This window comes from Salmo salar, chromosome 12 (genome assembly GCF_965601325.2).
Source record: "Salmo salar chromosome 12, fSalSal1, whole genome shotgun sequence".
Classification (NCBI taxonomy): domain Eukaryota; kingdom Metazoa; phylum Chordata; class Actinopteri; order Salmoniformes; family Salmonidae; genus Salmo; species Salmo salar.
In genome coordinates, this window is record NC_138302.1 from 55,954,989 (window position 1) to 56,013,747 (window position 58,759).

Sequence of the window (58,759 nt, forward strand, 5' to 3'; positions counted from 1 at the left end):
CTGCTTGAATTTTGTATTTATATTTTCTGTAATTCTGGGCTCATCTGTAAAAGAGACCTAAGGGCTCACTCCCTGATAAAATAGTGATAAAAATAGGATGACAGTGAGCATATGACTGAGCAGTGAGTAAAATAACCATAGATGGGAAGTTGACAATGGCTTATTAATTGGTATAAATAAATTATATTTCTATGGTTGCAGTCCTCAAATATTGAATTGCATGGTATCAAATCAATCAGATCCAATGATTTACCGCCTGTAGGGTGATGCTAGTGAGATTTAATCCAATAATTGAAAACAAGAACATCACATGTAGTCAAGCAAGTAAGAGACACATCAAAAGTATTACCCAATGTTTAATTCAACGATTTGTAGGAAGTTCTATACATAAAGGTAGAAATCGTATTATTTCCATCACAGTTAACACCAGGTGTTTACACAGAGGTTAAATGGGAGGAAATGCACACTATGCCATTGTAGATGGTAGAATATTTCAGACCTGTGCTAGTTGTGTTCATACATTTGTATGGGGAAATAAATTAATCAGTCAACCATTGAGATTCATATATTTTGTTCTTTAGCTTTTTGCTCATGGAAAATATATTGTGCAGCAGTAATACTTTGCTGACATTTCATTGTAACGTGTTCTATTCAGTAACTGAAACGCAACAAGGAAAAGGGTTTTTATTGACAACTTCTTTAGTTAAGTAATAGTGCTGCTAGTTAAGGGAATTCAGTCATTTGTCTGCAAGCAGTCAGAGAAAAGAGCATGGAGAGCAACTTAGAACAGTTCAGCACCAAACCATATCTCTAGAAGTTTACTGACACAAAATGTGTCAATAAAAGTTGAATAACCACAGGTGGTCTGTGACAATGACATATCCAGGGGCATCAGACAAAAAGCAGAAAATAAAAATATTCCTATTGAGAGAAAGGAAGACGGTTAGAGGAAGAAAAAAGGTGCGCTCAGGGGGAGAAACTACCCCCCAGGGTACACTGACTCCAAGTGGATACAGCATACTGTAACCAGAACAGGTGGTTGAACACTTTTCACTTTATTATCATCATCATCATCATAATTTCAACTTGGCAACAGAATATTGCCAATGCAACCTTGTGAGAACATTTCTGCTGTAGGTAGTCAGCATCAGATCAGTGAGTTGTGCTTGAGCAACTTCCTGTGAGCTAAAATAGACAGTTGAAGCACTTATTCAAGAGATATCTGTAACAATTTGGCAACCCATCTCCTGTATGGGCAAGGAGTCACATATAGTACCAGTCAAAAGTTTGGACACATCCACTCATTCAAGGGTTTTTCTTTATTGTTGACTATTTTCGACATTGTAGAATAACAGTGAAGACATCAAAACTATGAAATAACATGCGGAATCATGTAGTAACCCAAAAAATGTTAAACAAATGAAAATATATTTCTGATTCTAAGTAGCCACCCTTTGCCTTGATGACAGCGTTGCACATGCTTGGCATTCTCTCAACCTGCTTCCTGAGTTCCCACATATGCTGAGCATTTGTTGGCTGCTTTTCTTTCACTCTGTGGTCCAAGTCATGCCAAACCATCTAAATTGGGTTGAGGTCGGGGAATTGTGGAGGCCAGGACATCTGATGCAGCACTCCATCACTCTCCTTGGTCAAATATCCCTTACACAGACTGGAGGTGTGTTTTGGGTCACTGTCCTGTTGAAAAACAAATGATAGTCCCACTAAGGGCAAACCAGGTGGGATGTGTATCACTGCAGAATGCTGTGGTAGCCATGCTGGTTAAATGTGCCTTGAATTCTAAATAAATCACAGACAGTGTCACCAGCAAAGCCCCCCCCCCCCATGCTTCACGGTGGGAAACACACATGCGGAGATCATCCGTTCACCTACTCTGCGTCTCAAAGACACGGCGGTTAGAACCAACAATAAAAGATTTTGGACTCATCCGACCAAAGGACAGATTTACGGCAGTCTAATGTCTATTTCTTGTGTTTCTTGGCCCAAGCAAGTCTCTTATGGGTGTCCTTTAGTAGTGGTTTCTTTGCAGCAATTCGACCATGAAGGCCTGATTCTCATAGTCTCCTCTGAACAGTTGATGTTGAGATGTGTCTGTTACTTGGGCTGCAATCTGAGGTGCAGTTAACTCTAATGAACTTATCCTCTGCAGCAGAGTTAACTCTGGGTCTTCCTTTCCTGTGGCGGTCCCCATGAGAGCCAGTTTCATCATCGCTCTTGATTGTTTTTGCGACTGCTCTTGAAGAAACTTTAAAAGTTCTTGAAATAAAACATTTGAAATGTAATGTCTTAAAGTAATGGTCTGTCATTTCTCTTTGCTTATTTGAGCTGTTCTTGCCAGAATATGGACTTGGTCTTTTACCCAATAGGGGTATCTTCTGTATAGCACCCCTACCTTGTCACAACACAACTGATTGGCTCAAATGCATTAAGTAACGAAATTCCACAAATTAAATTGAAATGCATTCCAGGTGACTACCTCATGAAGCTGGTTGAGAGAATGCCAAGAGAGTGCAAAATCTGTCATCAAGGCAAAGGGTGGCTACTTTGAAGCATCTCAAATTTTAAATATATTTTGATTTGTGTAACACTTTGTTGATTACTACATGATTCCATGTGTTATTTCATAGTATTGATGTCTTCACTATTATTCTACAATGTAGAAAAAAGTAAAAAGAAAAACTCTGGAATGAGTAGGTGTGTCCAAACTGTCGACGGGTACTGTAATAATACATACCTTGTTTTTGCAGCAATTCTGTCACAATATAGAAAATAATAAAAATAGATTTGCATATCATTTAAATAATTTCTATGTAGGACATGCAGTATTTCATCAGTTACCATGATTGGTTGACCTAAAGAATGGAGGATAAACTCATTTCCTCTCATGGCAAAATAGATTGGTCCCCCTGCATCTAAGAATTCCAACAGCTTCAGTATTATGATGGTTTATCCAGAGCAATAGAACAAGTCAATGTATTTCTAGCAGTGATGTCTTAACCGTTGGCATGCATTTCAACTCCCTTCAGTTGATCACTGATCTAAAAGAAAGGTATAGGTCAAGTCTATGGTGGAAGTCCTACAGAAGTCTTCACTGTATTGCTTTCATTTGATCAGGCCTTTCAGACCAGTGATTGAAGTGAAAGTTGGAAAGGAGGAGGGGAGCAACTAAAGGAGGAGGATCCATTTCTCTCGAAGTATTACAAAATGGTCTTTAGTTAGACTGTGCGAGTGACCGATAGCTGGCCAAATGTTTCACACCCTACTCAGCGGAAGAATGAGAAGAGGGGGAAAGAATGAGTGGGAAGCTCATCATATGAGAATTTTACTGTTAAGGCATCCGCTGCATACATAGGTTTGGGTTTGCTCCCAGCAGAACTCGGCTAGGCGAAGCGAATGTTTGTGCTAGCATACTCCCTTAAGACCTTCTCTTGAAAAACAAGAAAATAATTGGCAATATTACTGTTATTTATCCCTCTTGAGCCACACTTCCTCCAAAAATTGACGTGTTTGCCGAGGAGGTCTTAGATGTTTGGGGCAGTACATCAAGTGAAATAATGTGCATGAAAACTAGTGGTGCAGTGCAGACAGTAGGGCCTGGCCGCTGCTGCGCTTTCTCATTGAATGACAGCATACACTTCTTTGAACAATCCCGTTCGTAGTTCCCACCCCAACTGTTGACCTATCACCGACTAAGGGACGTAGGCGTCGGCTACTGAACTTACACTTGAAGAAGAAAAAAAATGTGTGCGTGAACAGCCGGAAAGAACCCTGCCGAACAACAAAACAAAAACGTCACATGATGTTGTCGTAATATATGCGTGAACTGTTTTGACTAGGAAGCATGCGACCAGCTTCAGAGTTTGGCATATCGACAGCGCTCAGGTTACAGAACACCGCCTGGCTGAAAAAATACATACAAATAATACTTCAATTATACATAAGTAAAATCATACATGGAAACATCTTACACAGACCCTGGGGTCAGGTTAACCTTCACAGTATGACAACACAGAATCGTCCCATGGTTTTAGACCCAACAGTTGTACACAAAATAAAACAAAAAAGGTATTGAGGTTAGGAGGTTGTAAGAATCTATAAATGTGTATATGTGTCCATTGAGAAGTGAGACTGAGTATGTCCATGTGCTTCCTGGTCTAAGAGGGGGGGGGGGGGGGGGTGAGATATCAATCAAAATCATTCTATGATTGACAGATAAATTGGGAGGTTGACGGGTGTGAATTTGTACTGAAGGTATCCATATGAGGAAAGGAGAGTTAAGGGGGTTTGGTGATAGCTGATCCCAGGTTAAGGGCCTTAAGAATGGGAAAGGGGACGCCCATGGTTTCCGACGACCCTCTTATTTCTACAGGCAAGCAGAACCATCCCTTTTCTGAAAATCAGCATCACAACCTCTCAGAGTTTGTAGAACAAACAACAAAATGGCAGAACAGTCTGGTGATAACCCTGAACTGCAGGGTTAAGAATGGGTTGACCGTTGTAAAAAAAACACTCCTCATCGGGAGAGACTACAAAAATCTGTTGTATAAAAATAGCAACGCTGATCATCGGTCGAAAAATAGAGGGGGGGAAATAAAAGGAGTCTTGGTTTTGTTGTGGCGTTGGTTGGGGAGCTGTTTGCTATTCTCCTGGAATACCTCTGCACCTTCACCACCTTGAGAGCAGGACACTACAAGCCGTCAACTGTATCAGTCCTGTCCAACCACAGTTAAATACCTGCTATACAGCAGCATCAATTATGTCTTTAAACAGCTCAAATCAGCTTTTATATAATATACACACACATACATACATACATCACACACACACACACACACACACACACACACACACACACATATATATTTGGCACACCCAACCACTTCCACACATGTTTAATATGTGGTAGGGTGTGTATTACTTTGTATGTCTCCCATTAGTCCATTGCTCCATTCCCAATCAGTATGTCATTCCATCCAGTCCAGACAGTCAAGAGACCCTGATGAAGGCAGTTTGCTGCCCAAACTATGGTGATTCTTTAGAAATTAATTGCATCGGAAACAAGAGTGTGCAGCTATGTTCATAGTCATAACTCCCACCAGTCAGCACATTGCCATTTCAGGCATCTGTTTTCCTCAGGCTTTTATAAAAAAAACGTTAGAATAAAAACGCCGACACACCTGACTCAACTGATCCAGGTCGTGATTGATTGGCTGAGGAGTTGAATCGGGTGTGTTAGTGCTGGAACAAAAAACATGCACCCCATGTGACTCCCACTCACAGGAGTGAGTGAACAGCATCGCTGTGGTAGAAAGCTAAAACCAGTCTGGTCCAGTTCAGTCCAGTCAGTACATGTCCTTGTAGATCTCCTGCAGCAGCGGGTGCAGTGAGGTCTCTGACTCAGTCTTCTTAATCTTCTGGACCAGCATGGCGTTCTCTGTGACCAGCTGGCGCAGGTCGGCCATCTTGTTGAGCAGCTTGGGGAAGAGGTAATGTGAGTCAGCATGGTTGCCCAGCAGGTGCTGGTCTAGGGCCTGCAGGATGCTGTCCTGAATCTCCTCCACCTGCTTGATGTTCATCAGCCCCGGACGGTCTGGGAGGAGGAGAGAGCGGAGGGAGAGAGGAGGAGTGGGGAGAGGAGTGGGAGAAGGGGTTTAGTATGCTGTATGTCAACTGGTAGAAAACAAACTTGTACACGATTTCAGCACTAACCTCAGCTTGGCTTAGTTTAGTTAGGCTTATTATGATAGTAGAATGGTTAGGGTTATTATGACAATGCATTGTGGCAGCATAGTACTGAATTATAAAATGGTAGTACCAGTACAGAACCAGCACATACCTCCACAGAGGATGATGGCGGCCACAAACAGGGCCAGGTCACTGTCGTCCAGCTCCAGGGCGTTGAACTTAACGGCAAACTCAAACTTGGGCTCCATGATCTCGCTAAAGGGCCGCCGCAGGCTGCGCAGGAACTCCCGGGTCACAAAGCCCTTCCCGTTGGCCACCAGCAGCCCATCCTTGTTCATGAGTGAGGGAAGCATGGCGAAGATAGCCTCATGCACGCCGTATTTCAACAGCGTCACCTGGTGGCGGGGAGGGAGAACAGCAGCCTGAATATCACTAGTCCAATATCGCAAATAGTATTTAAAAAAAAAAAATGGGGTTTTGTCCAGCATGTGTACATGTTGTATGTTATATAGCCAACTATAGATGACATTCCTGGCTGTACAATGACTCACCCAACACAACTATGGATTGATGATTTGACTTAATGTTGCTTTACTGTACCTGGTCTTGATTGATGAATTGGTGTGTTCTTGTATATACCTGGTCGTTGAGGAAGAGGTCTACAAAGCCGGGGATGCTCTTGGCGAACTCCGTGAGCTCCCTGACCGTCTCCACCGTGGTGCACTGGCAGCGGTAGAACACGTGAACCCCTATCTCCTTGTTGGGCGGCGTCCCGTTGATCAGCTGGTTCCACACCAGCCCGTTCTCAGCCTGGTGCAACGAGTCCATGTCGTGGATCACAAAGGGCTATGGGGGAGGGTATTTAGTTAAGTAATGGCAGTATGACAACAATAAAACAGACCTTTCACTTGAAATTGCATTCTGCCTGGGACTAGTTTAGGAAGAAATAGTGTATGCAGACAAGTCCCGTGTGGCTCACTTGGTAGAGCATGACGCTTGCAACGCCAGGGTTGTTGGTTTGATTCCCATGGGTGACCAGTATGGAGAAGGGGGGGGGGGAAAAATGAATGGACTTACTCATGTAAGTGGCTCCGGATAAGAGCGACTGCTCAAAAAAATAAAGGGAACACTTAAACAACACATCCTAGATCTGAATGAAAGAAATAATCTTATTAAATACTTTTTCCTTTACATAGTTGAATGTGCTGACAACAAAATCACAAAAATAATCAATGGAAATCCAATTTATCAACCCATGGAGGTCTGGATTTGGAGTCACACTCAAAATTAAAGTGGAAAACCACACTACAGGCTGATCCAACTTTGATGTAATGTCCTTAAAACAAGTCAAAATGAGGCTCAGTAGTGTGTGGCCTCCACGTGCCTGTATGACCTCCCTACAACGCCTGGGCATGCTCCTGATGAGGTGGCAGATGGTCTCCTGAGGGATCTCCTCCCAGACCTGGACTAAAGCATCCGCCAACTCCTGGACAGTCTGTGGTGCAACGTGGCGTTGGTGGATGAAGCGAGACATGATGTCCCAGATGTGCTCAATTGGATTCAGGTCTGGGGAACAGTCCATAGCATCAATGCCTTCCTCTTGCAGGAACTGCTGACAAACTCCAGCCACATGAGGTCTAGCATTGTCTTGCATTAGGAGGAACCCAGGGCCAACCGCACCAGCATATGGTCTCACAAGGGGTCTGAGGATCTCATCTCGGTACCTAATGGCAGTCAGGCTACCTCTGGCGAGCACATGGAGGGCTGTGCGGCCCCCCAAAGAAATGCCACCCCACACCATGACTGACCCACCGCCAAACCGGTCATGCTGGAGGATGTTGCAGGCAGCAGAACGTTCTCCACGGCGTCTCCAGACTCGGTCACGTCTGTCACGTGCTCAGTGTGAACCTGCTTTCATCTGTGAAGAGCACAGGGCGCCAGTGGCGAATTTGCCAATCTTGGTGTTCTCTGGCAAATGCCAAACGTCCTGCACGGTGTTGGGCTGTCAGCTCAACCCCCACCTGTGGATGTCGGGCCCTCATACCACCCTCATGGAGTCTGTTTCTGACCGTTTGAGCAGACACATGCACATTTGTGGCCTGCTGGAGGTCATTTTGCAGGGCTCTGGCAGTGCTTCTCCTACTCCTCCTTGCACAAAGGCGGAGGTAGCGGTCCTGCTGCTGGGTTGTTGCCCTCCTACGGCTTCCTCCACGTCTCCTGATGTACTGGCCTGTCTCCTGGTAGCGCCTCCATGCTCTGGACACTACGCTGACAGACACAGCAAACATTCTTGCCACAGCTCGCATTGATGTGCCATCCTGGATGAGCTGCACTACCTGAGCCACTTGTGTGGGTTGTAGACTCCGTCTCATGCTACCACTAGAGTGAAAGCACCGCCAGCATTCAAAAGTGACCAAAACATCAACCAGGAAGCATAGGAACTGAGAAGTGGTCTGTGGTCCCCACCTGCAGAACCACTCCTTTATTGGGGGTGTCTTGCTAATTGCCTATAATTTCCACCTGTTGTCTATTCCATTTGCACAACAGCATTTGAAATGTATTGTCAATCAGTGTTGCTTCCTAAGTGGACAGTTTGATTTCACAGAAGTGTGATTGACTTGGAGTTACATTGTGTTGTTTAAGTGTTCCCTTTATTTTTTTGAGCAGTGCACACAGCCTCATGAAATTTACATTTAGTCATTTAGCAGATGCTCTTATCCAGAGTGACTTACAGTAGTGAATGCATACATTTCATAGATTTTATTTCATGCATTATTTATTTTTTGTACTGGCCCCCACGTGGGAATCGAACCCACAACCCTGGCGTTGCACACACCATGCTGGCATTGCAAACACCATGCTCTACCAACTGAGCCACAGGGAAGACCAACTCATGAAAAAGCGTACGCTGTTCCGAGTGACACCGACATTTGGCCCATTGCCCTGTTCTCCACGATCTCAGACACAACAGTGATAAGGCATCAAGGCAACCAGGGTTTTTACAACACATTTATACACAGCGGCTATGTTGCTAGGCAACCAAAGCTACTGGAGAGCCAGGCAGTGTGAGCAGAGGTGAAGTTTCAGTGCAGCCTATGCTCCTTGGTGCTAAAGTGCCCTTCTGGAGTATAGGCTACATTCTTGTCACTTCGATTAGTGTGGATTGAAATGACAGAATCAAAAATGGCCATGGACACAATTGAAGTGCATGGAAATTGTAGCAGCTACATTATCAAATCATTTCTGGGTAACAATTACAATGCCTTCAGAAAGTATTCACATCCCTTGGACTTTTTCCATATTTTGTTGTGTTACAGCCTGAATTTTAAAATTGATTAAATGTAGATGTGTAACTGTGTAACTACCCATAATGTCAAAGTAGAATGATGTTATGACATTATTACAAATTCATTAAAAAATGAAAAGCTGAAATGTCTTGAGTCAATAAGTTTTCAACCCCCTTGTTATCACTGGTATCTCTGTACTCCACACATACAGATAATTGTAAGGTCCCTCAGCCAAGAAGTGAATTTCAAAACAGAGTCAACCACAAAGACCAGGGAGGTTTTCCAATAGTTCTCAAAGATGAGCACCTATTGGTAAAATAAATAAATAAATAAAAAAGCAGACATTGAAAATCCCTTTGAGCTCAGGGATGCCACCATGAAGCCAATTGTGATTTTAAAACAGAGTTTAATTGCCAATAACAGACGTCGATTAAAGAAGCACCCCTCTGATGGGTTAAATGCCCAAGACACATTTCAGTTGAATGCATTCAGTTGTGAAACTGACGAGGTATCCCCTTTCCCTAATTGACAGAGTGAAAAGGAAGCCTGTACAGAATTATTTTTAAAAGACAATATTCCAAAACATGCATCATGTTTGCAACAAGGCACTAAAGTAATACTGAAAAAAATGTGACAAAGCAATTGACTTTTTGTCCTGAATATAAAGTGTTATGTTTGTGGCAAATCCAATACACACTACAGAGTACCGGTATGCTTATAACTGTTAAGGTCTGGATAAAAAGGACATGAAATGGAGCTAAGCACAGGCAAAATCCTAGAGGAAAACCCAGTTCAGTTTGCTTTCCACCAGACACTGGGAGACAAATTCACCTTTCAGCTGGACAATAACCTAAAACACAAGGCCAAATCTACACTGGAGTTGCTTACCAAGAAGACAGTGAATGTTCCTGAGTGGCCGTTTGGACTTATGAAATCTATGGCAAGACCTGAAAATGGTTGTCTAGCAATGATCAACAACTTGAAGAATTTTGAAAATAATAAAATGGGCAAATATTGTACAATCCAGGCATGCAAAGCTCTTAGAAACTTATCCCAGAAAGACTCACAGCTGTAATCACTGCCAAATGTGTCATGTAGTGACTCACGGGTGTGAATACTTCATTAAATTAGATATTATTGTATTTACATTTTCAAAACATTTGCAAACATTCCTAAAAACAGGTTTTCACTTTGCCATTATGGGGTATGGTGTGTCGATCGGTGAGGAAAAAAAAAAAGATTTAATCAATTTTCAATTCAGGCTGTAACAACAAAATGTTGAATAAGTCAAGGGGTGTGAATTTATGAAGGCACTGTATGCATAATACTGACATACAGTGGGGGGAAAAAAAGTATTTGATCCCCTGCTGATTTTGTACGTTTGCCCACTGATAAAGAAAGGATCAGTCTATAATTTTAATGGTAGGTTTATTTGAACAGTGAGAGAGAATAACAACAAAAATATCCAGAAAAACGCATGTCAAAAATGTTATGAATTAATTTGCATTTTAATGAGGGAAATAAGTATTTGACCCCCTCTCAAATCAGAAAGATTTCTGGCTCCCAGGTGTCTTTTATACAGGTAACGAGCTGAGATTAGGAGCACACTCTTAAAGGGAGTGCTCCTAACCGCAGCTCGTTACCTGTAAAAAAGACACCTGTCCACAGAAGCAATCAGATTCCAAACTCTCCACCATGGCCAAGACCAAAGAGCTCTCCAAGGATGTCAGGGACAAGATTGTAGACCTACACAAGGCTGGAATGGGCTACAAGACCATCGCCAAGCAGCTTGGTGAGAAGGTGACAACATTTGGTGCGATTATTCGCAACTGGAAGAAACACAAAAGAACTGTCAATATCCCTAGGCCTGGGGCTCCATGCAAGATCTCACCTCGTGGGGTTGCAATGATCATGAGAACGGTGAGGAATCAGCCCAGAACTACACGGAAGGATCTTGTCAATGATCTCAAGGCAGCTGGGACCATAGTCACCAAGAAAACAATTGGTAACACACTACGCCGTGAAGGACTGAAATGCTGCAGCGCCCGCAAGGTCCCCCTGCTCAAGAATACATATACATGTCCGTCTGAAGTTTGCCAATGAACATCTGAATGATTCAGAGGACAACTGGTGAAAGTGTTGTGGTCAGATGAGACCAAAATGGAGCCCTTTGGCATCAACTCAACGTGTTTGGAGGAGGAGGAATGCTGCCTATGACCGCAAGAACACCATCCCCACCGTCAAACATGGAGGTGGAAACATTATGCTTTGGGGGTGTTTTTCTGCTAAGGCGACAGGACAACTTCACCGCATCAAAGGGACGATGGACATGTACCGTCAAATCTTGGAACAGAACATCCTTCCCTCAGCCAGGGCATTAAAAATGGGTCGTGGATGGGTATTCCAGCATGACAATGACCCAAAACACACGGCCAAGGCAACAAAGGAGTGGCTCAAGAAGAAGCACATTAAGGTCCTGGAGTGGCCTAGCCAGTCTCCAGACCTTAATCCCATAGAAAATCTGTGGAGGGAGCTGAAGGTTTGAGTTGCCAAACGTCAGCCTCGAAACCTTAATGACTTGGAGAAGATCTGCAAAGAGGAGTGGGACAAAATCCCTCCTGAGATGTGTGCAAACCTGGTGGCCAACTACAAGAAACGTCTGACATCTGTGATTGCCAACAAGGGTTTTGCCACCAAGTACTAAGTCATGTTTTGCAGAGGGGTCAAATACTTATTTCCCTCATTAAAATGCAAATCATTTTATAACATTTTTGACATGCGTTTTTCTGGATTTATTTGTTGTTATTCTGTCTCTCACTGTTCAAATAAACCTACCATTAAAATTATAGACTGATCATTTCTTTGTAAGTGGGTAAACGTACAAAATCAGCAGGGGATCAAATACTTTTTTCCCCCACTGTATGTGTATAGTATTGAGCTGACCTGGTGTTAATGCATTATATGTATCATTTTTACATGTGGATACAGTACTGAGTTGGTGTTAAAGTATTATATTTCATTTACATATGGATACGCTACCGGGCTGGAGCTATTCTTGCCGGTGAGGATGCTGCGAGCTTTCTTCTTGGTCATGTTGAGGTTCTTCAGGTAGGCGTTGTTGACCCGCTTGGCCAGGGATTTGAGGTCCGAGCCGTTGGGGTTGGTGGTCGGAGCCGTATCTCCTGCCAGGAGGCCTGCCACCAGCTTCCTCTTCTCCGCCTCCGGCATGCGGCCGTACCGGATCGCTGGGAACAACCAGGAAAAACCCTATCAGTGTACATCCATAAATTGGGGCTACTCACAGGGTACACATCCTTGACTTTGTCTAAAGTGAAAATGAGGGAATGGAAAGGTGATCAGTGTGTGTGTGTGTCTCACCGTCGTGGGACATGCCTAGCAGCAGGCACTTCTGGAAGCGGCAGTACTGGCACTTGTTCCTGCTCTTCTTCTGGATCTTACAGCTGCGCTCACAGCGCTCATACTCCAGCTTCATACGGATGGTCCGGCGGAAAAAGCCCTGAGAGAAAGTAAGCGCAGGGTGGAAGAAAAAAAAAAGAAGCTAAGTGTATATTAGATAGAAATGATTAGATGACTAGATATAAAGGGCAGCAGATTTGATTGGAAAAGTGAAAAGGTCAGATTTATGAATTATGCAGTGGGCTACTCCAAAACACTGACATCCCGGGAGTCTCCTGGGATGTCCTCATGCCTTCCCTCTCGGCTTCCTCACCTTGCAGCCTTCACAAGCGTGTACTCCGTAGTGGAACCCCGAGGCTTTGTCTCCACAGATCCGACATTCCACATTGATCCCGGCCCCCGTCCCTTCCTCTCGACCCAGGAAGAGCTGGTCCGACAGCGATGGAGACGACGTCTGGGACAGATCTGGAGACGGAGAGAGGTTCTGTTATTACATGGTCCTTTCAGAGTTCAACTAGGGACTGGAGTTTGTCCTGATCACATGACCAGACAAGGAACATCTCCTCCTCATATAACATGTCCTAGTATTATATTTTGGACTAGTGAAAAGGTCCAATTACTCATATTTCACAATCCACATAAAAAGTGTATAACATGAAAAGCATTGAATGAATTTCTCTAATACTGGAATGACCGTACAGAGCTGAACGTAAGACAAGGATGAGACTCGAGTCAAGACTACAAACTAAACTAAGTTATTGTTGGTGACACCAGTCTGGACAGTCTGTATAGTATTTCTTTGGCTCTGGGTATGACTGGGCTATATGTCAATTTACCAACGCTACCTCAAGACGTTATGTATATGTGCAATGTGAGCTGTGCGTGCTCATGTCCATGTTTCTATATGTGCGAGTGTGTCAGGAATCTTCTGTTGTGCTCCAGCCAGTTCCTCCCTGGGGTTTGATCTCTGCTGCTGCCTGCCAAAGAGTTCTCCCAGTGGAGCCCAGGAGCTATGCCAAGAATGCGAATGGTTCGGAGACCCTATGGAATTACACTGGCTAGGAGGGACAATCACATCAAGTTATGTTCCATTTCAGAATATAGAACCATGCGAGTTTTATTATGTTCTAACCATGAGTTCTGTTCTATCTCTAGGGGGATGTCGCAACACCCTATTTAGAAGTAGAATGGCAAGAGGGACATCCCGTTTTAAGGCCACGTTCCATTTCAGAATTTGGAACCGAGTGCGTTCTGTTCTATCCACTCTGTTACACTCCACAGAACTAGAGTAGATAGGACGGACAATACACCTCAATGTAACCATGTTAGAACCATGTTATGGGTGTTCTATTCTATCCATTCTAATTCTTGGATAAAAACATGAAGGCTGCGCTGCTAGGCCAGGATGAAAGCGTGTGAAACCCAGAACAGCCAGGGCAGGCGGGTTGGGCGACGTCGAGCCACACAACGAGAGAGACAGGGGTCTGAGTTCCTCTGTGTGTGGGAGGAGAGGCCTAGGCGCCTGAGGAATTTATCACGAGGAGAAGTAACACCGCAAGAGCAGACTGACCGAGACCAGCAGGGGTGGTACGCCATGCCTCCTCCATGACCACTTTCCTCTGAGGCTTTTTCCTCAATTCATCTTTCCTCCATTCCTCACATCTCTCCTTGACTCCTTCCCAAAACCCATTGGAGGAGAAGGTCAGAAGGGAGGGACTTTGGATCTTCTCCAAAACTGCTTAGGAGGAGGCGAGGACAGAGGATGCCAAGAACGAGCCATAGTGCGCATGCGTGACAGTCAGTCCAACAAGAGGGTTTTAATGATAGAAAAGCAAGTTGACTGAATTCCCTATTTGTATAACCTAGATTCTGCTTAATGGCATTAAACATGAAGCCCCTGATTCCCACCTTTGAGGGTTTTTTTCTCTCCAAAAGTCACATGCAGGACACACACTGTGAGTAGCTCTGGTGTGGTTTTCTAGGTGTTTTTTTAAACCACACACACATATATATATATATTTATATATATTTTATTATGTGTATATACACACACACATATACATTTTATTATGTGTACACACACACATACATTTTATTATGTGTACACACACACACACATTTTATTATGTGTACACACACACACACATTTTATTATGTGTACACACACACACACATATACATACATATACACACATACATATATATATACACACACACACATATACACACATACATATATATATACACACATGCGCGCGTATACATACATACACATACCTACACATATACACACACATATATATACACACTTACATATATACACACACACATATACACACGCGCGCGTATACACACATACATACATATACACACACACATCTACACATAACCTACACACACACACACATATATATATACATACACACACACATATATACATACACACACATACATGCGCGCGTACACACACACACACACACACACACACACACACACACACACACACACACACACAGCAAGCACTAGATGTTACTTGTCTGCAGCGATATGGTTTACCTGAAGCCCAGGTACAGTGTGTAATACACGTTGATCGTGAGAAACTAAAAAGCCTAATAGAGCGGAGTGTATGTAGTCAGACTCATTCTCAATGTTTACGGGAAGAAAAAAAAAAACTTAAACGAAAATACCTCAACTGGTCTGACCTCCGTACTAGACCACAGCCTATCCACACTCCGGTTCCTTTGCGAATTCACCATCTTCCAAGGCAAACACAAGCATAGCTTTACTGGCCAGAGTGGAAAATGTAGGTTGGCAGAGCTGGGAGAGGAGGCCAAATCTGACTGGAATGTAGGAAATAGAAACATATCCTATACAGGAGAGTAAAGTAAAGAATTTCTGGACCAGAGTTTCCCAAACTCAGGGGCCACTGGTGGAGGAAAGTGGGTACAGTAGCTGGCTGGTCTGACAGTGGTTGGTATGATGGCTCTGAGGGAAAGCAGCTCAATGTTAAAAACACCAACTCAGAGCCCTTTACCGGGACACACTGAACTGCTCCATGTACTGAGGATGTGTGTGGTTAAGTGTGCATGTGTGCGTATGTGTGGATTAGAGATAACAATCTCTCGGCCATTAAACAAACACAAACAGCGCTCCGTTTCAAAAGGGTATCTGTATCTGGAGGAGTAGTCAATGGCCCCTCTCACAAGGACACGTGGCTGGCCATTCTAAAAACCGTTTGTTGGCGAGATCTAGGCCTGCAGATTAAGTTAAGCTACTTGCCGACCGTTTGTTTATATGGTAGGCTATGTCAAGGTTGTTAAGGAGTATTGGAAAGCATATTGTGATACAAAATGTTTAAATAAAGTTTAATTTGTTCTTTTCAAACCCTGTTTGAGCCATCACAGCTGGGTATGAAACATGAACGCCCAATCGGTGTCAAGGGAAACCAGATTTTAACAATGGGGAGTCTTTTCTGAGTAGCCCCATGACGCTTCAAAAATAGATCAAGTGTGTTACGTGAGAGGAAATTGCTGCAGTCTTTGGACCTCCTGTGAGGATTTCATCATGACTCAGCAAAGTGACTTCTTCTCACCACAATGATCTCAATGGACAATTCATTGTTGCTATGTAAAAGTCAAATAAAGCTCTCTTTACAGGCATGTTCACGTCGGCCCGTTGCACTGTAGGTTGTCCTCCATGGGCCTTACTCAGATGTGTACAATTTGCAGTTGAGGTATGTATAATGGCCCCCAATTCTGACCCGAGTTAAGCGTGCGTAAAAATAACGTAATTCCCTTTTTATGCACATTTCTCTTGAAACATATTCTAACCTCGAGTTTAAGAATGAGAATAGCATGCTATTTCACCCGCTATTCCGTCTGGGGTGGAGATCTAAGAAATGAAGGTGTGGCAGAGGTGTGTCTACTGGTAAACCGTATTCTGACCTTGACTTAATTCCACCACCTTTAAGCGCAAGGAAACTATGAATATGGTCGAGGGAACCTGTCGGATCCAAGTGGAAAAAGCATGTCTTTTTCCCCCATAGAAATAACAGCATTCTCCATGCACTGTAATTTCTAAATGGATAAGAGCTATTGATAAGAGCTAGGTAAACGAGTAATCCAATTCGAGAAGGGGATTGTAAGTGCACATAGCAATTGTTTTAGACGATTTTTCCTTATGATCCCTGGAGACGAATATGAAACCAGAAAACTTAAAATTCATTCAAATGACATGTATTGCGGACCCTTTTCCACAGTGAAATGGGCTATAAACAGCTGCGCCGTTTTTCCGATTTTTAATTGTGTGCCCTCATTTACGTGGAAGACATTTGGACACCCAAGCTATTAGGTTTCTGTAGGGAATAAACCAGCCGAGGTGATTTATGCGCTTTAGAATGGTTCAGTTATAGCCTATGCTGGGGGCTCAGTTTTACTTACATTTATATCATGTTAAATATTTGCCACTGTCGCGAGCCACCGTCAGTAATACCCACATACATTTATAAACCGTCACTTTAGTGTTAGTTTAAAAAAAAATGTATAGCTTATATTTTAGATCATTCCGTTGACCTTTCTTTCCTGTGTCACGTCTGTAAATTGTTCCTGAGTGTCGCAAGCTTTAGTGGATCATATTAGGCTAACGTTGTGCAATAATGTTGGGACACGTAGCCTATTTTAATCATTATGGAACCCAGACCACACGTAGCTGATTAAACCCGGAGCACGATTCACGACGACTGGACCCTTTGTCATACAGTTTCATGATCAGAGAGAATTAGGGTAGATTTATAGGACTATAGTTCAAGCACTATTGTAGCATTTTTCCCCCTACCTTCCAATATTTCATGGCTATGACAACTTTCAGGATGAATCAAATCACTAGTTTTTATTCATCAATATATTTTGTGCGCAAAGGCTCTCCAAACCTGTTTTTTTAATTCATACTTACTTTCCTAAACCTAAAATGTACCTAAATAATCTACAGGAGTATTTTTAAATCTACTAGTTGGTGCTGAAACAGAAACAAAGATGGATAGATGGCAGTCTTTAATTGATCCCTATTTTCTGAACCCGTTTGATGCATTATAGACTGTCGACAAAATTCTAATTAAAAAAGTTACACCGTATTTAAACGGGACAGCTTAAGATAAATGTTTCAGCTTTTGAATTGATTCAGCACGCACAACCGAATATCGACTGCAAACCCTGTTACGTGACTGAATAGGAGAAGTCTGAATACCAAATACTGAGAGGTACGTAAGAAAGGCTGTAAATTCCTAATTCGGAATTTGCCCCCAAGTCTCTTTGCTAGAAAACAATGACAGGCTACTGAGCACCACTTTTCTCTCAGGGAGTATAAACACAGACAAAATGGAGGTAAAGGCCGACTGTACAGTCAAAAGAGTTCTAGATTTCAGCTTTGATTTCTAGATCAGCACACAGTTTTAAATCAGCACAGTAAGATCAAAATCAAATCTTATTTTCCACATGCTTCGCAAACAGGTGTAAACGAACAGTGAAATGCTTACTACCAAGTCAATTTCCAACAACGCAGAGTTAAAGATAAATGTAATAAAAAAATTAAATATATATATATATATATATATATATATATATATATATATATATATATATATATATATATATATATATATATATATATATATATATATATATATACACACACGACATGAGGAATACATACACAGTGAATAACATAATAATGAGTAAAAATAACATGGGAGTACTAGGTAATACAGGGAGTACTAGGTAATAACATGGCTATATACAGGGAGTACCAGTACCGAGTTGATGTGCAGGCATAAGAGGTAATTGAGGTAGCTATGTACATACAGAGTACAAATCATTATGCTCTTTCCATGACAGAATTACCAGGTGAAAGTTATGGTCCCTTATTGATGTCAAATCAGTGTAGATGAAGTGGAGGAGACTGGTTAAAGGAGGAGCTTAAGCCTTGACAATATTGAGACATGGATTGTTTTTGTACACTACCGTTGACAAGTTTGGGGTCACTTAGAAATCTCCTTGTTTTTGAAAGAAAAGCAAATGTTTTTTCCATTAAAATAACAAAATTGATCAGAAATACAGTGTAGACATTGTTCATGTTGTAAATGACTATTGGAGCTGGAAACGGCAGATTTTCTATGGGATATCTACATAGGCGTACAGAGGCCCAATATCAGCAACCATCACTCCTGTGTTCCAATGGCACGTTGTGTTAGCTAATCCAAGTGTATCATTTTAAAAGGCTAACTGGTCATTAGAAAACCCTTTCGCAATTATGTTAGCACAGCTGAAAAATGTTGTCCTCATTAAAGAAGCAATAAAACTGGCCTTTAGACTAGTTGAGTATCTGGAGCATCGGCATTTGTGGGTTTGATTACAGGCTCAAAATGGCCAGAAACAAAGACTTTCTTCTGAAACTCATCAGTCTATTCTTGTTCTGAGAAATGAAGGCTATTCAATGCGAGAAATTGCCAGAAACTGAAGATCTCGTACAATGCTGTGTACTACTCGCTACAAAGAACAGCACAAGAGTGGGAGGCCCTGGTGCACAACTGAGCAAGAAGACAAGTACATTAGAGTGTCTAGTTTGAGAAACAGACGCCTCACAAGTACTCAACTGGCAGCTTCATTAAATAGTACACGCAAAACACCAGTCTTAACGTCAACAGTGAAGAGGCGACTCCAGGATGCTGGCCTTCTATGCAGAGTTGCAAAGAAAAAGCCACATCTCAGACTGGCCAATAAAAACCAAAGACTAAGATGAGCAAAAGAACAGACGTTCGGATCACAAAGAAGAACATTCGTGAGAAACAGAAAAAATGAAAAGATGTCAAGCATGGTGGAGGCAATGTGATGGTCTGGGGGTGCTTTGGTGGTGGTAAAGGGAGATTTGTACAGGGTAAAAGGGATCTTGAGGAGTGATAGGAATGGAGCTATAGGAAGGCTATCACTCCAATTTCCTCCTACAACAGGAAAATGACCCAAAGCACAGTTCCAAACTATGTAAGAACTATTTAGAGAAGAAGCAGTCAGCTGGTATTCTGTCTATTATGGAGTGGCCAGCACAGTCACCGGATCTCAACCCTATTGAGCTGTTGTGGGAGCAGCTTGACCATATGGTATGTAAGAAGTGCCCATCAAGCCAATCCAACTTGCATGGGGTGAAATCCATTCAGATTACCTCAACAAATTGACAACTAGAATGTCAAAAGGTCTGCAAGGCCATTTTAAATAAATTAATTAGGCCCTAATCTATGGATTTCACATGACTGGGAATTGGCCACAGTTAACCTTTTTTTTTAAAGTAGGGGTGTGGATCAGAAAACCAGTCAGTATCTGGTGTGACCACCATTTGCCTCATACAGCGATCAGGCTGTTGATTGTGGCCTGTGGAATGACTGCAAAGTTTCTGGATATTGGCGGGAACTGGAACACCGTGTCGTACAGCTCGATCCAGAGCATCCCAAACATGCTCAATGTGTGATATGTCTGGTGAGTATGCAGACCATAGAAGAACTGGGATATTTTCATTGAGTACAGATCCTTGCGACATGGGGCTGAGCATTATCATGCTGAAACATGAGGTGATTGTGGACGATGAATGACACGACAATGGGCCTCAGGATTCAAATTGCCATTGATAAAATGCAATTTTAGTCGACGTACGTAGTGTATGCCTGCCCATACCAGAACCCCACTGGCACCATGGGGCACTCTGTTCACAACGTTGGCATCAGCAAACCACTCGCCCACATGACGCCATACACGCCGTCTGCCCGGTATAGTTGAAACCGGGATTAATCCGTGAAGAGCACACTTCTTCAGCATGCCAGTGGCCATTAAAAGGTGAGCATTTGCCCACTGAAGTCAGTTACAACACCAAACTGCAGTCAGGTCAAGACCCTGGTGAGGACGACAAGCATGCAGATGAGCTTCCCTGAGACAATTTCTGACAGTTAGTGCAGAAATTCTTTGGTTGTGCAAACCCAGTTTCATCAGCTGTCTGGGTGGCTTGTCTCAGACGATCCTGCAGGTGAAGAAGCGGGATGTGGAGGTCTTGGGCTGGCGTGGTTACACGTGGTCTGTGGTTGTAAGGCCGGTTGGACGTACTACCAAATTCTCTAAAATGACATTGGTGGCTTATGGTAGAGAAATTAACATTAAATTCTCTGGCAACAGCTCTGGTGGACATTCCTGCCATCAGTTGCACTACAATTGCACGCTCCCTCAAAACTTCAGACATCTGTGGCATTGTGTTGTGTGACAAAACTGCATGTTTTAGAGTTGTCTTTATTGCTCACTAACAGGGAAGTAAACAAATATGTGAACTAAATTTGAGAGAAATAAGCTTTTTGTGCATATGGAATATTTCTAGGATCTTTTATTTCAGCTCATGAAACTTGGGATCAGCACTTTACATGTTGCGTTTATATTTTTGTTCAGTATAGATTGGAACACAGTTCTTTCAAGTCAACGAGGGGACTCACTAGTTATAGGAGCCATGCCTAAAAGTAAACGTCAAAGGGAATTTACTGTGTGAGGAGTGAAAGGTGATGCTGTGTGTCCATACTATAAGAACAGCCATGTCACTAGCTGATCAACACAGACGTAGCACACACATTTCACTAATAATCATCAACTAGTACAAAGCTATCAAAGTTATGATACTATCCACAGTGGAGATTTCAATTGTGTGAGGGAGTGCGTGTATCTCTCTCACCTGTGCAGCTGCTGGAGGGGGCAGGGCTATCCGTATTGGAGGTGCTGTGGCTGTTACTACTCCCCTTCTGTTTCTCCTCCTCTTTCTCCTGCTGCTGCGCCTCCTCGTCCTGAGAGTCCATTTCCCAGGAGCAAAGGCCGTCCTCACCCTCAGGCGACACCTCTGCTCCTCGCTCCCCCTCAGTATCCCATTTGCCCAGCCCCTTCGACAGCAGGTTTGGTTTCAGTTCCTTCAAGGCTGACTCCGGCTCCCTCTCTCCGTCCGAGGTGCACTCCCCATGTGGGGAGGCGGTCCTGTTCTGGCAGACACCCCCCTTCCTTACAGGACACCCGACACGCCGCTTCCGATCCCGTCGGGGGCCGTCGCTTCTGACCGGCGGCAAGATGGTGGCCCTGGTGCCCTCCATGGCGCTGTGTGGCTTCTCACCTGACTCTCAGCCACCCTCGGTCATGGTGCCACCATTCCCGTCCTGCTGGTGAGGAGTGGAACAGCCAGTTAGTACAGATTTGTTACAGATTGGTTACAGGAATGATTTATTCCAAATTGGTGGTGGTTCAGGAGGATACATTGGTGTGTTGCAATCAATCGGAGCGGTTCTCACAGAATACAGTGACCGTTCAATCGGAATGCCTTTTACAAAACAAGACATCCAATTAGATCCGTGAAACATCTCTCAACGTTGTTTTAACTGGAGAGATAATGAAAGGCTTCCATGTTAAAGTGTAACAGGCACAGTCTCTTCTGGAAACACTTGTCATAAGAGGCTTTGACCTGGTCCCATTCAACAGGTCCCTCCACAGCTGAGACAGCCTCACCCAGTGCACCTCCAACCCAGAGAGACAGAAACAGCCTCCCCACAGAGACCCAGCATATGGACCAGGTTAGAGGTCTCCGATGCGGGCCTGGAGTTGGCCTGCTGCAGATGAGCGCCAGGTGTTAGATTCTAAACAACTGTAACTGATCCAGCTAATCACTAACAGAGGGAGTGAAAAAAAAAAAATGGGGGGGGGAGGGAAGTATGCAACAAAAAAAATAATGCACCGACACACACTCAGTGTAACTGCTGCGTCTTTGTGTGCCAGAGAGGGAGGAGAGTTGGTGTATGCATGAGAAAAAGACAATCACACACACACACACACACAGAGTAGGCTAGCCTCCAGGTCCCAGCACGTGTGGGCCATGGGGCAGGCAAGGCTGGTGTTTTTCTACAGACACCTGTTGTTGGGAGGGAGAGCCCAAGGTCTGGGTGTCTGGTACTGTCTGAGCTGAAGACGCTCTGCGTGCTGCGTGTGTGTAGGGACGATCTGCTCTTGGGATCAGCCAGCGCCACTGACCTTTCCCCACATTCCCCACTTTCTGCTGAACAGCCATGCACTTTCCCCCACTGGCCTTGAGTGGCTGTGTGTGTGTGTGTGCGTGTGTCTGCCAAGTAGAAATAGGGTTCAAGGGAACAGAGGCTGTAGAGCTGATTTCATGGGGGCTCACCCAGTTTATCAGCCTGGTGCGTGTAGAAGAGGGAAGACAGAATACCCTAAAGACATGGAATTTAAAACGCCTCCGCTCTGTACAACATACACACTCCAGAACAGCCTGAATTCTTCGAGGCACAGATTTTACAAGGTGTCAGAAATGGCCGATGCTTCAGTTGGTATCAAGGGACCTAACCTGTGCCAGGAGAACACTCCCCACACCAGCACATCACCACCAGCAGCCTGTATCAGGCCGGCTGGGTCCATGGACTCATGATGCTTACGGCAAATCCTGACTCTGCCATTAGCGTGACGCAACAGAAACCAGGATTCGTAAAATCAGGTGATATTTTTCCACTTCTCAATTGTTCAGTGTTGGTGACCGTGTGCCCGCTGGAGCCGCTTCTTGTTTTTAGCTGATAGGAGTGGAACCCAGTGTGGTTGTCTGCTGCAATAGCCCATCTGGGGCGGCAGGTAGCCTAGTGGTTTGAGCATTGGGCCAGTAACCGAAAGGTTGCTGGATCGAATCCCTGAGCTGACAAGACGGTTAAACCCACTGTTCCCCGGTAAGCCGTCATTGTAAATAAGAATGTGTTCTTAACTGTGTTGCCTAGTTAAATAAAGGTTAAATAAAAATAAAATCCGTGACAAGGATTGACAAGTTCTGCGTTCCGAGATGACATTCTGCACACCATTGTTATACTGCGCCATTATTTGTCTGTTTGTGGCCCGCCTGTTAGCTTGCACGATTCCTGCCATTCTCCTTCGACCTTTCTCATCAACGAGCTGTTTTCGCCCACAGGACTGCCGCTGACTGGTGCGACAAATCCATTCTTGGTAAATCCTAGACAATGTTGTGTGTGAAAAGCCTAGGAGGGCAGACGTTTCTGAGATCCTGGATCTGGAGCGCCTGGAACCCGATGATCATACCACGCTCAAAGTTGCTTAGGCCCATTCTAACGTTCAATCGAACAGTAACCAAATGCCTGTCTGCCTGTTTTATATAGCAAGCCCCAGCAACATGACTCACTTGCTGTAGGAGCAAATCATTTTCTTGAATGGGGTGGTGTATCAAATAAACAGGACACTGTGTATATTCAGTCAATAAAAAAGCAAGTGCCAATTAAGATGAATTTATTGAAGCCATAATATCAACTAGTTCTATTATATCGTGGAACACAATCTTAACGCAGTAACTTCAGCAGTTGCACTTGCTTGTAGAAGCCAATGGCTGTGCAATGGCATATCCTCATTTAGTTAATTTGACAGATGCTCTTATTTCTCTAGCCATAACAGACACCTATTTTATAGTAAAAAAAAAAAGAAAAACCTTAAAGAAAAAAATATATTTTTCCAAATGAAAAAAGTTGCCAGCGAGAAGTGATGTGCATTTCGTGCCTCAAACTGATATTATCCAAGAATAATCATTTGAAATGGGGTTGAATTTGGCGAGTTGAAAGAATTCTTTCAGGGTTACAAACCACAATGTTATCTTTTCAATATACAAAATATTGGATTTTGTTTATTCTGCCTGTTCTTTGTAATTTTCAAAATGGATGAACAATTCCACATTGAACACTGCATGCGACATCCGTTTGGTGAGTAAGCATATGCTTAATGATTCTGATAAATACACTGTCTATCAAGTTTTTGCATAATTTCAGTGTGGAACCTGTCTATGTTTAGGGGGGGTTATAGCCCAGTCTAACCTATTCTAAATGGCACTATCAGTTCACAAGGTAGCTTAATTGAAAAATAGACTGGATGCAATTATTCGAAAACTGCAGCTCATTGTTGGAAAACATATTGACCTACTTTAAAATCAACCAGTCCATTTTGAATTTGTGATAAAACTCATCATTTGGCAAGGAATGTAGCTTGTATATCCTATCCCATTTTATAGGCATTTATTTCTGTAGGCCTAACGGGAGCTTGTGTGCGCACTCAGCACCGTGTGTGAAGGGAGCAGTCGGAACGCAATTGAGTGAATGGGACACGGAGGGGAAAGGGAATTTTGGGAGAAGAACTGTGATGCTTGGCTTGGTTTCTTTTTTGTTGTGCCCCGCAAACGCACATGTACAAACGAAACACTAGAGTGAAAGCAAATTATGTTGCCAAGACAAAATGTCACTTGCCTGTTTGGGCAACCACAATAGCCTATAGGCCAATATGCACAAAGAAGTCTGCAAATTCTCTGAAAAGCCTAAAATAAATTCTAGATCCTATAATTCTAGATCCTAGTTTGACAGGTTGCATTAAAATACCAATTCTCTGGATATGTTATATGAAATAGCTTACTTTTTTTAATCATAGGCTACCATCTCAGTTGTCTTACTTGGCACTGGAAAATAATTGTCTAGAGCCCTGCTGCTAATGTAAAATAACAGTCCATTAAAAATTTAATAATTTGCATTTATGGTTATTCAGCAAAATATTTACCTATATCCCAATATTACTTTTTGTCCATAATTGCCCAGCTCTAGCACCTCCCTCAAAAATACTTATCGTAATCTATGGCTAAAGTCTTTAATCTGATTATTTTTTTATTGTGATATGGATTTTTTGTCCATATCACCCAGCTCTACAATATAACCTGGTACTAAATATTTACATTTTAAGTCATTTAGCAGACACTCTTATTCAGAGCGACTTACAGTAGTGAATGCATACATTTCTTTTCCGTACTGGTCCCCCGTGGGAATCGAACCCACAACCCTGGCGTTGCAAACACCATGCTTTACCAACTGAGCCACACAGGAGCCCTAAATAGGGCTGGGACGATACCAGTATCGCGATACTTAGTATTGTGGCAAGGAAACAAAACACAGAGGTGTGAACTTCTTTAGGAAAACAGCCCTAATGTTGGAAACAAATATGGCATCCAGAGTCACATTTATTTTTCAAGCTATAGAACACAATATTTTACATACAGCAGGTCTTTAAAAAGACCAAAGTGTTCGGTCTGCTTTGTGTTTTCCTTTTTGCCATAATTTTTATATATATACACACACACACACACACACTGATATTGTCCCGGCCCTAGCTACGCTGAAAATAAACATCCGGACGATACACAGAACCAACAGCTAAAAGGATATCGATCCAGGAGGAGAACAGCTAGATGGAGGAAGGTGAGAGGAAGCACTGAAGGCTTATGTCGTTGCACTGTCAGTGTAGGCATCACTTGTGGGGTCTTCAAAATGACTTCAGGTGATCAGTTGTGGTTTGCTGATGATATCACACAGTCACCACTGGTAGCCATCCACTCCGTCAAAAAAATAAAAATGTAAGTGAAAGGGCGGGAGTCGGGAGACAAGAGTAACCCTAGTAAAACTATGCCCTGTAACGTTACTGCCTATTCACTCAATCTGCTGCCTGGCAGGCTAATGGCAATACAAGTTTGTTAATGTAATCTGGTCATCTGTATTTTCATAACTATCAGCTAGCTATGTGTGAATCATAATAATCTAGCTAGTTTAACAGGCAAAAACAACCTTAAACTGATGTTATGCCAGGTAAATGATTAGCTGTCAATTCTTTGCGGCTAGCAAGCCATTTAGCCTTATTGACTTACTATGGGCTTGCAATCTATGCACACTACAGTGGGTATTGTAGGCAGGTAAACATGCCACAATTAACAATGTATTTATTAACGTATCAAAATAAAATATTGTAGTCAGGCAAACATATGAGATGCGAATGTGTAACATTTCGTTCCAAAGTCTCAGTTCTCCTAATAACAGTATTTCGCAAGTATACGTGTGCATGAGTCAAACAACCCATTCTGCATTCAAACTAGTTACGTCATCAAATCTCAATTTCTGAACACTAAGTGAAACAAAGCCCATTGGCTGAACTCCGATACATAACAGTGACAAGATCAAAGAGAACCCATTCTCTGACGAATCAATGACTGACTAGACGAGCCGCACCGCCCGGAGCCCTTGGCAGTGGCTCATAATGCTAAACTTCTAAAATCTTTCCCAACAGTCCCCAGCTTTGGTGCGATTAAGACAAAGCAAAGAACGCATTCATTTCCCAGTGTTAAATAAGAGCAGCTTAGGCATGAATGATTGAGGGTGGCTGCGTCATAGTTAATCTACGAGCTGGACTTAAAGAGCCAAAAAACTGACAGGAGAGAGGGAAGGATGGATGGAGAGGGAAGTAGATGGATGTGTCCCAATGCTTTAAATAGGTTATTTTCCTTGTCACGTTCCCTTCACAAGACAGTGAATCCTTCCTTTCTTATAATCAGTTACTGATGATTTGATGTGACCGGATTGGTGAAGGAAATTGTGTTCAATCATTAGCTCAGGAAGGAGGGATGCATTTTATAAGTATTCAAACAAGCCCTAGGCCTTAGTTTATCATGTTTTGTTATGTTATTTTAGACCAGTGATCATGAAGGAGAGGACATAAGAAAAGGAAGGACAGGTGATGAGGAGAAGAAGCCAGTGGATTAGACATAATTGGGACCTGCTGGCAACAGCCTTTTAAACAATAGAGCCAATCAAGGTCAGAGTTGCCTCGTAGTTAAGTCTTGTTCCCTGGGACTGGCCTGTTTCAACACGTATAAAATTCATCCTAACTTCCTGGAGGGAATCACCGACCTGTGTGATTGGAAAAAAATGTCCACCTCAATACTTTTCCCAATAACACTCGCTTAGAGATCTGGGATTGCTTCAAGGGAGGAGAAAGGTAGGGTTGAATAGTACAAGCATCCCAACAGGTCTCTGCTTTGTGGAATTCTCTGAGTGGTTGATGTGAATTTCTCTCCACTGCACAAACTCTATCCTATGAGTGCCCTCTCACCCCCTATCCTCTTCCTTCTCTCCACCCAGCTCCTGTATGCACCTCCCCCCTTCTCCAGTGAAAACAGACCAGATGAACTGGTGCTCCTCCCTCTGTGCCCACTAAATGGGACGACCATTCACCTCCGACCCAGATCAGTGAGAAACACACATTGTGAAAGACCAGAGGGATTATTTTAAAATGACGGGAATATGCCCTAGGTGGACTCTATGGAGCTCTTCAACTATAAGCATTTCAAATGGGCAGCGACTTTGAATGGTTAGGGATTAGCCTACTATAGGCCTAGATGGACAAATTTGGCAAGTTCTTAATTGCGTCTCTTACTCCAAAGATATAAATGCCACCACAATGCTATTCATCAGTCAGGTCTACACATTCTATATTCATGGGTTAATTTGCAATCTAGGTTATGGGTTTCTGTTATACAAAGTATGAATGGACTGGTTTACATTGATACTCTGTCATAAGAGACAAAATTATCACTTTCAAAAATGCTTATACTAGGGAAATCTGAAAACTACACTGCTCAAAAAAATAAAGGGAACACTTAAACAACAAAGTCAATCACACTTCTGTAAAATCAAACTGTCCACTTAGGAAGCAACACTGATTGACAATACATTTCACATGCTGTTGTGCAAATGGAATAGACAACAGGTGGAAATTATAGGCAATTAGCAAGACACCCCCAATAAAGGAGTGGTTCTGCAGGTGGTGACCACTGACCACTTCTCAGTTCCTATGCTTCCTGGCTGATGTTTTGGTCACTTTTGAATGCTGGCGGTGCTTTCACTCTAGTGGTAGCATGAGACGGAGTCTACAACCCACACAAGTGGCTCAGGTAGTGCAGCTCATCCAGGATGGCACATCAATGCGAGCTGTGGCAAGAATGTTTGCTGTGTCTGTCAGCGTAGTGTCCAGAGCATGGAGGCGCTACCAGGAGACAGGCCAGTACATCAGGAGACGTGGAGGAGGCTGTAGGAGGGCAACAACCCAGCAGCAGGACCGCTACCTCCGCCTTTGTGCAAGGAGGAGCAGGAGGAGCACTGCCAGAGCCCTGCAAAATGACCTCCAGCAGGCCACAAATGTGCATGTGTCTGCTCAAACGGTCAGAAACAGACTCCATGAGGGTGGTATGAGGGCCCGACGTCCACAGGTGGGGGTTGTGCTTACAGCCCAACACCGTGCAGGACGTTTGGCATTTGCCAGAGAACACCAAGATTGGCAAATTCGCCACTGGCGCCCTGTGCTCTTCACAGATGAAAGCAGGTTCACACTGAGCACGTGACAGACGTGACAGAGTCTGGAGACGCCGTGGAGAACGTTCTGCTGCCTGCAACATCCTCCAGCATGACCGGTTTGGCGGTGGGTCAGTCATGGTGTGGGGTGGCATTTCTTTGGGGGCCGCACAGCTCTCCATGTGCTCGCCAGAGGTAGCCTGACTGCCATTAGGTACCGAGATGAGATCCTCAGACCCCTTGTGAGACCATATGCTGGTGCGGTTGGCCCTGGGTTCCTCCTAATGCAAGACAATGCTAGACCTCATGTGGCTGGAGTGTGTCAGCAGTTCCGGCAAGAGGAAGGCATTGATGCTATGGACTGGCCTGCCCGTTCCCCAGACCTGAATCCAATTGAGCACATCTGGGACATCATGTCTCGCTCCATCCACCAACGCCACATTGCACCACAGACTGTCCAGGAGTTGGCGGATGCTTTAGTCCAGGTCTGGGAGGAGATCCCTCAGGAGACCATCCGCCACCTCATCAAGAGCATGCCCAGGCGTTGTAGGGAGGTCATACAGGCACGTGGAGGCCACACACACTACTGAGCCTCATTGTGACTTGTTTTAAAGACATTACATCAAAGTTGGATCAGCCTGTAGTGTGGTTTTCCACTTTCATTTTGAGTGTGACTCCAAATCCAGACCTCCATGGGTTGATAAATTGGATTTCCATTGATTATTTTTGTGTGATTTTGTTGTCAGCACATTCAACTATGTAAAGAAAAAAAGTATTTAATAAGATTATTTCATTCATTCAGATCTAGGATGTGTTATTTTAGTGTTCCCTTTATTTTTTTGAGCAGTATAGTTTGACAGGTTGTGGGTGGGGGGACAAGTCTAAATGCTCTTAATTTCTTTGGGGAAAGTCACCGGCGGGTGTATGTAAGCACCGGAACTGAGCCATAACGGAAACTGGCTAGCTACTACCCCACTATCAGAATAGGAGGGCAATGTTTGCTTTTTGTCCCCCAATTGTGAACTGAAGTTGAAATTTCACGATGAAATTTAGGAGCACAATTTCTAAAGCTAGAATCGTTCATTTTTTTAGGCACACTAGTGATCTTAAATTAAAATTCCAGGTCACACAGAAAACTAGTTATGTGCATTTGTGAGTAAAATTGTCACATTGTAGTGCATTCGGAAAGTATTAAGACCCCTTGACCTTTTCCACATTTTGTTACGTTACAGCTTTATTCTAATACGGTTTCAATTATATTTTTTCCTCATCAATCTACACACAATACCCCATAATGACAAAGCGAAAACAGGTTTATAGAAATGTTTTCATATTTAAAAATAGAAAAACAGAAATACCATAATACCATTCAGACCCTTTGCTATGAGACTCGAAATTTAGCTCAGGTACATCCTGTTTCCATTGATCATCCTTGAGATGTTTCTACAACCTGAATTGAGTCCATTTGTGGTAAATTCAATTGATTGGACATGATTTGGAAATGCACACCCACCTGTCTATATAAAGGTCCCACAGTTCACAGTGCATGTCAGAGCCAAAACCAAGTCATGAGGTCGAAGGAATTGGCCGTAGAGCTCCAAGACAGGATTGTGTCGAGGTACAGATCTGGGGAAGGGTACCAAAACATTTCTGCAGCATTGAAGGTCCCCAAGAATACAGTGGCCTCCATCATTCTTACATTGAAGAAGTTTGGAACCACCAAGACTCTTCCTAGAGCTGGACGCCCGGCCAAACTGAGCAATCGGGGGAAAGGGACCTTGGTCAGGGAGGTGACCAACAACCTGGTGGTCACTTCGACAGAGCTCCATAGTTCTTCTGTGGAGATGGGAGAACCTTCCAGAAGGACAACCATCTCTGCAGCACTCCACCAATCAGGCTTTTATGGTAGAGTGGCCAGATGGAAGCCACTCCTCAGTAAAAGGCACATGAAATGAGAAACAAGACCATGAGAAAAAAATATTCTCTGGTCTGATGAAACCAAGATTTAACTTGTTTGCCTGAATGCCAAGTGCCACATCTGGAGGAAACCTGGCACCATCATGCTGTGGGGATGTTTTTCAGCGGCAGGGACTGGGAGACTACTCAGGATTGAGGGAAAGATGAACGGAGTAAAGTACAGAGAGATCCTTAATGAAAACCTGCTCCAGAGTGCTCAGGACCTCAGACTGGGGCCAAGGTTCACCTTCCAACAAGACAACGACCCTAAGCACACAGTCAAGACAATGAAGAAGTGGCTTTGGGACAAGTCTCTGAATGTCCTGTGTGGCCCAGCCAGAGCCCGGACTTCAACCCAATCAAACATCTGGAGAGCTCTGAAAATGGCTGTGCAGCGACGCTCCTCATCCAACCTGACAGAGCTTGAGAGGATCTGCAGAGAATGGGAAACTCCCCAAATACAGGTGTGCCAAGCTTGTAGCGTCATACCCAAGAATCGAGGCTGTAATCGCTGCCAAAGCTGCTTCAACAAAGTACTGAGCAAAGGGTCTGAATACTTACGTAAATGTTATTTCATTTTTATTTTTTTTATACATTTTTCTTTAAATCTTAAAAACCTGTTTTTGTTTTGTCATTATGAGATATTGTGTGTAGATTGATGAGGGGAAAAAACTATTTAAGGCTGTAACGTAACAATGTGTTAAAAAAATCAATGAGAGTGAATATAAATATCAACACTTATGCACCTGAATCGTCTGCCTCCGGAATATCTGGCCTTGAGACCACATCTCTACGTTACTTATTTCAGACTCTACAAGGTGTTGAAAGCATTCCACAGGGATGCTGGCCCATGTTGGCTTCCCACAGTTGTGTCAAGTTGGCTGCATGTCCTTTGGGTGGTGGACCATTCTTGATAAACATCGGGAAACCGTTGAGTGTGAAAAACCCAATAAAAATACAAACTCAATCTACTTTAAAATGACTAAAACCAAATCTGTGTAGAAATGATAATGGACCTTCATTCGTACAGTTTCTTGACTGTCCAGGTCGCTAACAATCACTAGACCGTCAAATTCCAAAAACAATGGATAGAGGACAATTTTTTGCTAATTTTGACAGCAAGAATATATACATTTTCAGTGCGGCACTCCGGACATCGTTGAAGACCGAATGTGGTAGAATGATTTTTCAACGCCGATACCGATTATTGGAGGCCCAAAAAAAGCTGCTACCGATTAATCGGCCGATTATTGTTGTGTTGTATACATGCATACATACATACCTGAAGTGACAACGATACTGAAGTCTGCTTAGGAGACAAATACTCTCAACTGTTTGAATAATAAAAATAGAGTTTAAGTTACCTGTGATGAATGCTGAAAACAAAAAAAAACTGTAATTTCTATATGCAGGAAATCCTATTTTAATAATGGGCATGGTAATAATTGACTACCAAAGTGCGAGTCATAATTCCCATGACACCTAGAAAAATCTGAAAAGCGGTTCCTTCATTTATTCCATAGGATATTTTTAGATTAACTTAAAATAAGGTCTGTGTTTGGTTTAGGCTTACACCACCTTGCCAATTTTATAACTGTGTAGATATCCATAGGATATAACTGATCAATATAAGCGAAGATAATTTTTTTTGTAGAGTGGATTTATGAAAATATGTTGACAAACGTTACCTAGTGAGATTTACACGGGTATCAAAACGCTGAGGCGGTTTAAGCACAAAACACAGACCTTATCTGAAGTAGATCAAGACATTCTCTTTGGAAGACATGAACGGTAAAATAACGAAGGAACCCCTTTCAAGTTCAGCCGTAAGTTATTACAGGAATTATGACACGTCGACTATTTCTCTCTAAACCATATACCTTTGACTATTACGAGCCTGCTGCTGCCTACCACCGCTCAGTCAGACTGCTCTATCAAATATCAAATCATAGACTTAACTATAATATAATAAACCTTAGGTCATTAATATGGTCAAATCCGGAAACTATCATCTCGAAAACATTATTCTTTCAGTGACATACGGAACCGTTCCGTATTTTATCTAACGGGTGGCATCCATAAGTCTAAATATTCCTGTTACATCGCACAACCTACAATGTTATTTCATAGTTCCGTAAAATTCTGGCAAATTAGTTCGCAACGAGCCAGATTCTGTATACCCTGATTCTGCGTGCAACGAACGCAAGAGAACTGACACAATTTCACCTGGTTAATATTGCCTGCTAACCTGGATTTCTTTTAGCTAAATATGCAGGTTTAAAAATATATACTTCTGTGTATTGCTTTTAAGAAAGGCATTGATGTTTATGGTTAGGTACAGTCGTGCAATGATTGTGCTTTTTTCGCAAATGCGCTTTTGTTAAATCATCCCCCGTTTGGTGAAGTCGGCTGTCTTTGTTAGGAAGAATAGTCTTCACAGTTCGCAACAAGCCAGGCGGCCCAAACTGCTGCATATACCCTGACTCTGTTTGCAAGAGAAGTGACACATTTTCCCTTGTTAAAAGAAATTCATGTTAGCAGGCAATATTAACTAAATATGCAGGTTGAAAAATATATACTTGTGTATTGATTTTAAGAAAGACATTGATGTTTATGGTTAGGTACACGTCGGAGCAAAGACAGTCCTTTTTCACGAATGTGCACCGCATCGATTATATGCAAAGCAGGACAGGCTAGATAAACTAGTAATATCATCAACCATGTGTAGTCAACTAGTGTTTATGATTGATTGATTGTTTTTTTTATAAGATACGTTTAATGCTAGCTAGCAACTTACCTTGGCAACGTAAAGCAGGTGGTTAGAGCGTTGGGCTAGTTGACGTAAGGTTGCATCCCCAAGCTGACAAGGTAAAAATCTGCAGTGCGGTAGAAGCAATTGTTGTCCTTATTATGAAATTATCAACTTTCCCCATTACATCTAAAAATTACCATATACACTGATTGTTTAAAGCAAAAAAAACTAAACTATTGCTGATGGTGAACCTGCTCAAAATAAAATGTAATGTAGCCTAAGCACCGATCAGCAGGTAGGCTATATAGCCGGATGCGAGTCCTGTCTCAGGCGGTTGGTTAGGCTACTTTATTCCAATAAACACAATTTTCAACAGCACATTTGATAATAACCTAGCAAATTACATTGGTTGTCACTAAACTAATAAAGCCTAATATTGCGCAAGCCATTTTACAAACATTTGAATGCTGAAGGTGATGCGCAGCCTACGTGCGAAGCAGCGCACAGTTTGACTAGGCTACTGATATTGCCTGGGTTGTTCGACATGCAAAATGACTTGATCAATGACTGTCAACACAGTTACATGCTTAGTTTGACACAGAAGGCGAGAGGGAGAGAGAGGGAGGGGATGTCCAAACTCAGAATGTTTCAACACTCTTGGTTTGACCACCAGACAACAGAAAGAAAGCAGTATGGCAGTGGAAGGGAGAACAGTAGCAGGTGACCCGACTGTGGTTTGTGACTATTATAATATCCAATTGTAGCCAAATCCGTTGCAGTAATTCCGGTAAATAATTTTTTTTGTAACCCTGTTACCAATTTGCTAACAGAATTAAGAGTTTACTTACTTAAAGGGATATGCTAGCAGATAACCATACACTTCCAGTCATTGCGCTAATGCTAGTTAACATTGGCTCGCCAAACTACCGCCAACTTCCTTCATACTGGACAGAGAGACAAAAATGGTATCCATGAGTTCATCTGACTCAAGGGAAGTAGATAAAAGGTTCTCATTGCCAAAATTCTGAAGTATCCCTTTAATAATTTATAAACAAAATTGATATCAGTAAAATCATTATAACTAATTGGTAGGTCTAGCATTACTTGTTACTTTGTGAACTTTCAAGATTCTCCCTAATGAGGGAGAGAAATTTGAAAATATCTTCAAGATATGTGGGTTTTTGGTAAAAGGTTAAAAAAAAAAGGTGAACAATTTCTCCAAAATGATATTATAGTGTTGATATTAGTTGGCAGGGGTCATTACTTCAACATTGTGTTTTGATGTATTTCTGATAACATCTACCAGAAAGTCCTTAAAGGTTTCTTAGACCTCTTTTCCAGCTGTTAATACAGAAATTAAAGCCTTGACTTATGCCACATTTTTAAGATGGAAAATGGTTGAAAGATTTCCCCAAAATAGACTCAGCTTTCATTTGACACCCAATTTAATATGCTCCTATGAACTCCACCTGTTGGTGCTCATGGGTTCTTTTCGATGAAAATGTCCATCTAGTTTTAATTCTGGTAGTTGTTAGTTCTCAAAGATGATCTTACTTAAAAATATTTCGCTCCATTATATTTATTTTGTACTTTATATCTGGTTTTAGTCTAAGTTTAAACTGAAAACTTTTTACCAATTATACTGAACAAAAATATAAATGCAACATGGAACAATTTCAAAGACTTTACTGAGTTACAGTTCATAAGGAAATCAGTCAATTGAAATAAATGCATTATTGCCTAATCTATGGATTTCACGACTGGGAATACAGATAGGCATTTGTTGGTCACAGATAACTTTTTAAAAAGGTAGGGTCGTGGATCAGAAAACCAGTCAGTATCTGGTGTGACCACCATTTGTCTTACGCAGCGTGACACATTTCCTTCACATAGAGTTGATCAGGCTGTTGATTGTGTACGACTCTTCAATGGCTGTGCGAAGTTGCTGGATATTGGCGGGAACTAGAACATGCTATCGTTCACGTCGATCAATGTGTGACATGTCTGGTGAGTATGCAAGCCATAGAAGAACAGATCTTTGTGGGCTATACTCAGCCTTGTCTCAGGATGGTAAGTTGGTGGTTGAAGATATCCCTCTAGTGGTGTGGGGGCTGTGCTTTGGCAAAGTGGGTGGGGTTATATCCTGCCTGTTGTGCCCTGTCCGGGGGTATCATCGGACGGGGCCACAGTGTCTCCCGACCCCTCCTGTCTCAGCCTCCAGTATTTATACTGCAGTAGTTTGTGTCGGGGGGCTAGGGTCAGTCTGTTATATCTGGAGTATTTCTCCTGTCTTATCCGGTGTCCTGTGTGAATGTAAGTATGCTCTCTAATTCTGTCTCTTTCTTTCTCCCACTCTCTGAGGACCTGAGCCCTAGGACCATGCCTCAGGACTACCTGGCCTGATGACTCCTTGCTGTCCCCAGTCCACCTGGCCGTGCTACTGCTCCAGTTTCAACTGTTCTGCCTGCGGCTATGGAACCCTGACCTGTTCACCGGACGTGCTACTTGTCCCAGATATGCTGTTTTCAACTCTCTAGAGACAGCAGGAGCGGTAGAGATACTCTCAATGATCGGCTATGAAAAGCCAACTGACATTTACTTCCGAGGTGCTGACCTGTTGCACCCTCGACAACCACTGATTATTATTATTTGACCCTGCTGGTCATCTATGAACATTTGAACATCTTGGCCATGCCCTGTTATAATCTCCACCCGGCACAGCCAGAAGAGGACTGGCCACCCTTCATAGCCTGGTTCCTCTCTAGGTTTCTTCCTAGGTTCTGGCCTTTCTAGGGAGTTTTTCCTAGCCACCGTGCTTCTACACTTGCATTGCTTGCCATTTGGGGTTTTAGACTGGGTTTCTGTACAGCACTTTGTGACATCAGCTGATGTAAGAAGGGCTTTATAAATACATTTGATTGATTGAAGAACAGAGACATGTTCGACATCCAGGAATTGTGCACAGATCCTTGCGACATGGGGCTGTGCATTATCATGCTGAAACATGAGGTGATGGTGGACGATGAATGGCACGACAATGGGCCTCAGGATTCAATGCCCCATTGTTAAAATGCAATTGTATTCATTGTCTGTAGCTTATGCTTGCCCATAACCCCAACGCCACCATGGGGCATTTTGTTCACAACGACATCAGCAAACCAGTGCCCACAGGACACCATGAAACATTGGACCAAGACTTACATGTTGAGTTTATATTTTTGTTTAGTGTATATTTTTTTTCACATCACATTTTTGGGAGTGGTGGCCATGTTTTAGCAGCAGCGGCCCATCGCTGCTAAATGAATATAGGGGAAACACTGCAAGTGCCTGCTGCACATCCCACTGCAGCATGAATAAGTCAACATCAGCAGACATGCCCAAGCCAACCCACAAGTCCATGTCCTTTCACACGGTGGTTACTGCCTAGTCAGACTGATGAGATGTGAAACCACACAATGTGTCTTCACAGCTCTAGTCAGTGTGTGTGGTGCCACTGCAACTAAACTGCACTCCCCAATGAGCAATGAATATGAAATATTAACAATGACTACTGAAATGCCAAAGACATGATCAAATGACAGGCTGAGGATAATGTTTGCTTATAGAAAAAAAACAGACATGACACCAAGTCAACAACTCCAGCATTGTATCCTGCTTCCATGAAAAGTAGATGCTTATAGCAATACTAACCTCTACAGTCCGATTAACTAATAAGTTAAGGGACGCTTATCACCGAGATGCACCCAAAGGGTAGCTTACCTTGCTTCACGACCACTAAACCCATAATAAGTTGAGTGATGCAATTACACATCTAATTGGATAGATCAACACACTTTCTGGAGAGAGTACTAATCACAGACCCCTTAAATCCTGCTTACTGACACTGCTGGGAAACAACTGTTGCTTGCTAGTTGCTACCTTGGTTGACAACAGGGGGGGGGTCAGACCCATCTAGGCAAGCAACGGTAAACCAATCTCTGCCATTGATTATTTAAGCAATAAGGCCCGAGGGGGCATGGTATATGGCCAATATACCACAGCTATGGGCTGTAGTATAGGCCTGCTATTCATTGATTACAGCTCAGCGTTCAACACCAAAGTGCACTCAAAGCTCATCACTAAGCTAAGGACCCTGGGACTAAACACTGACTGGTTGCAGCTTATAATAGTAATAAGGCACCTCGGGGGGTTGTGGTAAAAGGCCAATATACCACGGCTAAGGGCTGTGTCCAGGCAATCCGCGGTGCGTCGCGCATAAGAACAGCCCTTAGCCGTGGTATGTTGGTCATATACCACACCCCCTCGTGCCTTATTGCTTAATTATAACACAGCACCATGCATTGTGGCCTTTGCAACCGTTAATGTGCTGAGTGGCAAAATCTAGGCCTGCCTCCCAGCTAGTCTAAAATGACCCCTGCAGCCAGATGTGTGAGTAAGTGTATTAAGTGTGTGTGTAAGTAACAGCACACCCCCAGGAGAGCTGAGAGGGAGACAGCGCAAGCCCGAGGGCACTGAGTACAAGGAAGAAAGGAAACTCAATTCTCCACCAGACAGACAGTGTTACCCCCTGCCATAACAAAACCAAAGGGGGGAGCAGGGGTAAAAGAGGAAAAGGGAGAGAACGGGGGAGAGGAAGACCGAGAAAGAGAGAGAAATAGAGATTTAATGAATAAGAGTTGGAGCATTTGTGGGAGTTGAAGAGGTATTAAAAAGGAGATGAAATAGCAAGGAAAGAAAGACTGAGGGAGTGTATGAGAAAAAGTGAGATCTCAAAAAGAGGACTAAAATATGACACACAGAGGCTAGATAGCTGATGAGAGCATAAAAGCATCATGTCTGCTCGTTATTCCGAGTGCCTTTCGGCCCAATGTGGGCTGCTTCTCTCTGGTATCTGCTTGTGGAACAAGAGTTTAGGAGAAACAAACACTACCACAGCCGTTATGCAACCGTTTCCACTAACACTACTCGATAGACAAAGAAACCACAACTAGACCAACTCAAAACCTCATCAACAGCTAAAACGACGAGGGTTCACTTAAAGTTCAACCTTTAGTTGGACTGTTTCATTTTCTGTGTGAAGTTGAGACATGGTGGGAGCAAGTGTCAATTTGAGAGACGTGTCCCTCTCCAAGTGGTATATTCCACTGATATGATGAGCCGGAACCCTAGTCAGCCAGCAGACTGAATGAATGACTGACTGACTGTCAGTCAGTCAGACAGTCAGTCAGACAGTCTGACTCACTCACTGGTGGAATCTCTATCCCAACTGAATTAGATAAGACACTGAACAAACAGTTAGTGCTGATAAATTGTGAAATTAGATAAGATTCTAGGGAGAATTTAAAAAAATATATATATTGTGGTCTACATCTGTTTTTGCATAACTATAGCATATACAGTACATTTAGCTAGCTACTGCTTGTCATATTTAACAATAACTTTAGCACATTTTATTACAATAATAATTGTGATTATTGAAAAGGGACGCAGATGGTGTAATAACACTGTCATAAAAATAGCTTTCTACTGTTTACACTTGAGGTTATCATATCATCTCTTCCTCAGGTCATAAATATTCTGTCACCAAAGCAATGAGATTGCGATGAAATGGGAACTTCAGTTAGTTAGTCAGTCTGAAAACGGTCACTGCTATCAAGGATCCTTTAGACGTTCCTACGGGGGTATGGACAGTGGTGTAAAGTACTTACGTAAAAATACTTTAAAGTACTATTTATGTAGTTTTTTTGGTGTATCTGTACTTTACTATTTATATTTGACTAATTTTAATTTTCTACAGTCCTAAAGAAAATATTGTACTTTTTACTCCATACATTTTCCCTGACACTCGTTACATTTTGAATGCTTAGCAATACACTAAAATGGTCCAATTCACGCACTTATCAACAGAACATCCCTGGTCATCCCTACTGCCTCTGTTCTAGCAGGCTCATTAAAAACACATGCTTCGTTTGTAAATTATGTCTAAATCTTGGTGTGCCCCTGGATATCCATACATTTTTTAAACAAGAATATTGTGCCGTTTGGTTTGCTTAATATGAGGAATCTGAAATTATTTATACTTTTACTTTTCATACTTATGTACATTTTAGCGATTGATTACACTTACTTTAGTATCAAAAGTAACGTTATATTGAAAACCAAATACTTTTCAACTTTTACTCAAGTAGTATTTTACTGTGTGACTTTCACTTGAGTCATTTTCTATTAAGCCATCTTTACTTTTACTCAAGAATGACAATTGGGTACTTTTTCCACCACTGGGTATGGACGTCCCAACAGTACCAGATAGCACGGGCCGTATGAAAACTAAACTAGTGTGGTGGAACTGGCTAGTATTCTTAGTATCTTGGTAGGTAACGTTAGTCATCTTGTAAAATCCAAAACTAACCATGTTATCGCCTGGTGCTGTACTAGCCTCACATAGTTAACGTTAAATAACTATTTCAACACTCACAAAGTTGTCTAAGTGGGTGACCCAATGTAGTTTGTCAGCAAACTCAACGGATTGGAGTTTGATAGCTAGCAGTTAGCTAACTGGCTAGCTAAAATAGCTTGTCATCTGGCTCTAATCCCTCACGTGATACTTAATCTATCCATAACACAACAACAAATTATTTGTCCCATGCAGAGACATTAGCAAGCTAGCCAAACTGTTTGTCTATCTAACTCTAAAGTTAATTAGCTAGCTAGCAAACAAATATGTATTGTGAGCTGGTTGGAGCAAGCTAGCTATCTAAAATGGCTAGCCAAACCAATTCCTATGTCTGCTTGAATGGGCTCTGATTTGGGATAGCTAGCTAACGAGCTAATGCTAATGTTAGCTGGCTAGCTACAGTAGCTAGCTATGCTTGAGGCTCAGCACAGTTCTGGTAAGCTTTCCGATATGCTAACGTTGGTTAAAGTCAAGATAATAACATTTTACCTTTGATGCATGCAAACAATTGATCCAAGCAGTAGCTAGGTAGCTGAGCTAGTTGGATCCTGGACAGTCCGACTTTCGCCTGATGAGGTGTTCCTTGCCTGCTCTATTCCACGTTCATTAACGTCGAAAACACGGGAATATTGTTTCTTCTACTTGACAAACTCGAGGTGGGACTTTGTCAAATTAAAATGTTACTAGCTTTTGTCGCATTTTTGTTCATTAGTTGCATATCCTGAAGGTTACTCGTGTATGTTGGTCGAATGGAGTAGGGCTTGTTATTCCCAAAGTTTTTGGGGTTTTCACCTCAGTCAGCTCCGCTCCACGATCTGTCAAACTCATACGGTCGTCACTAGTTACCACAGCCACAAGGTCATAATTATTGCTAAACCCCGCCTATTTCTACAATTTCTCTTCTTAAAATCTGATTTTAAACCTAACCTTAACCACACCGATAACCTGATGCCTAAACCTAACTTTAAATTAAGACCAAAAGCACATTTTTGTTTTCATGATGTTCAGCGATAATAGCCAATGTTGACTTTGTGCTTGTGGTAACTAGCGACAACCCTCTGTCATACATCTGTCATGGTTTGACATCACACCATCCGATGAGCACGTAGCGTAGTGTGTCACCAACGCATGTGTGTCAGTGCTTTCACTGTATTGATTTTAGGGTCCTTTGCTTTTCAAAATAAAGAAGCAAATAACAGCACGAGCAAAGTTCACGTTTAGCGTACAAAACATTTACTTAGACTTTAGGAATGAATGTGCACAGTTCTTTAAGTTAGCACATCCATATATTGAAATTCAGTCTTAACTGTCTGGAGAAAAAAAACGTAAAAAGGTTTAAATTCACCCAAATCAAATGTTGGAGATCTTCTACGTTTCTATGACAGTCAGCAACCCATAGGGTGTTCTTCTCTCCCTATTCCACATCTTAAATGAGATTCATCATGATTTAACTGGATTGGTGATTTATTTATTCATCACCTGATATTTGTTATCTGTTTGTCTGTCTGTATGTCTGTATGCTATATGTATGCCTGTAGCTTGTTGAAAGGCACATTTCCCTATGAGATATTCAAGTATTCTATTATACTGGTATTCCATTCACCACCTTTCCATTTGGCTTTATTGCCAGTATTGTCAACCATATTGCCACTAGGTGTCTATCTTAACCATGTTTTCTGCAGAGGTTGAGGACAGATTTGGCAGAGTTTTACATGTCAGCAGCATAGTTTGGGGTTGGATGTGTATAAAAGCAGACTGCTTCAAGAGAAGTCGAAGGAAGTCGCAACCACAGGATACAGTATGTAACAATCATAAAGCGTTTATTTCCATTTCAAACTCGTCTGCCAGTTCAGGAGAAAATATTAAAAAGCGTCATCATCCAAGTGGTCCTATGGATTTATTTAGACTCAGTTTGTTAATTATAAACATAAAACGTATCAATTGATTGACAACTTCTATGTTGTGGTCAGTTAGAGTTTTTGTTTATAATTACAATTAAAACAGAATAAACATATTGATGTTTTAAATTTGAAAACTTTCCTCCGATGAAGGCGCCAAGCATTATTAGCATTATTCTGATCATATTCCTACCATCATAATAATTCACTAAGGTCAGGGAAAGAGAGAAAAGAAAGGTCACACTCACAGAACATAAAGATATCCTTCACGCAAAAACACGTCCTTTAAGTAAACAGAAAGTGATCTGATAGTACATTTCGATTTGAATCATATAGCTGACACTCGTATACAGAGTGTCTTGCTCAAGGGCACATCAACAGATTTCTCACCAAGTCAGTCTGGGGATTTGAACCAGCGACCTTTCGGTTTCTGGCCCAACGCTTTTAACTGCTAGGCTACCTGCCTCCCTAGTACAACCCCAGTGGTATGTATTTACATTAACATTCTTAAAAAAAATAAAAAGTAGCTTGGGGATCTTGGGCCTCAGGCACAGTCCATGTCCTCATTGGAGGCTTGAGACAGACGCCTCTCCTCTCTTCCACTGATGTTCACTCTCTCCTCACTTCTCCTTCTCTCTTTCATTCCTCTGATGGTACAGGCGTAGGCCCGGGTCTCTTAGGGAGGGCACAGACACAACTGGGACCCCTGAGCTTCCAAGAGAGGGTCTTCTCTCTGGGAGAGGGAGAGAGTGAGGGGGAGGAATGAATTTGAGAGAGCGAGAGAGTAGAGAAAGAGAAAGAAAGAGAAACAAAATGCAGGGAGGACAAGGACAAGGGGGTTGACACAGGCACCTGTTCAAACGTAGCTTTATGCACTAGAACACTTTCCTCACCACTTATCTCACCTACCGGTCCATTAGGATGTGTCAGTCTGTTCACCTGGATGTTCCAGTGTTTGACGCTGGTGCTGGCATGTCGCAGCTTCCTTTGAGCAGCCTGAGTGAGACCATGGAGAGGGACGGGGTGAGAGATGCAGGGGAAGAGAATGAGAGAGGGAGTGAAGGAGAATAGAATGAGAGAGGGAGTGAAGGAGAAGAGAATGAAAGAGGGCAGTTAGAGAATACATGTTTGTAGTTTATACCGGACCCAGAGGCCACTGTGCTTCACTTTGAGATGCTTATTATGATCAGATAAGAAGGAGCATAATATAAAACACAGGGCGCACACTGACACACATACAGCAAGTACTAAATAGACATCATGGGACCTGAGTGGGGGAAAGTACAGCATAACTATCTACACTGACCTCTAAGACCCTGAACCTTATCTTTCCGTCCTGTGGCTTGTTTCAGTACATTCAACACCCACACATATGCACGTTCACATGCATGCCCGTTCACACAGATACGTGTGTGCAGCAAAGGTGGTTAAGCGGACTATGACTGCTTGATGAGTAGCTGTGGGGTAGCTGTACTTGTCTGGACAGTGGTTCCCTGATATACTATACACTTAGCAGAAGATCTGGGTTTGATACTGATTTTGTTGCACTCACTGCAATGTCCTGGTCCATTCTGCGCCGGCTGGCCCGAACCTTCTCCAGCTGGTGTTGGGCCTCCTCCAAAGCCTGGGACTTGGTTACCATCTCCTGCCTGAGCTCCTGCTTCTCTCTCTGGGTCTTCAGGATGTACTGCTCCTGTTCCTCCTGGAGGGCCAGCAGGGCCTTCATCTTCTCCTCCTCCTCTACCAGCAGCCTTGGGATGAAGAGAGAGAAGGAGAGCCACCACCATGCAGGGTTCTAGTCACAATAGCACACTGACCCTGGTTGGAGCTCTAAAAATAATGGGCTGGACCTATGGTAATAATGTTACAGTTACAGAATAGGAATGCCCAAACTTATTGTATATTCTAAAGCTTATTTTTGTGACAGTTGTGACAATAATGAAGAGACAAATCAAAGAGCACAGTTATGACAATGTCATAATGGAAAGACCAATCAGAGAGCAGGGTTATGGAAAAAGTAAACATGAAAACACATTACGCCCTAAGATGTTCAGTTCCTGAGTAAGTAGACAAACCACAAGTACCGCACAGAGATGACAGGAAATCGTTGGCGTCTCTCTGAGTGTAAACATGTCTACTAACAAAAAACGGTGTGTGTGTGTGTGTGTGTGTGTGTGTGTGTGTGTGTGTACTCGCTTGACTGAGGGTGCCATGCATTTGAGCTAAACAGAATTACAGCCAAATCACTTCAGGTTAATATAAGCTTTAATATTGCAGATAGGTTTTGGGTTCTATAAAATTAATTGTTTGCATCAATTCTACTCCCCATTATTTATTTATTTTATTTGTATTGGTATTCCCCAGGGCAGCTGTTTAGGCCCTTTTTAAATCTTTACTAATGATATGCGAGTGTGTCTATGTTTGCGGATGACTCAACACTTTACACGTCAGCTACTACAGAGATTGAAATAACTGCAACGCTTAACAAAGAGCACAGTTAGTTTCAGAATGGGTGGCAAGGAATAAGTTAGCCCTAAATATAAAAAAAACTAAAAGCATTGTATTTGGGACAAATCATTCACTAAACCTCAACTAAATCTTGGAATGAATCATGTGGAAATTGAGCAAGTTGAGGTGATTAAACTGCTTGCAGTAACTCTGGATTGTAAACTGTCATGGTCAAAACATATTGATACAACAGTAGCTAAGATGGGGAGAAGTCTCTCCATAATAAAGGCAGGTCCTACAGGCCCAAGTTTTATCACACCTGGACTACTGTTTAGTAGTATGGTCAGGTGCCGCAAAGAAGGACTTAGGAAAATTACAAAAGGCTCAGAACAGGGCAGTATGGCTGGCCCTTAAACGTACAGGGAGGAGCTAATATGAATGATATGCATGTTAATCTCTCATGGCTCAAAGTGGAGGAGAGATTGACTTCATCACAACTTGTTTTTGTAAAAAATGTTGACAAGCTGAATGTACCAAGCTGTTTGTTTAAACTACTAGCACACAGCTCGGACACCCATGCATACCCCACAAGACATGTCACCAGAGGTCTCTTCACAATCTCCAAGTGAAGAACAGACTATGGGAGGCGCACAGTACTATATAGAACCATGACTACATGGAACTCTATTCCACATCAGGTTATTGATGCAAGCAGTAGAATCAGATTTTTTTAAAACTGGTAAAAATACACCTTATGGAACAACAGGGACTGTGAAGAGACACACGCATATGCTCACAAGTGCTAGCACAAGCACTCTACACACAAGTACATTGTCATATTGTTGTATGATGATATTATACATTTTGTATTGTAGATACACTGCCTTCGGAAAGCATTCAGACCACTTGACTTTTCCCACATTTTGTTACCTTACAGTCTTATTCTAAAGTTGATTAAATAGTTTTTTCCCCCTCATAAATCTACACACAAATACGCCATAATGACAAAGCAAAAACAGGTTTTATAATAAGGTAAATATCATATTTACATAAGTATTCAAACCCTTTACTCAGTACCTTGTTGAAGCACCTTTGGCAGCGATTACAGCATCGAATCTTCTTGGGTATGACACTACAAGCTTGGCACACCTGTATTTGGGGAGTTTCTCCCATTCTTCTCTGCAGATCTTCTCAAGCTCCGTCAGGTTGGATGGGGAGGGTTGCTGCACAGCTATTTTCAGGTCTCTCCAGAGATGTTTGATCGAGTTCAGGTTCAGGCTCGTACTGGGCCACTCAAGAACATTCAGAGACTTGTCCAAAAACCACTCCTGCGTTGTCTTGGCTGTGTGCTTAGGTGAACCTTCCACAGTCTGAGGGCTTGAGCGCTATGGAGCAGGTTTTCATCAAGGATCTCTCTGTACTTTGTTCCGTTCATCTTTCCCTCGATCCTGACTAGTCTCCCAGTCCCTGCCGCTGAAAAACATCCCCACAGCATGATGCTGCCACCACCATACTTCACCGTAGGGATGGTGCCAGGTTTTCTCCAGACGTGACGCTTGGCATTCAGGCCAATGAGTTCAATCTTGGTTTCATCAGACCAGAGAATCTTGTTTCTCATGGTCTGAGAGTCTTAAGGTGCCATTTGGCAAACTCCATGCGGCTGTCATTGTCATAAGCGTCGATGAATGGTGACCAAAATGCAGCGGGTATAGTGCTCATCTTTCTTCTTTATTTGAAAGAACACTCAAAACAAAATAAACAGACGACGAAACAGTTCCATAAGGCACACAGGCTATACAGAAAATAACCACCCACAAAAACACAGGAAAAACAGGCTGCCTAAGAATGGCTTCCAATCAGAGACAACGAAAGACACCTGCCTCTGATTGGAAGCCATACCCGGCCACACATAGAAAAGAAACATAGAAATAGAAAACTAGAACCAAAATCCCCTAGAACCAAAAAAACCCAAAACACACAAAACAAACACCCCCTGCCACGCCCTGACCAACTACAATTACAAATGACCCCTTTTACTGGTCAGGACGTGACAGTCATGTACCTTTAACTGAGGAGTGGCTTCCGTCTGGCCAACCTACCATAAAGGCCTGATTGGTGGAGTGATACAGAGATGGTTGTCCTTCTCGAAGTTTCTCCCATCTCCACAGAGGAACTCTAGAGCTCTGTTAGAGTGACCATCAGGATCTTGGTCACCTCCCTGATCAAGGCCCTTCTCCCCTGATTGCTCAGTTTGGCCTGGCGGTCAGGTCTAGGAAGAGTCTTGGTGCTTCAAAACTTCTTCCATTTAAGAATGATGGAGGCCACTATGTTCTTAGGGACCTTCAATGCTGCAGAATGTTTTGGGTTGCCTTCCCCAGATCTGTCCCTCGACACAATCCTGTCTCGGAATTCAACAGACAATTCCTTCGACCTCATGGTTTTTGCTCTGACATGCACTATCAACTGTGGGACCTTATATAGACAGGTGTGTGCCTTTCCAAATCATGTCCAATCAATTGAAGTTACCACAAGTGGACTCCAATCAAGTTGTAGAAACATCTCAAGGATGATCAATGGAAACAGGATGCACCTGAGCTCAATTTCGAGTCTCATAGCAAAGGGTCTGAATACTTTTGTAAATAAGGCATTTCTGTTTTTAATTTTTACATTTGCTAAAATTTTGATATTTTTTCTTTTCGCTTTGTCATTATGGTGTATAGTGTGTAGATTGCTGAGGATTTAAAAAAAAATCTATTTTAGAATAAGGCTATAATGTAACAAAATGTAGAAAAGGTCAAGGGGTCTGAATACTTTCCGAAGGCACTGTATGTAGTGGTGTAATAATGTTATATGATGTTCTGTTTTATCTTTTGTTTGATATGTAATGTAAGTGCCTTAATGTGTTTGGACCCCAGGAATAGTAGCTGCTACCTTGGCAGCAGCTAATGGGGATCGCTAATAAATACAAATACATACAGTATATTCCTAATTTCCTCTCTGCAAGAGCTGGATTTTCATCCAAAGCGGCCAATCCACCATTAATTCTGATTTTAACTCCAACCCTCCGATGTCCACAGATTAACCCATATTTCCCAGTATTAGGCCTTTTTGCTTTTTCCTTTTGCAAAACATCCCTCCATTTTACTTTGACGTCTTGAGGTTCTTGAACCTCCCTATTTTAAACATTTCTACCGATATTGCCCTAAAAATAAATACTTTACCCAAGAGTATAATGATATTTCCCATTGACTGTTTGTGGTTTTTCAGATCTCCTAATAATACAATTTGCAGGTCCAGCTGAACCCTCAATTTATGACATGACAACCATTCCTAAACCTGACTCCAAAAGCCAGCCACTGAAGGACAGTACCAGAAAATATGCTCTATTGATTCTGTTTCCTTGTGACAGAGTTTGCACAGGGATGATTGTTCACATTTTGTATTCAAGACATACATTTTTTTCAGTTTTACTTTAGTCCTTATTTCAAGGCATGGTGAAATAGTTTTATTAATTTCCCAAAATGTCGAAATATATAATTCCAGACATTATGTGATACTCGTGTGTCGGCCAGTGACAAAAAAGCTCAGTTTATTCCTTTTTAAATTCAGGCTGTAAAACAATAAAACGTGGAAAAAGTCATGGGGTGTGAATACTTTGAAGGCACTGTATCTAGATTGTACGTTTTAGTTTGAATGATTCGGTATGATTCGTTTGATATGATGAACGAATCAATGATATTTGAATCATTGCAGGGATGTGACAAATGAAATAAAAGTATTTACGTTTAAAACTGACATTTAGCATTTAAATGATAACAAAAAAATCATACAATTACGTGAATTCACAACTCAGATATGACCGCTAAGGGGCAATGCAGTCTAGTCTACCGCAGTCCTGACTACTTACCGAGACGGTCTTACTAGTTACCAAAGCCACAAAGTCATAAAACCCTCCTATTTCTCCGATTTATTTTCATAAAACTGAATGTTAAACCTAACCTTAACCACAGTGCTAAACTTATGCCTAACCTAAATCTTAAATTAAGATCAAAAAGAAAAAAAATATGAATGAATTTTTACGATAAGGCCAATATTGACTTTGTAGCTGTGCTATCTAGTCAAAACCCCACCAGACGGCGCTCACTATACAGCTATCGCCCCCACCCCACTCAGCAACGATTATCTGCTGTGTGCCTCTCCTCCGTGTTCTCACTTCTCATTAATGTGATGGCTCATTGCAGTGATGTATGACAGCGTATTCATAGACCTCCAATAATATGTTCTTACCACACATACTGTTGTTTGAGAGCTCGAGCTTGCAGAGAAATCATTGTACAATTTCTCCATCCAGGCAGTCAAGGTTTTTCGACATGGCATCTTGTTTCTAGACGTGCCTTACGTTTAGGGGCCCATTGAAGTCGACGTCCTCTACCATTGACATGGCTGCATATCAACTTCAATAATTTCTTTAATCAGTATTGGGATTTTCTCAGTCTGTCCCTTGCAACTTGTTATGTGACTTCTTACTCCTGAACTTATTTAGGCTTGCAATAACAAAGGGGTTGACTACTTTTTCAATCAAGACATTTCAGCTTTTCATTTTTAATTAATTTGTAGAAGTTTATAAAAACATAATTCCACTTTGACATTATGGGGTATTTTGTATAAGCCAGTGACACAAAATCTAAATTGAATCGATTTTAAATTCAGCATGTAGCACAACAAAATATAGAAAAAGTAAATGGGTGTGAATACTTTCGGAAGGCACTGTATATACATGTGTGTGTTATCTGACCAGTGTGTGTGCGTGTGTGTGTGTGTGTGTGTGTGTGTGTGTGTGTGTGTGTGTGTGTGTGTGTGTGTGTGTGTGTGTGTGTGTGTGTGTGTGTGTGTGTGTGTGTGTGTGTGTGTGTGTGTGTGTGTGTGTGTGTGTGTGTGCTGTATATATCTGTATGTGTGTGTGTGTGTGTGTTACCTGGCCTGTGCGAGGCAGTAGACCTCCTCGTCTTGTCTAGCTCTCATCTCCTGATGCAGGGCCTCCTCCAAGCGGAGCTGCATCACCTCCAGCTCCCTTATCCTCCTCCTCTGACGCTCCGTCTCTACCTCCTTGAGGGCCATTTCTGCCTGAATGCTGACCCGCGCCTGGCCCACAACAAACACACCAGGACAAAGCCACAATTAGACCCGTAAAGATCTATAGAGTTGGGTCCTTCTCCTCATTGTCTCACCCCTCATACCTTCCTCCTCCTCAACCTTCCTTGAGTTCCTTCTTGCTATCCTTCTCCCCGCCTCCTCTCCTCTAGTGGGTGCAGTGCTGTTAGACTTTAGTGCTGCTTTTGATGTAATTGATCATAAACTGTTGCTAGGTAAATTTATGTTATGGTTTTATTTCTGAAGCTTTATCCTGGATGGAAAGCTACCTTTCCAGGGGAAGGCAAAAGGTTTTCTTTAATGGTAGCTTTTTGGACTGTAAAGATTTACACTGTGGTGTTCCTCAAGGCAGTTGCCTAGGCCCACTACTCTACTCTATCTTGACTAATGATTTACCATCAGTAATGAATAAAGCAAGAGTGGTTATGTATGATGATGACTCTACAATGTATAGCACTGCATCAGCATATAATGAACTAACAGATGTATTGAGCAAAGAACTATGAACGGTGTCTTAGGGGGTTAACATTCACAAATTGGTGTTGAATATTTCTAAAACATCATTTATTGTATTTGGCATAAGATATATGCTTGCTGGTGACCCTCAATTGAACTTGTCAATGGATGGGTTGTCTGTGGAACAAGTTAAAAAGTGTCACATTGGACGCAGCTCTATCCTGGTCTGAACATATAGGTAAAGATTGTAATTAAAATGGGTAAAGGCATTGCTATAACAATACATGTTCTGAGGTTCTATCAGACCTATAGTACTGTCCAGTCATATTGTCATCTGCAGCAAAAATATCTTAAAAAGCTCCAACTCGCTCAAAAAAAGGCTGCAAGATTGGCTCTTCATTGATCTACCTGTATGAATGTCAACCGATTGCGCCATCATCTCTCATGGCTTCCCGTTGAACAGAAATTATTATCCAGTCTTTTGATTTTCTTTAGGAACGTGATATTTTTAAACAAACCAAAGTTTTTTTCTGACCAATTAGTGTATACTAGGAACAAACATAACCACCAAACCAGACAGGCTAGTTCAGGACAACTGATAACCCCCAGACCAGGGATAAATATCCTCAAATCTACATTAATACTAGATGGAGCCATCACTAAATGGAATTCTTTACCAAATCACATTTCTCAGGTAAAAACTAAATCCACCTTCAAGAAAACAATAAAATAACTATGTTTGGTGACAGAATGATGGCCCCAACAGCACAAACTGTCATTCTGTTACGAAACTATGCATCTGCTGTTCTTCAAGTACATGTATTTTTGTAACATTTTCTGTGGACATCGATAAATATAGTCCTTGTGCATAGCATTTTATGGTTTGTTTAACTTAGCAATCATTGTTTTTGATTTGGCATACATTTTAAAGTGAAAAATCAGAGTCTCAGCATCACTCTGTTACCGTGGAATAGTCTTTCTGTGTTGGACCCCAGGAAGATTAGCTGACATTATAGTATCATCTAATAGGGATCCTAGTAAAAATTCAAATTCTCCTTCCTCTTACATCCACCTTCTTTCCTTACACTGATCAGCTCACCTCCTCCTCAACTCCCCGCTAACCTTTTCCTCTCACCTCCTCAGCCTGCTGTAGCTGTTCCTGCAGGGTTCTCTGCAGCTCCACATGTTTCTGTTTCCTCTTCTGCTCCTCCTGCAGCAGAGCTGTCTGGGCCTGCTTTTGCGCATCCTACAAATATAACAACAGTTATTGTGAGGCTATTATAACATCGCTGTTCAATTCTCTCTCTCTCTCACACACACACACACACACACACACACACACACACACACACACACACACACACACACACACACACACACACACACACACACACACACACACACACACACACACACACACACACACACACACCTGTAGTAGCTCCAGCTCAGCCAACTTGCTCTCCCTCTCCCCCTGGAGGAGGCGCAGACTTTGGAGCTCCTCCTCCTTGGCGGTGCGTCTCCTCTCTCTCTCCTCCCTTTGCTCCCTGCGTCGCAGCTTCAGGTCCTTATGCAGGGACTTCTTCCCCTCCACACACAGACGGATGGCTGTCTGGATCGCTGCAGTGACAACATACAGTAGCCTATACATCATACAGTATGCCTGAAGCATCATCATAAACCAAGCCAGATGAAGGGCAAGAGAAAAATCCAGGTCCGGGCACTCATTAAAAGCCTTTAGATATTGAGCGTATTGAGCATTTAAAACACTGACGCATTGTGGCTTTCGCCTTCATCAAGGTGTGAAATGGCTATTTTCTCCAGGCTTTAAAAGCCCAGTGTGTACTGTACTGTATGATCTCTGACCTGTGGTCCACTCCTGTCTCTGCTTGGTGTCGGGGGCGCTCATCTCGTAGGTCTTAGTGAGCGTCTTCACACAGAACATACACCTCTTCCCCTCCTTCTCTGGCAGCACCTGTCAATGCAACCACAGTGGTGAGAACATAACCACCATAACAAACAGCATCATCCACACACGACATTTTGTATTGATAAAAAGAATGGGGTGGTTCCTATTCATTCAAGTATGTTACCCTATCGACGTCTTCTCTGAACAAATCCCTCCTCCCAGCTCTGCCCACATTGGCACCCTATGCCGGAGGATTTAGTGTAGGCCTATCCCCCGTAGTACCTTCATCCATTCTACATAACCCCTAACCCAGTGTTGTGTACCTCCACACAGCAGTTGTGGCCCAGCTCGATGCAGCCTTTACACTCCTTGCGGTCCTCACTGACATAGTAATGCAGAGTGCTGGGCTGGAGAGAGAACCAGCGCTCGTTCCAGTTCCTCCGCAAGTGGCCCTTCTTCCACAGATACCCCTAAGGACAGACACATACGGCCACACAAAGTTACACATGCCTAATTATATAAATACCATATTACACGTTGATTACATTTATATTATATGCATACTAACACAAACATGTCTATAAATTCTCTTTATGTTTAAAAGCACCTGTTTTATGATATTGCCCGCTATCTCCTGGTAGACCTTGTCTATCGCCATCGTAACAGAGTCCTTCTCCATCCCTCTGGTCAGCCTCCCGGTGTTGACAAAGTCCAGGAAGGCCCACACTGTGATGCCGCTTTGCTGCACAGCCTCCTGGGAGATGAAGTCTTCCACGTCCACACAGCTCAACTCCACACTCATGGCTCTGCAGATCTTCTTCAGGAGATATTCCACCTGCAAGGTACCATAGGGAATGAATAGAGCACATCATGGGACAAATCCTAACTTGAGACAGAATTTTCACCCAAATCTCCCGTTGACATTGTTGCAAGACATTTTCATGAAAAGAGGGAAGAAAAGAGGCAAATGATTTTGGATTACCGTCCAGGGCTAAGAACTCACCTCCTCTGGGACCAGGACCAGTGGATAATCGTCTTCCGACAGGAAGTTGAAGAGGCACCAAAGATGGAAGGCATCTTTATCAGGCAGAACGTCCACACCATTTTTAGGCCGGTAGTTCTTTTTGGCACTGAGGGTCCAGCAGAACTCATCTACATTCTCCTTAACAAACGTGCCCTCAACCACCTGGGGTCAGAAAGAGAGGATGCCAAGTGTGTTTGTGTGTGTGTGTTGTGTGTGTGTGTGTTTGTGTGTGTATACAGTACCTTGTCCAGTATGAATTTGTTGAGGTAGGGCATGTACCCCTGGTTGGACACCGGCCCATCATCATCGTCTCTGAAGTGGTCCTCTAGAGCCACAGGGTCGTGTGGGATGTTCAGCGCAGTGTATAGGTTATGAGACAACACCTACAACTCATCAGCACAGTGTATAGGTTAGGAGACAACACCTACAACTCATCAACACAGTGTATAGGTTACGAGACAACACCTACAACTCATCAACACAGTGTATAGGTTACGCGACAAGACCCACTAAGCACGGTCTGACGATTACTTATTTTGGATGTCTTTTTTTGGTATTTGTTTTTGGTGCCTTCCATACCAGCCTTGATTTCAACGTCAACTAACTTCGGTTTTTGATCTGGATCAGTCCAAATCTGAACCAATCATAGATGTCTATGTTTGGTTCAGATTTGGTACAGTCTGGACTGGTCTGGATTTCAACGTCCACGGCATATTAGCAATATGGTGTAATTTCTTGATGTGGCTGTTCGCTGATATCAGGAACCGCCCATTGGTGCCTGCCATTGGTCAGTCCATTGATACCTGCCATTGGTCAGTTCCGGTGGTATGAGACTGATGGTTTCTCGACACAGATGATTTGTTTACATAGCAGGTTAGGATAACTAATGTGGCAGGTTAGGATAATTAACATAGCAGGATAGGTGAATGAGGTTAAGGTTAGGAAAAGGTGTCAGGTTAGGTTTAGCTACAATGACACAATTGTCAACAACTGTTGTCCCAGACATGAAAGAAATGACCATGGAACAATGGCGAGCATCAATGGGTGTAACTTGAAATCAAGAAATGCCAATATCAGAAAACGCCACTAATTGCGGTCTGCAATTACACCCTTCTCTATACTAGGCCTAAACATAGACATCTTTAATTGATTCAGATTTGGTTCGGTCCGGACCGGCCTTGATTAGACCCAAACATAGAAGTCTGCTCTGCTCTACTGTATTGATTAAATACAACTGTACTGTACTCTAGGGAATTAAACTGCACTGTACTGTACCGTACTGTACTCTACTGAATTAAAATGTACTGTACTGTCCCACAAGGTGTGAGAGAATGGCGCTGAAGTGCAAATTCGGGGTGTAGGCTATGATAAACAACCTCTCCTGGAAAATTTGGACTGCCACAATTTTATTCATTGGCTTTTCATTTTTTTTTATTCACCAAATGCCGGCAATTACCAGTTAAGGGAGACCCTGGAGGCATTTTCCCGTCAGTTGTGTTGTCCATTGCATACTGATGGTTTTGCCATAAAAATGGTTGCGTAGGTATAGTGAATGTGCCCTTCGCAGGTGCCCTCTGGTATTGTATTGGCAGGTGCCCTCTGGTATTGTATTGGCAGGTGCCCTCTGGTATTGTATTGGCAGGTGCCCTCTGGTATTGTATTGGCAGGTGCCCTCTGGTATTGTATTGGCAGGTGCCCTCTGGTATTGTATTGGCAGGTGTAACGTTCGTCGTATTGAGTGGACCAAAACGCAGCGGGAACGTGTATACTCATCTTCTTTATTAGAAGGAAAAAACACAATCAAAATACTTATACAAAATAAACGACGAAGACAGTCCTGTAAGGCAAAACGCTATACACGGAACAACTACCCACAAACACGGTGACAAAAACCCCTACTTAAATATGACCTCCAATTAGAAGCAACGAAAAACAGCTGCTTCTAATTGAAGGCCAAACCAAAAACCCTGAACATAGAAATAGACTAAATAGACACAGACATAGAAATATACTAACATAGAACATTGCCCAAAAACCCCGAAACACACTAAACAAACACCCCCTGCCACGCCCTGACCAAACTACAATAACAAACAACCCCTTTTACTGGTCAGGACGTGACAGCAGGTGCGCTCTGGCCAACAGCTTGCAGATACAGTGCAGGTATAGCCTGCTACATGATGAGATAATTATGTACAAAAGTGTCAGATTATTTTTATTTGTCAAATGGCAGCCACGCATTGATCATCATGCCACCAGAATAAGACCCTTGATATTTATTGAAAGGAGCATCAAGCTCATCACTGTGGACTTTCACCACCCTGTATAAACTGCATGCTTGTAACGGCCGTCGTCAGAATTAGACCAAGGTGCAGCAGAGGATGTGTTCATCATTAGAATTTTAATTCAAACAGAGAACACTTTACAAAAACGAAACAAAAACAACCAGAAACAGTCCTGTCAGGAAACACACTGAACAGAAACCGTTACCCACAAAACCCAAAGGAAAAACATGCTCCTTATGTGTGACTCCCAATCAGCAACAACGAACTTCAGCTGTGCCTGATTGGGAGCCACACACGGGCCCAAAACAAAGAAATACAAAAAACCTAGAAAACGAACATAGAACGCCCACCCAATGTAACACCCTGGCCTAACCAAAATAAAGAACAAAAAACCCCTCTCTATGGCCAGGGCGTTACAATGCTTTCCCATGATGTGGTGTTTTTTTTTGTATCAAACATGTAAGCTACTTTGCCGCATATAAAAGGCAAATCGTTTAAAAAGTGAAACAGTAAATATTTATGCTACATTGAAGCGTTATGTTCTAGGTGTGCGAGGAATAGCCGTATAGATTGGAGAAGAGGCAGAGCTTGTGTTAGTGTTTCCTGAATAACTGGGCCTGCCGGGAGAGGATGTGGCCACATTATTATAGGACGTCTTGGGAGAATGATCTGCAATCGGTATAAAAAATGCAGCCAGACTGGCCAGCTACTGTGCCTTTCTTCTAAACTGTGGAGAGTAGACCCACAACTGATCCAAATGGAATGAAACATTCAAATTACAGGGCTTTTGAGCTGTTATTTAAATGACGTTTTCACTGCAGCCTAAACCAGGCTGGGATGTTGTACTCACTTGAAAACAGTAATGCAATTATTCATTGCATTTTGGTGTTGTAAACTAGTCTAGGTAGGATCATTTTATTGTCCCTAAACAAGATCAATAGGGGAGATTTTTGAGTTGTGTGTCTCATGTCTTCGCTGCTCTTTCATGCGCAAAGATGCACCTTGCAATTTGTTCTTGTCGATTCATATCAAAAAATGTATACAGATTTGAATGCGTTTATGTGCGGCATGATTGCTAGTTAGCCTATTGCAGATCTGGACAAACGATCCACATACAACTATTACTATGAATGGTGCATAGTGGGCAGGATAGACTGTTAGACTGGTCGACTATACTGACCTGTGGTATAGTATAAGTTAGCATACGGAAAAGCGTAGTGCATAAGGGAAGTACCAAAACACCATGATATAGGGGAAGTGCATGCCAGAAGATGAGGAAATGTGGCTAGGATGGAAGAAATGATATAGTAAAACCTGCAAAAAAGCAAATCTAAACCAAGGAAAACATGTACTATCCTCCCCTGTTCCCCCCCAAAAAACACACAACCCTCCCCAAAGCAAAATGCGATCTGACCGTTACTGGGGACCTACAAGTACAGTACAACTCATCAACAGTATGTACAAGTTATGAGAGAGAGGAGTGGGGGAGAAAGAGAGAGCAAGAGAAAGAGAGAGAGATGGGGAGAGACAGGGAGAGACAAGGAGACCCACTGAGCACACACTGGTTGAATCAACATTGTTTCCACATCATTTTATTGAAATTATGTTGAACCAATGTTAAATAGACATTGGATTGACGTCTGTGCCCAGTGGGGATACAGAAAGAGTCTCTAACTGACTCTAACTGGGCTAATTCCTGGGATTATGTATGGGCCAGACTACCGCTGGAATGGAGAGGCAGTAATCAGTAATCTGCTATGGTGATAGGCCTATTTCTATATTCAGAGGCAGACCCTCTCTGAGCACCATCATGCATCTGGGTGGCTGGTGGTGTGTTATTGCTCCTGTTTGTTATTCTAGATTTGGGGAGAGAGGACAAAGGTTAAAAAAAGGTGATCGAATATCAATACAAGGGGTTTGTTCAAGCAATAACATTGCGTGTGAAGCTCATGCTACAGGAAAGCTCACACCCACACACAAACACACCAACCCACTGGGCACAAGTGTCAGTTCAACATCTAGTTTTGATTTACATTTGGTTGAGTTGTCAACTAACATGAATTCAATGTGAAATCAACAAAACGTTCCACCATGTCATTGGATGTAGATTTTTTTTTAAGAAAAAAAAAAGAAAGACAAAATGACGTAAAAATGTTGACTCAACATCATCACATTTAATGTTTTGGTTGAAATGAAGTGGAAACAATGTTGATTCAGCCAGTTTTTTCTCAGTGGGAAGTGAAAGAAAGCATTTAGCTAACAGGAAAGAGATTAGACCTTGAAAATAGTGTCTAATTCGGTTGACCTAACTAGATCAATAAATAAATAAGAAAATTGTGTGTTGATAACAGTGATATAAAAAACATAATTTTCCTCAAACAGGGAAAAGATAACAAACAAAAACAATTAAGGGTAAAAACGTCAATAACACACAAACCAACACATTGGAAAGGCAGAGAGACACACTCAAGCAAATCCTTGCAATCCTCCCAGCTCTTTGACCCCTATGCTGACCCCTTACTTGACCCTTGACCTCTCACCTTTAGCTGGGACTTGGACACCTTCCCGCTCTTCTCCACATCCAGAGAAGTGAAAGCATACCAGATGGACTTTAGCAGTTCAGCTCGCAACTCCATGACTGCCTCCGCTCAGCTCTGCTTATTTTACTGCATTGCTGTGTGTGTGTTTGTGTGTGTTTGTGTGTGTGTGGCACACAGACCTGTGTTTGTCTCAGTAAACCCCCACATCCTGCTCTTTGCTAAATGGCTGCCCTGAAGCTCACCGACACCACCTATCTGTAGTAAATGGGAAAACCTTAAGGGTCACCAATTGCCACAGTGTGGGGGATATTTGGAATTATAAACCAAGGAGTTTTGGTTATGGATAGCCTCATGGTTGTACGATGTTACGCCCTGGATGCTGATTGATTGAAACAGAATTTCAGCCATGTGTATATCAGACAATATACCACAGGTATGACGCAAAAACACTTGTTTTCTGTTGTACATTATACATATACAAAAGTGTGTGGACACCCCTTCAAATTAGTGGATTCGTCTATTTCAGCTACACCCGTTGCTGACAGTTGTATCAAATCAAGCACACAGCCATGCGATCTCCATAGACAAACATTGGCAGTAGAATGGCCATACTGAAGAGCTCAGTGACTTTCACTGTGGCACCGTCATAGGATGCCAGCTTTACCAACAAGTCAGTTCGTCAAATTTATGCCCTGCTAGAGCTTCCCCGGTCAACTGTAAGTGCTGTTATTGTGAAGTGGAAACGTATAACAGCAAAAACGGCTCAGCCGCAAAGTGGTAGGCCACACAAGCTCACAGAACGGGACCACCGAGTGCTAAAGCATGTAAAAATCATTGCAACACTCACTACCGAGTTCCAAAGTGCCTCTGGAAGCAACGTCAGCACAATAACTGTTCGTCGGGAGCTTCATAAAATGGGTTTCCATGGCCGAACAGCCTAAGATCACCATGCGCAATGCCAAGCGTTGGCTGGAGTAGTGTAAACCTCGCCGCCATTGGACTCAGGAGCAGTGGAAACGTGTTCTCTGGAGTGATGAATCACGCTTCACCATCTGGAAGTCCGACGGATTAATCTGGGTTTGGTGGATACCAGATGAACACTACCTGCTCCAATGCATAGTGCCAACTGTAAAGTTTGGTGGAGGAGGAATGATGGTCTGGGGCTGTTTTTCATGGTTCAGGATAGGCCCCTGAGTTCCAGTGAAGGGAAAT

At 42.6% G+C, this 58,759-nt stretch overlaps 2 protein-coding genes across 4 annotated transcripts; both read right to left on the reverse strand.

Moving 5' to 3' along the window:
* Positions 1-338: 338 nt before the first annotated feature.
* On the reverse strand, positions 339-40,805 carry LOC100136526 (peroxisome proliferator-activated receptor delta). Of its 2 annotated transcripts, none has more exons than XM_014131867.3 (8): positions 40,326-40,805; positions 21,156-21,624; positions 12,721-12,872; positions 12,369-12,507; positions 12,030-12,235; positions 6,343-6,549; positions 5,855-6,098; positions 339-5,608 (listed from the first exon to the last, which is right to left on the reverse strand). In XM_014131867.3, exons 2-8 carry the CDS (start codon positions 21,559-21,561, stop codon positions 5,361-5,363), a joined length of 1,602 nt encoding a protein of 533 aa, XP_013987342.1. In that variant the 5' UTR covers positions 21,562-21,624; positions 40,326-40,805; the 3' UTR covers positions 339-5,360. The 2 variants fall into 2 exon arrangements, with proteins under 2 accessions (XP_013987342.1, XP_013987341.1); XM_014131866.3 differs by having other exon boundaries at positions 12,015-12,235; positions 40,326-40,802.
* Positions 40,806-41,630: 825 nt separating this feature from the next.
* On the reverse strand, positions 41,631-57,700 carry LOC106565117 (differentially expressed in FDCP 6 homolog). Of its 2 annotated transcripts, none has more exons than XM_014131865.3 (12): positions 57,548-57,700; positions 52,965-53,105; positions 52,702-52,884; positions 52,306-52,533; positions 52,022-52,168; positions 51,656-51,764; positions 51,222-51,409; positions 50,925-51,035; positions 49,158-49,324; positions 43,287-43,485; positions 42,644-42,730; positions 41,631-42,467 (listed from the first exon to the last, which is right to left on the reverse strand). In XM_014131865.3, exons 1-12 carry the CDS (start codon positions 57,641-57,643, stop codon positions 42,411-42,413), a joined length of 1,713 nt encoding a protein of 570 aa, XP_013987340.3. In that variant the 5' UTR covers positions 57,644-57,700; the 3' UTR covers positions 41,631-42,410. The 2 variants fall into 2 exon arrangements, with proteins under 2 accessions (XP_013987340.3, XP_013987339.3); XM_014131864.3 differs by having other exon boundaries at positions 42,640-42,730.
* Between the last annotated feature and the right edge of the window lie 1,059 nt (positions 57,701-58,759).

Excerpts from the sequence above, each read along its gene's own strand:
- LOC100136526 (XM_014131866.3), bottom strand. The coding sequence starts at position 21,561 with ATGGAGGGCACCAGGGCCACCATCTTGCCGCCGGTCAGAAGCGACGGC. Across the intron at positions 12,508-12,720 it reads ACGCTTGTGAAGGCTGCAAG|GGCTTTTTCCGCCGGACCAT; the intron begins GTGAGGAAGCCG and ends ACTTTCTCTCAG. Across the intron at positions 5,609-5,854 it reads CGCCATCATCCTCTGTGGAG|ACCGTCCGGGGCTGATGAAC; the intron begins GTATGTGCTGGT and ends TCCTCCTCCCAG.
- LOC106565117 (XM_014131864.3), bottom strand. The coding sequence starts at position 57,643 with ATGGAGTTGCGAGCTGAACTGCTAAAGTCCATCTGGTATGCTTTCACT. Across the intron at positions 43,486-49,157 it reads TACTGCCTCGCACAGGCCAG|GCTGCTGGTAGAGGAGGAGG; the intron begins GTAACACACACA and ends CTTCATCCCAAG. Across the intron at positions 42,731-43,286 it reads GAATGGACCAGGACATTGCA|GCTGCTCAAAGGAAGCTGCG; the intron begins GTGAGTGCAACA and ends GGTCTCACTCAG.